This window comes from Glycine max, chromosome 20 (genome assembly GCF_000004515.6).
Source record: "Glycine max cultivar Williams 82 chromosome 20, Glycine_max_v4.0, whole genome shotgun sequence".
In the NCBI taxonomy this organism is placed as follows: domain Eukaryota; kingdom Viridiplantae; phylum Streptophyta; class Magnoliopsida; order Fabales; family Fabaceae; genus Glycine; species Glycine max.
In genome coordinates, this window is record NC_038256.2 from 18,582,745 (window position 1) to 18,654,833 (window position 72,089).

The 72,089-nt window shown below is 34.9% G+C and overlaps 1 protein-coding gene and 1 long non-coding RNA gene across 3 annotated transcripts; one reads left to right on the plus strand and one right to left on the minus strand.

The window, feature by feature from the left end:
• The first annotated feature begins 16,698 nt into the window (after window positions 1-16,698).
• On the plus strand, window positions 16,699-25,017 carry LOC100796748 (zinc finger protein CONSTANS-LIKE 9). Of its 2 annotated transcripts, none has more exons than XM_006605536.4 (6): window positions 16,699-16,912; window positions 18,052-18,753; window positions 19,267-19,494; window positions 23,656-23,960; window positions 24,261-24,392; window positions 24,529-25,017. In XM_006605536.4, the coding sequence occupies exons 2-5, from the start codon at window positions 18,187-18,189 to the stop codon at window positions 24,388-24,390; spliced, it is 1,230 nt and encodes a 409-aa protein (XP_006605599.1). In that variant the 5' UTR covers window positions 16,699-16,912; window positions 18,052-18,186; the 3' UTR covers window positions 24,391-24,392; window positions 24,529-25,017. The 2 variants fall into 2 exon arrangements, with proteins under 2 accessions (XP_006605599.1, XP_006605598.1); XM_006605535.4 differs by having other exon boundaries at window positions 16,700-17,126.
• Window positions 24,197-27,594, minus strand: LOC106797802 (uncharacterized). Its single transcript, XR_005890452.1, has 2 exons — window positions 26,945-27,594; window positions 24,197-26,212 (listed from the first exon to the last, which is right to left on the minus strand). It is a non-coding gene; the product is annotated as an uncharacterized lncRNA (long non-coding RNA).
• Between the last annotated feature and the right edge of the window lie 44,495 nt (window positions 27,595-72,089).

A 72,089-nucleotide genomic window follows, 5' to 3' on the forward strand; every position in this document is an offset into this window, starting at 1 on the left:
TAGTTCCCTCGGGTCTAGGAACTAGCTCCCAAACTTCATTCCTTTTGAATTGCTCCAATTCTTCTTGCATAGCATTGATCCAGAACTCATCAGTCAGTGCCTCTTTCACATTCTTGGGCTCAATTTTGGAGACAAAACATGAATTGGAGACAATCTCAATCTCCCTTGATCTTGTGGTGACTCCTCTGTTTGGGTCTCCTATAATCAGCTCCTTGGGGTGCATCTTCTGGATTCTAATGGAGGGTCTCTCGTCAGGTTGATTGATGTTTGGTTCATCTGTAGCAGAATCAGAGTTTTCTGCATTTTCTGCACTTTTAGCTGTACCTGCTACATTGTCTCCCGATGTTCTGACATCTTCTTCGACATCCTTCTTTCTTGCTGGAGTTAGATCATCAACAACCACATTGATGGATTCCATCACAGTTCTGGTTCTGGAATTGAATACTCTATATGCTCTGCTGTTTGTAGAGTATCCCAAGAATATTCCTGCATCACTCTTGGGATCCATCTTTCTCCTTTGCTCTCTATCTGCCAAAATGTAACATGGACTTCCAAAGATGTGGAAGTGCTTGACAGTTGGCTTCCTCCCTTTCCAGATTTCATACAGTGTGGTTGGAGTCCCTCTTCTAAGTGTGACTCTGTTGTGGATATAGCATGTTGTGTTCATGGCTTCAGCCCAAAGATTATAGGGAAGTTCTTTGGCATGAAGCATGACCCTAGCAGCTTCTTGCAAAGTCCTGTTTTTCCTTTCAACTATGCCATTTTGTTGTGGTGTAATGGCTGCAGAGAACTCATGAGTGATGCCTTCAGATGTGCAGAATTCAGTAAACTTGCTGTTTTCAAACTCTCTGCCATGGTCACTCCTAATTCTCTTGATAACACAGTCTTTTTCTCTTTGAAGTCTTAGACTCAACTCTTTGAATACTTCAAAGGTGTCTGATTTCTCTCTGATAAAGTTGACCCAGGTAAATCTGGAGAAATCATCCACAACAACATAGGCATACCTTTTTCCTCCAAGGCTTTCAACTTGCATAGGCCCCATCAAGTCCATGTGAAGTAGTTCCAGCACCCTGGAAGTGGTCTGATGTTGAAGCTTCTGGTGGGACATCTTGACTTGCTTTCCAATCTGACATTCACCACAGATTCTGCCTTCTTCTATTTTCAGATTGGGGATGCCTCTAACAGCACCTTTGTCAATGATTTTCTTCATGCCTCTCAAGTGCAGATGTCCAAATCTTTGATGCCATATTTTGACTTCATCTTCTTTGGAGGATAGACATGTGGAGGAGTAACTGGTTTCTTGAGGTGTTCATAGGTAACAGTTGTCCTTTGATCTGCTGCCCTTCATTAGAACTTCACTCTTCTCGTTTGTCACCAAGCATTCTGACTTTGTGAAGTTTACATTGAATCCTTCATCACACAACTGACTGATGCTGATCAAGTTTGCAGTCAGTCCCTTCACCAGCAGTACTTTGTTCAGACTAGGAAGTCCATCATGGACTAGCTTTCCCATTCCAGTGATCTTTCCTTTAGAGCCATCTCCAAATGTCACATAGCTAGTGGAGCAAGGTTCAATGTTCACCAGGAATTCTTTAACTCCTGTCATGTGTCTGGAACAGCCGCTATCTAGGTACCAATCTTCCTTAGCTGAAGCTCTAAGTGAGGTATGAACAACAAGACTAACAATCTTGTGTTTTGGAACCCACATCATCTTCCTTCCGCTGCTGCTACTTGGAGTTCCATGATGTGGATGGCCATGTAAATGATAGCATAAGGGCTTTATGTGACCATACTTGCCACAGTAGTGACACCTCCACTTCTTTCTTTTGCTCTTTTTCTGCTGCGTTCCATGATGTCGAGATCGATGTTGTGACATCGTGGCTCCAGTGTTGTTTTTGGCAGGAACAAATTCTGTCATGGTTATTCTGCCAGCAGATTTATGATTAAACCCAAGTCCTCTCTGGTTTCCAACATTCTTCCCAAGTTGTAGCACCTCATCAAGCATATCTGAGCCTTTATTCAGCATCTTTATTGATTTTGTCATGTTTTCCAGTTTAGAGTTCAGAAAACCAACTTCTCCTTTAAGCTCAGAGATCTCCTCTTCATGTGCCTCCTTCTCAGCCTCCAGATTTGCAATGACCTTCTTCAGTTGTGCTTCTTGCTGAAGAATCTTCTCACTTTTGATGCATAGTTCTCTATAGGATATAGCAAGCTCATCAAAAGTGATTTCACTATCTGTATCACTTGAATCTTCAGCAGATTCAAATCTCCCAGTGAGTGCATTCACATCTCTGTCAGAATCACTTTCTTGTTCACTCTCTGTATCATCAGACCGACATACAGAAAGTCCTTTCCTCTGCTTCTTGAGATGAGTGGGACATTCAGCTTTGATGTGTCCATAGCCTTCACACCCACGGCATTGAATTCCTTTGCTGTGACTGGGCTTTTCATCTGACCTTTTCTGGTATTCACTACCTTTCCTGATGTCGAAAGGGATGTTCCGGACATGTGGTTTCTGCCTCCTGTCCATTCTGTTCAGCACTTTGTTGAACTGTTTTCCAAGGAGCACAACTGCGTTAGTCAGCCCTTCATCAGTATCCAGGTCATACTCATCTTTTTCTCCTTCATCATTGGACACGAACGCCAGATTCTTGCTCTTCTTTTCAGTCCTATCCGAGAGTCTTAGCTCAAAGGTTTGAAGGGAACCAATGAGTTCATCTACTCTCATGTTGCAAATGTCTTGGGCCTCCTCTATTGCAGTGACTTTCATGTCAAATCTCTTAGGCAAGGATCTGAGGATCTTTCTCACCAGCTTTTCATCTGTCATCCTTTCTCCCAAGGCAGTGCAAGAATTGGCAATTTCAAGAATGTTCATGTGGAAGTCATGAATACATTCTTCCTCCTTCATCTTCAGATTTTCGAATTTTGTAGCCAATAGTTGCAATCTGGACATCTTCACTTTGGAGGTTCCTTCATGAGTGGTTTTCAGGATCTCCCATGCATCCTTGGCCACTGTGCATGTGTTGATCAGTCTGAAGATATTCTTGTCAACTCCATTGAATAGAGCATTCAAGGCTTTGGAGTTTCCAAGTGCCAATTCGTCTTCTTCTTTTGTCCAGTCTTCTTCTGGCTTCAATTCATTAGTGGGCTTTCCTTCTGTGTCCAGCATCTTGGGATGTTCCCAGCCTTTGATGACAGCTTTCCAGGTTCTGCTATCCAGTGATTTGAGGAAGGCCACCATCCTTGCTTTCCAGTATTCATAGTTGGTTCCATCCAGAATGGGTGGTCTGTTCACTGGTCCTCCTTCTTTCTCCATGTTCATCAGAATTTATCTCCCTAGATCTCACTCAGTGATTTAGAGTGCCTGCTCTGATACCAATTGAAATTCTGATACCAATGACAGATGTCGTACCGGATGTCACGACATCACGCTTCAGAACATGCAGATTATATTTGACAGTATGAACAGATTAAACAAGTAAATAACACAAGAGAATTGTTAACCCAGTTCGGTGCAACGTCACCTACATCTGGGGGCTACCAAGCCAGGGAGGAAATCCACTAAAATAGTGTTAGTTCGAAGATCTAACAGCCACTGTTTACAACCTTCTCACCTAACCACTACCCGTGCAACCTCTACCTAAGAGCCACTCTTAGATATGAGAACCCCTCTCACTCCCTCTCAATCACTCTCCCGTGTTTACAATTAAATCAAATACACACCAGAGATTGCTCTCTGAACAATAGAGATCAACTCTACACACTCAGGTCCAACACTTGATGTTAGGGTAACATCAAGGTGGCTCACAAAACACTCAAGTCCCAAAACTCACAAAATAACTCTTCAATCCCGGACTTGGTACAAAACTCGTGCAGCCTTCATGTTTATATAGCAGTGTGCGTATCTGGGCTGCAACAACTTGCGCTGGATAAGATCTATCATTCTCCTGAAAAATCTGCACTTAAAGATCTAAAAGATAAAGTTTGATCTTTTAGTTTTTATCTTTAATCTCTAATCCCTGAACGAACTATTCAAGTTTGTAATTCGAACTTTAATTATCTTTTAATTCGTTCCAAAAGATAGATCGTCTAATCTGTTGCTAACTGCACATTAATCTGTTAAAGATATAACAGATTTATGTGTCCAGTATTTTCGGGCCAGATGTCCTGGACATCGTATCCGACATCGTGGATCCTGCAGCTCTGTTAAAGATATAACAGATTTATGTGTCCAGTATTTTCGAGCCGGATGTCAGGACATCGTATCCGACATCGTGGATCCTGCAGCAACTCCAGCTTTCCTTCATTGTCTAAGTGCTTATGTTTTAACAAAATCTTAGCCAATCTTTTAAAACTCAGTAGAGCTAAGCACTAACAGTCTTTGTGCTTAATTTATGTTCATGCTTAATGATTAGTTTCGTTCATGATTAATGGACATGTGAGAGGGATTAATTGGTGTATGTGTTGCTTAATCACATAATAACAGCCTTAGGTTAATTTTCGCTTAGTAAATTAATTTCGGGTTGGATTAAGTGGTTGAACTGATTAGGGATAAATTCTCGTAACCTGGGATAAGAGACTTGCTTTCGAATCAAGGGGAAACAACATGCTTTAGTTCTGTTATTTTCTTATTCAAATTGTTTGCTGTTTAATTTACAAAAACAAACAAATCCCCCAATTTGTTACTGTTTTATTACTATTTGTTATGAACGTTTGGTTGATCATTGCTCATGGGAGACGACCTAGGATCACTTCCTAGATACTGCATTTTTAATGTTTATTTGATTCGGGTACGGCCTCGATCAGTTACCTATATCTGTGAATGGCTGCCGGTTTCATCCAAATATTGTTTGTCGGTTAGCTGAAGGGTATTGTGTATTCTGGTTTTTAATGTTTGAAAATCACAAGCGTTAGGTACTCAAATGGGTACTGGAGTGGAAGTTTGAACATAAACACCATTGTCGTTGTGAACAATGGATCCATTTGGAAAAATAAAACCTAAGGTCGAGTTCACAATTGTCTGACTGCTTGTTTCTCCCAAGAATGCCATACTTTGTTCTAAGAATTGGGATAGGAAAGAATGTGTGATTTTTTACAAGAAAGCCTGTGTCATATATATAGATGAGTTTCAGTATCATTGCTTCAATTTTTTAAAATAAATACATACGCATGCACATGGTTTCTGTCTGTGTTGTCAACTACACCAATGACGTGACATGCTTTATCTTGCAGCAAATCTAAATGTGTAGTCAAGTCTTCAAATGTCCTGTCACACTTTATGTTAACACGCATGCATTTCACAATGTATTGTCAACTTAGACAACGATTTATGATACATGCGTACTTTATTTTAGTTGTACCAATTAATTTTTTTCTTAACGCAAGAATTAAGTAATAATTTTTTTGTTAACGGAACAAATATACAAAGACAGATAACTCTAATGTGAGATTCAAATTCAAAACGATCAATCATTAAAAGGTACATGTTTAGTCATCTTTTATGTCAACATAGTCTCTTTTGAACATGGTGAAGCTCCTGTAATGCTGCATTCTACTAATATATGGAGTTGGTCACTGCTTCGCTTGAGGATGACAATTGCTAGACCATAACAATGATATAGGAGGTAAAGGACAATGGTCTTTTAAATAAACTTGTCGTACATGCAAAAAAAAATATTAACTCAATCGTACACAACTGATTGTAGCTTAAATATAAAAAAAAATATTTTATATCTAGAATGTACCTGAGCAAAATGATTGTCATAGACGTGACCGATACAAATTATGCGATGCACTGAAGACAAGGAAATAACGACATGCTTTGTTGTTGAGACAAGGATACAAGGATTACATTATACCTTGATGCAAAGACATATCCCATATCGGTTATATCCATCCACTTATCCATAGTCACCTGAATGAAAGAAATATAGACGTTGAAGTTAATTTTAAAGTTAAATCTTAAAAATCAAAAACATAAATTAAATACCTTGGTTAACCCATCAACAAGTAGTGACATCCTTAATTCCTCAAATTTGTCCGTGCCACCAAAGAGCTTGATATAGTCTTATGAGAATTTGCTAAGTTCTTTAACAGATGGTTGCAGACCATCGACCAAGAGTCTTCACCTATACCTAATAAACCGGCAATCGACCGATATCCAAAGTTTCCATCAGCTTTGACATCAACAATGTTATGAATGAAGTTGTGTATAAATAGCTGAAATTGATCCAACATAGGCATGATCCTTCTTGGATTGGGCTGCTCAGAAGATGATGCACTACGCCTCACTGACGAATTGTTATTTTGCATAGAATGAAAATCATATCCATACTCCTAGTAAGATGGATCACACTTTGTTGACCTTGGGTTTCTGTTCATTTGTTTCTTCGATGCACCTTTTGTGTTAACCTTTGATGGAGGAGGACACATCGAATTTTGATCATGGTATGCAATTTCCCAAAGTTTAGTCTTCAGAGTAAACTTACCACAAACATCAAGTTCTTCAAATCTTTTGGATATTATTTCCATTTCTTCCTTGATGCTCACTTTGGGCTCAGGTAATCCTTGGTCTGAAAAACTGAGTCTCCTCCAGAACATATGGATTGAATCCAGTGGGATGCAACCAACAACATATTTCGATAGCTCACAAGCACAATGAAGATCGTGCGTGCTTCTCATGACACAACCACAAGTGGAAGGATTCTTGCCAGCATAGTGAACACGCTCAAATTCAGTAGCAATCTGATTTAAAGCATACCTTGAAACCATTCCAAGAAGTCTCTTGTATAAGGTTTTTTTGAAGACATGTCCAACGACATGTGTACTTGTTTCAAATGATGCTTTAATTTCCGTGTACTGTAGCGTCATCATGTTGTTCATGGCATCCCAGACACTACATAAGTCTCCAAGGATATTCTATAACACTCTTTTTAAAGCCCAGTGAACAGATTCAACCCTACATTTCAAATACACAAATAACAATAAACATATACAACAATAAAATTCCATCAATTCATCAACTTTAATAGAAATAATTGAACAATTTCATACCTATTTGTTGTTGTGTTTCCTAAGTGTATCACCTTATTCATCCAGGCGATAACAAATTTTTCCTTGTGTAGGGATTATTCATGTTTCCTTGACATAGTCAACAAACATTGGCCAAGGTGAACAAACCATTTCATGTGGAAGCAAAGCTACCATGATGATTCACCAAGATGTTTTGATGATGCCAAAGCTCAAAGAGTTGTTTCAAGATTAAAGAATCAAGCATTCAATATTCCACTCAAAGATTCAAGAATCAAATGAAGAAATCAAGAAACATCAAGCCAAGTTAAAGTAGGTAGTAAAAAGTATTTTTCAAAAAAACATCAAATAGCACACTTTTTGTTTTAAAAAGAATTTTTTGAAATCTTTTAAGTTACCAGAGTTTTTACTCTCTGGTAATCGATTACCATTTGGTAGTAATTGATTACCAGTGACCAGGATGATTTTCAAACTAGTTTCAGTGCTTTGCAACATTCCAAAATGATTTTCAAATAATGTAATCGATTACACTATATTAGTAATCGATTACAAGTGAATCTGAACGTTGGAATTCAAATCCAATTGTGAAGAGTCACAACTTTTCATAAAATACATTGTGTAATCGATTACACCATTATGGTAATCAATTACGAGTGAATGTTTTTGAAGAAAAAGTTAAGAGTTATAACTCTTAACATGGTTTTCTCAAAAGGTATCAAGGTTCTATAAATATAAGACCTTGACACGCATTTTAAATATACAATAACACAGAAAAATACATATGATTACACAAAACTTTCCACTGTTTTTCTCTTGCAAAACCTTTGTCAAATTTATTCTAAGTTTTTGTTCAATCTTTCCTTGAAGAAAGGAAAATTCTACAAAAACAAAAACTGTGTTATCCTTCTGTTTTTCTCTTCTTCTTCTTTCCTTCTCCTTCTTACCAAAAGAATTCAAAGAACTAACCGTCTGAAAATTCTTTTGATTCTCCAAACAAAGAATTTAAAGAACTAACCGTCTGAGAATTCTTTGCCCAAACACTGAATTCAAAGAACTAACCGTCTAAGAATTCTATGTAAGAAGCGGGTAGCTTCTCGGTTGTAATAGTGAACACAAGGGAGGGTACATCCTTTGTGGTTCGCTTCAAGTAGAGGATACATCTACTTAGTTGTTCAAAGAGAACAAGGGAGGGTACATCCTTTGTCGCTTTTTACTTGTAAAGGATTTTTACAAGGAAAGGAAATCTCAAGAGTTTGCTTGAGGACTGGATATAGGCACAGGTCGTTGCTGAACCAGTATAAAACTTGTGTTTGCTTTCTTCTTCCCTACGCTCTTTACTTTTTTGTTGTGCACTTTTTATTTTTGCTTTACTTTTGTCTAAGTTATTGTTTCTGTTCTTTACTTTCTCATAACTTAGTAGTAAAACCTAATTGAATCTAGTAACATTAAGAAGGATAAAATTTTAATTAGTCAAGACACGTTCATAATTAATTCAACCCCCCCTTCTTAATTATTCCAAGGCCACTTGTTCCAACATTTCAAACTTCTTCAGGCATTCATCAAACTGCTGCTCTGAAGGACAATCGACAAGAGTTCCCCAGGCATCCATGACATACTCCCAAGCATTTCTTTGACCAATTAATGATTTACATTTGGCCTTCACATTCTTGTTTATGTGAAACATTCACAACAAATTTGTACACTCAGGAAATACAGTTTTCACTGCATTCATCAATGATAGGTCTTTGTCAGTCACAATAACTCCTGGGAGGACATCACGTCTTAAAAATATACCTCGGAACCGTTCTAAAGCCCAAACCACATTATTAAGACGTTCACCCTCCAAATATGCAAAACCGGCAGAGAATGTCATCCCAGGTTGTGTCACCCCAACAAAATCGAGCAGTAGGAGTCTGTACCTGTTTATTTTGTAGGTACTATCTATCAAAAACACCAAATTACATGCATTGACTAACTTCACTACATCAGGGTGACACCAAAAAATATCACGAACCACGTCTTCATCCTTTAATTTGTGCCAATGAATATACTGGTCCCGTTCAAGAAGCTTCATTAGATGTTGCATTTCAGTATCACTTCCTCTTCTGGAAGAACGGTATGCACTTCTTTCATTGTATATTTGTTTGATGGTCATACAACTATTGCCATTGTGCTCCTTCAGAGTTAGCAGAATGTTTCTTGGTTTCACCATTGACTTCGTCATATCAACAATAAGTGTCTTTTCAGCTTTAGTCAATCACCCAACATATGGATGTCCAACTAATGACTTGACCAATTCATGATTATGAATCCCATACATCAACTTCATCATCCAGCCTTGTCCTCCATCCACTAGCTTGCCACGAAGCTTGAAGGGACACCCACATTTCCTAGTCCCAGTATCTCTTCTAACAAATTCTTTCTTTCTACACCTATACTCGTCACTCCTTTCACAACCAATTAACACAAACGAAGTCCTTCCTCTACTACTAGTGTTTGTGTCAAACCTTATAATGACCGCCACAAATCCGTTTTCATGAGCAATGGATCGAGCCCACCGCAATACATCATCTCAGCTGTCAAACACCTACAAAGCAATCCAGACAATTTCAATTTTCTATAACACATTCATTTTATTAAATCACTCACTATCATGAACATTATTACTTGAGAAGTATTGAACACATTCGAACAATCAACATGTGGTTCATTCACACCATATTCTTCTTCATTTTGATAATCCATATTAACTTCTTCAGACATTATACTGTCATACATCCATTGATCTTCATCCATCTTAACAATAAATCATAAATTTCAACACAGAGTATAAACAATTAAAATGCAAAATGACAATACAAACAAAGTAATAATTATAAAAAAATTTAAACTTAAATAAAGGATAAAATTTCAAAATCCGTATAAGCTTATGAATCAAGTTGATCCGCAAGGCTTCTACGGATCAAGTTGATCCGTAAGCCTTTTACGAATCAACTTGATTCGTAAAATCCTTGCGGATCAACTTGATCCGTAAGTCTTTTACGGATCAACTTGATTCGTAAAAATGCTTACGGATCAAGTTGATCCGCAAGGCTTTTACGGATCAACTTGATCCGTAAAAGGCTTACGGATCAAGTTGATTCGCAAGGTTTATGGATCAACTTGATCTGTATGCTTCAAATGAACATACAGATCAACTTGATTTGTATCAACCGTGCGGATCAACTTGATCTGTATGATTTACGGACCACCCTCTCACACACACCCAATGTACCTCGAATGTCACCGCCGACGAACCAACCACCGCAAGAATGAACACCGACACCTTCTCCTTCACCTTCACCGAAGCTAACCAATCGCAAGAAAATGAAGAAAAAACGGCGAAGCACTGTGCACCAAAGAGAGAAAATGAAGAGGAAGCACTGCACAAACGTTTTTGCCCCCAAAAAATAGCTTTTAAAGGAAGAAGACAGCAGAGGGCAGTTTTGCCATTTTTAAAAAATGTTGGGTGCACCAACAATAATGTTGGGTGCACCTAGCAACAGCCCACTCTTTATCATTTGGGTTTGTACTTGGGGCTTGGGCTGGTCTGCGTTTGTTGGGGAAAATTTCCTCTTTAGGTTTCACTATTTGCATTGCCCAAATTATTAAATACACTCCTTCCCAATTCCTTTTGTTATTGGTCTTGCCTAATTTATTTTGTTAATAGGGATAGCCTTCCTTGCTAATGGTGGGGTTCCTGAATTCCAACCGTTTTGTTATTTGGTTGTTCCTTCCCCAACCTTAAATGCCCTCTTCTTAAGAGGGGACTATCCTGAATAGTCTTTTGTTACATTTTTACATATAAAAAAAAACTCATTCCCACTTTTTAGTGTATAAAATAAAATTATAAATTTACTTATTGTGTAACTTTTTTACAGCAATTATATGTATAATTTATTTTAAAATATTATATTTACATTGGTTATATATATTTGATGTTAAAAAAACTTTATATTTATATCATATATGCATATAAAATATAAAAAATCTTAACAACTGAATTTTACTATGGGTAAAAAATAAGACATTTTAATTTTATGAAGATGAAAAATATATTTTATTCTTATTGAAATAATCTAATTTTCTAATATATCCCAAACACGCCATTAAACTTGCTATGATTTACAATTTTTTCTTCAATATATTCATTTTTAATTCATTTATGGCTTTGGTATTAAATTTTTAGTATTTTTTTGTTTTCATAAAATTAAAATGTGTCATTTTTTTCTTAAAACAAGATTCAATTATATTCAAACCTACAATTATGATTTTTTTATATTAATTATATGCATAACCTATGCAATAAATTTTATATTTACATCAGTTATATGCATAATCGATATAAAAAATATTATATTTACATAAGTTATATACATATCCAATATAAAAAACTATAATCGTAAGGTTGGATATAACCAAACTTTCCTCCATGCAAACACACTGACACATTTAAATTTTATGAAAATGAAAAATGTATTAAAAATTTTACAATTACCAACAGAAAATATATATTTCTAATATTAATAGAACCAAAAAATATTTTAACCTAAAAAAGTAAAAAAGAAAGAAAGAAAAAACATTCTATATTTTTAGTAATATAAAACCACTTGAGAATGCATAGCGATCTGATCCATTTTAGTGACTATGTTGTGTTGGATACCTACCCATTAAGTGTTAATAGTGGGTCCAGAATTTGCACTTTTTCCCCTCTTGTGGGGAGAATAGGATTTGAATAAGATTTTGCTTTTGAAAGGGAGGGAGGATCCATTCCTTCTTGCTCCTCACGTTAGGTAGGGGCAAACCAACCAAAATGTCTAGAGCCATCACAGTTCATGTCTCCATGTCACGTCCTTATTCAAAGAGAGTATTTAATTAACTGTAAAAATTATTACTAAAGGGAGTGACATTTATAATTTACGAGGATTGGAATTAATTAAAAATCTAATGGATCAAAATTATATGAAATTATGTTTATAAGGATTAAAATATATTTAACTCAAAAAAATATAAAATAAATGTAGAAAAAAATTAATACTTATATATACCGACAATATAAAATAATTTTGCAATATCATCTAATCATAAATTATGATTTGAATTATATATTTTAAAAATTAATAAATTTAATATATATAATGAATTGTGATTAAATGTATAATTTTTTTAACTGTTAATATATAATTTTTTTTCACCTCGAAATGAGCGAAGAAGAAAGATGACAAGCCATCATTCATTGTTATTTCTAATAATAATGATATTTTTGGTATAAAGTGCATGTTTGTGTATAAAAGAAAAGCTAAGGGATTAGAATTGTGTATATAAGTTAAGGGCTTGAGGTTTAGTCCATTTAGCTGACGCGTACTGACCAGAATTAGTGCATGATTAGTTTAGTTTAGTTTATTTTTGCTGAATATTAATTTAGTTTATGTGGGAGAAATAGTTGCTTAATTTTACCAACTTATGAAGAGATCGAGCTTTAAAAAATTATTTTCCCCTAAAAGTAATCTATCCCCAAACAATTAGTTAACGGTCATCTAAATATGGGTTTATAAGTCTTGCCTATTTAATTCACATATATGTTATATAGATTGTGCACCCATGTAGCCTAACACGAATAATTTTGAAAATATCACTTTACTTTTAACCTAAGAGGCTAACCTTTCTTGACAAGGGTTTTAGCAAGGAGTATGTTGAGATGATAACCAAAAGCATGACCCATAAGACGCTACAAATTTCATGTTGACTTTGATATAACAAAACAAGTAAATGTCCCTCAATAATAGCACTCATGTGATAGATAATGGAGTAAGGACCCGTGCCCCACAAAATTTATTGATTGCTTATACTGTATTTAATTATTTTTTCCATTATTATACTTTAAACATTATTTTCATCGTGTGAGTTGATGAATAAATTCTAAAACAAAATTTTAAAAATCATATATTTCTGATTTCTCCTTGTATTGTTCTCATCGTTTCAAATTCTTCGTCAATGCCATGCAATTAGTGCAAGAAAACAGAGTTTTTGTCAATAATGACAAAGGTACGATAGTTTGGCAGCTGAGCTCTTTGACTCTTTATTATTCTGACCAGAAACTATCGGAATTACATTATCTTTTGTAAATTTTTTAACTAATTTTAAATGGTATAAAATAAAAAATAATTATACAAATTCATATAAAAATAATTCAATTTAAAATTAATTTAATTAGATGTGAAACTACTTAAAAACAAACTATGATTAAGTCCAAAAAAAACTTGACATGCTTATTCACCTTGAAGAAACAAATGATCCTTGCAGTAAAGAAAAAATATCCCTAGTACCTATATGTTGTGCAGTAACTATCAGTAAGTTTTCCTCTTAAAAAAAATTATTAGTAAGTTTTAGGTTTAATTGTAGCTCTATAGTTTTGATTCCTCAATTTTTCTCAAAAAAATCGATTATGTTTATTTTTAAAATTAAGTAAACTTGATCTTCCGTTATTTTTCTTCTATTTGAAATCTTTAAATTTGTATTTTCTATCTAAACTAATATTTGAGAATTTATGATGTTTTTAGGATATGAAATGATTTTACAAGATATAAATTTAGCAAAATTTTGATAATATAAAGAAAAATTAAGTTATGCACCAACAACGGTCAATAAATTAAAAATTATCATTGATATGATTTTTATGATATTTGTTATAAAAGTTAATAAATTTATCATATATAATATTTATGATTAAACAAGAGTATAAAATGACTATTAAATTTTGAAATAAATTTGAAGATTTAAAATAGGAATTTGATTGAGACCAACTCTTTGGTCTACGAAGCCATTACAATAATATCAAGATCAGACACATCTCATATGAAATTAAAAACTTATTTAGTAGTTATGATATGATAGATCGAAGAGGATATGGGAGTAAAATATGATATAATATGAGTAAAATAAATTTTATTTCAATATTTGGTATACACGAAATAACAAATCAGATATGAGTAAAATAAATTGAAATACTTTTTTTTGTTTTTATAATTTAATATTTTTTTATTTTTGTCTATATTAATCATTATAAAATATGTTTATTTTTTATTTTTAAAACATTTTAAATATCTAATAATATTTTTTAAAACTCATAATAAACATAAAAGTATTACATTTTCATGTATACATTACCAGAAATACACTTTTAATCTGTAAAACAGACAAACTCTTAAACAATTACGCGTGTTAAATCAAATACACATAATTCTCTAACACATGTAGTGGGGCAATTTAACAGCTGAGAACATTTCCAAGTGCATATTCAACTCACAATAGCAATTGCTATCATTTTCTCAAATCTGAGTGTGCTGCATTATATTAATATCCGAACTACTGCTTGGAAATGAAGCGACAGTTGATGATAATTGATAACCAATGGGCAACAAGTGGCAATCACTGAGTTAGACTTAGTGGGGAGAGCACGACTACAAATTACAAAATTAAAAAAAAGAAAAATAAAATACCCTAAGAAACTGTTTATGTAGATAAGGCATTTTTTGTTTTTTGGCAATTTAAAAATCATACAATGCCCACTCAATCGACAATGAGAAGACATGTGAGATCCAACCCCACCATCACCAAAAGTATAATCTTTTTCGTGAATTCTCCAAAAGGATCTTCCATTTCATGCTATTTACAAATTCATGCCACTTGCTATTAGATATTTTTTTTTCGCTTTTGGCTATATCAACAAACTATAGGGTAAGTGTTCGCGCGTGGGGGCTTGAAGTGAACTTTCTCCGAACACCATTAGTCAATTCTATCCAGTTATGAGTTTGACTATGTTCTAATCCATAAAACGGTTAAAAAAAAGTAAATAAAGATTAATCCAATTAATAGATATCAAATTTATATATTATAAGGACGTGAGCTTTGAATAACACTACTGATGCAAGATTTTGTGGTTGATGATTTGTATGTATACTTATAAGTCTTCAATAAATCTCAGATATATTTTGATTTTGATGAATTTTTAAGATTCAAGTGACGGTACAAATATGTATAATTTTTTGATTAAATTATATTTTTAATCTCTTATTTATTTAAAATAATTGATGATATTGTATTAGTTGATCAAGAAATAAAAATATAATTTATCAAATTATACATAATTATTTATTAGATTCGTCGATAATATAGCAAATAACTGACGATCAAAATCACTACAACTAAATCATCATCCATTAACGCCATTAGCTGATAATAGAGAAACTCACAAAACATAAAAAGTTCACATAGTTCGACCAATCAAAATTTTGACTAAGGAATAAATGCAAATTTTTAAAAAAGTTTAGAAAACAAAAAGATAATAAACAATGAAATATAATTTTTCCCTAGTTTTTTATCTATTTTTTTTAATTTTCATCTTAAGTAAATAAAGTCTAAAAGAAATACGTAGCTATTAATTTTAACCTTTGTACTTGAAATATTTTTAAACAAACTCGATGGTGTTCCACTAGGTTAAAAGTCTAATGAAATAGCTGATTCAATCTGATTTTTTCTACTATTATGGCAGTAAAAACAAAAAACCACACTTTTTAACAGATTTTTTTTACAGCTTTAAAGTTTAAACAGCTTCTAAATAAATGTTGAAATATTATGCATTTAAGACCTACAAAATATCTAATTCTTATTAAATAGAAAATTTTAGTCCAAAGGATCACAAAATGATAGTATTAAAGTTTGTGCTTTCCTATTTAATCAATTTGATAACTATTCTAATATAAATAGACAAAATTTGATAGTCCATCAAATTATCACATGTAATATAAGTAGATAAATAGTCCGTCAAATTGTCACATGTAATATAAATAGATAAATTTTGATCATAGTAACATAAAAATAATAAGTAAATCATTCTTTCACACTCTAATATTTTAACGTATAATAATTTTATTGTTATATGATAAATTTTTTATATTTCTTAATAAGAAATCAGCCTTTAAACTAAAGGGGTTAGGGTCATAATTATATTAATGCCTGATCTAAACCTAAAAAAGACTATTGACTAATAAAAGACCTAACCTTAGGCTATAAAATACAAAATGGTTAGACAAGATTTAGATAGGGTTCGATACGATCCATCTACACCCCGTAGATATAAGATAGTCCAATCTACGTTAATTAAAGTAGGCAACAGGTAATAATAAATGCATAATTATAGGCATATTACTATATAAATAAAATAATAATTTGGCTGTGGGGGTACGAAACCAAGCAAGTACCAACAAATCCATGGATGCCTCGCCGCCGAACTCTGAGAAAACTAAAACAAAAATAAAAAAATAATAAAAAGAGATAGTAAAAAAGGTAGCAAGTAAGAAGCAAACACATGCTACCATAACACCATTTGTCCACCTCACCCATCATGTGATGCACTTTTTAGCCAAAGTTCAACCTTCCAATGACCATATATTAATTAATTAATTATTAGTATATAAAAAATTGCAAACAATATCATTGTACAATCACAGGAACACAGATAGATTGAGAAAGTGCACGCAATAGAAACATTTGATAATATTTTTCTAATGGGAAGGAGAAGAAAAAGGGAAAGCCCAACCTTTTCCTTTCACTATGAAAAGGACATGGCCCCACTTGCATTATATTTTTTCCCCCTTTTGTTTGCACTTTTTATCACCTTTGTTTATGTCACATTACCTACACACACCATTTGCATTATTCTTCTCTTCTTTTCTTTTCATATCTGATCTACATTTATCTATATTCTCTTCTCTTCTCTCTCAACCTTCTCAACAGTCTTATTAGCAGAGAGCACAAGAGAGGACAGGGAAAACAGAAAAAAAAAGTAAGAGAGAGAAAGAGAAATCTGGGTGATTTCTGTTGTTCTCTTGAAAGAGTTCAGCTGCTTCTACTATTTCTACTTCTAGGGCTTTCTTTGTTTTGCTTTGCTTAAAAGTTTTGCATAAAAATAAATAAATATTTTTCTTTTTCTTCTTCTTCTGAAAAAGCAAATCCCTTTTGCTTACCGATCTTGTTCTCATTGTCTTCCTTGCCGTGAGGTAATTTTCTTGCCTCGTACTTTCTCATCTTCTTGTGAAAACCCATGGTTTTGTTTTCTGTATTTTTTTGGTTAATTTTTGTATTTGTTTTTTTAAAGCTTATGTTTTTCTGGGGGATTAAGGCAAAGAAAAGTTGAGAATTTTAAGAAACTGGTAATTATTCTGGTATGTTGGGATTGAATTAGATTTTTTTAGATGTCTTATTTGCTCTCTCTCTCTCTCTCTCTCTCTCTCTTGGTTTTTGTTTATGTGGGTATATGATTCTGTGTTAGTTTAGTGGTGTTTCTGAATTTTTGGTTATTCAGCCATAACTTTTTGTTCTTTGAATTTGGGTGTTGTTGTTGTTGTTTTGTTGATGATGGAAATGCCCGTGTTTATTGATTAAATGAAATGGTAATTTTTCTATGTAAATTTCTTTTAGTATATGGATTATGTACTAATTTTCAATTTCAACTCTGAAGTCCCTCTGGTATTTCTTCTTGTAATTATTATTAGGTGATGCTGTCTCAATTATAATTTTTATTCTTATTTTGAAAGAATCACTTGCTATCATATATAATTTCGTGCTGATGTGGAAATATTTTTTTGAATTTGTTAGATTTTTTTTTTGTAGAATTTATTTTCCCTTTCTATCTCTTGAAATCCTAAATATACATTAGATATGGAGGCATACATACATGCTTTCATTGCTTTGAACTTTTTCTTAATTTGTTGGTGTTGCTTGCAAGTTTTCATAAGATTGGTCCCATAAATGTCTTGCCATTTTAGTTTGTTTTTCTCCCCTTTTAATCTCTTTATATCACTATGTATCTGTTCTCAGTAAAATGTTAATTTTTTTTTTGTTTCTCGGTAGCTGCTGAATTTACGGTATTAAAATCCTGTTTTCTTTGTCACATTGTCTGATGGCTTCTATGTTATATGGCAGAATTCGGCTTCTGCATCTTCAGATAAGAAGGGGGAACTTCTCTATTTTTTGCGGCATATCGTGGTTTGTAAAGACTGTTTCTAGGTGGAGATTCATTAATTGACACTAAGGTGCAAGAGAAAAGTGAGTCTAAAGATGGGTTATATATGTGATTTTTGTGGAGACCAGAGATCCATGGTGTACTGCCGCTCTGACGCTGCATGCTTATGTTTGTCTTGTGATCGGAATGTTCATTCTGCTAATGCCCTTTCTAAGCGTCATTCACGCACCCTTTTATGCGAGAGATGCAATTCACAACCTGCCTTTGTAAGGTGTGTTGAAGAGAAGATTTCACTTTGTCAGAATTGCGACTGGTTGGGTCATGGCACCTCTACATCTTCTTCAACACATAAGAGACAAGCAATCAATTGCTACTCTGGCTGCCCTTCAGCGGCAGAACTGTCTTCGATATGGTCATTTGTGTTAGAAATCGCTGCCATAAGTGAGTCTACATGTGAGCAAGAACTAGGCTTAATGAGTATTAATGAGAACAAGTGTGTTGGTGTTCCTCCGGAAGACCAGAATGTGTCTGGTTCAGATGAAGTTACCGATCTACCTGCTTTGAACAAGTCTTTGGTTGGTGCATCTTTGATGCCTGAATCAAGCTCCGAACCTTGTATTCTGGACCAGCCAGCTGGACCTACCAATGAATGTCTGCCAAAGGTATAGTTGGATGTCATAATCACTGTCATCAAGAATAACATCACCGACACTAGGTGTAATGGACTTTCTAACAACTGCATAGGAATGAAATTATAAGTTTGCTAGGGATGAGTGCTTTGCCTCAATTTGTTTGATGGCTTTAAAACTTTGTTTCCATATAGAAGCCTCAGAGTAATGGCAAAATTATTCACTGAATCATATAATTCTTTTGGTTCAATTCTCAAGTTCTGTGGTTGTTTCATTTTCTATATGCTGGATTTAAAGCTACTTGCTTTGGTTACTTTATTGTTTCTTGGTTTAAGGTATGTTTTGGTTTTGCAAAAATAATAGTTTTCCTTATTTATTGGTAGCTTGAACTGAGAACAGAAGCGGGCATATTTATGTGAATTTTCCAACGTTTGTCTTTTTTACTGAAATGATTTAACAAAATTTTAATGTTCTACATTAAAATTCTCATAATTTCATCATATTATTTACATTGCTAATTGCTAATATCTCATTTTCAATCTGCAGTTATACTGTCCTGCTACAAAATGCCCTGCCTTATCTGAAGATGATAATCTGTATGATGATTTCAACATGGATGAAGTGGATCTAGATCTTGAGAACTATGAAGAACTTTTTGGTATGGCCCTCAGTCATTCTGAGGAGCTTTTTGAAAATGGTGGAATTGATAGCTTGTTTGGGACAAAAGGCATGTCTGCTGGAGATTCCAATTGTCAGGAAGCTATTGCTGCTGAGGTGCTAAACTCTAGCTATCTTTTGTCTGTGATAATCATGGCTTTTTTTACTAATGGAGCATCACATGTTATGTTCTGTATACTTCATAGATGATGTTCTTGTGTATTCACAAATGTGCATTTGTTTTCTCCTTGATAATCTGGTTTTTCTGAATATTTTAACTATTATCATAGATATTTAGAAATAGGGCCTACGCTCAGCTTCAGTCTCAACTGGGATTTTGAGGCAAGTTGCATTATAAGTGTGCTCCATTGTGATTTTAACTAGCTCCGCACTATTAGATCAATAATTTATGGGCGTGTTTGATTCTATTTTTGTTTTTATGTTCTTTAAAATTCTACTGCACTCTCTCAAGTTAGTAGTTAGCACACTGTCAGTTTGTAAAGGTAGTTATTGACAGCTGTCATATCTAACTAAGTGTTTCCTAACTAACTGTATTGCAACTAACTTCACAACTCTATAAACAGAGTGTTGTAACTCAGGATTCAATTACCTCAATAATATTTTCTCATTCCTTTTATCTTCCTTCTTTTCTCCTTTTTCTATGATCTGAAGAGAGTTCTTATATGATCTATTAGTTTTCTAATATGGTATCTAGAGCTTGGTGAGATCTTCAATGGCTGCAAACAGCACCATGCTCCTTTCCACATCTTCTTTTTCCAATTCCATATCACATAAACTTGATGATTCAAGCTTTCTTCTATGGCGTCAACAAGTTGAGCCTGTTATCAAATCACACAAACTTCAACGATTCGTTGCTAATCCTCAGATTCCGCTTTAATTTCTCTCTGAGGAAGATCGTGAAGTTGGATGTGAAAATCCAGCTTACGAAGCATGGGAACAACAAGATCAGGCTTTATTAACCTGGCTTCAATCCACTCTTTCTACACCAATTCTTTCTCATGTAATGATGTAATCAGTTGAAATCATTCCTATGAAGTCTAGGAGTGCATTCATGATTACTTCTACAAGCAGACAATCGCCACGGCGCGTCAGTTGCGCACTCAACTTCGAGCAACGAAACTTGGAAGCTAGTTGATGTGAGAGTTTGTCTCACATCAAAGCACTCACTGATGCTCTTGCTTCAGTAGGAAGCCCTATAATGATTCAAGAGCACGTGGATTCAATTCTTGAAGGTCTTACTCCAGATTATCACCTGATAATTGAGAGCAAGTTTGAACGTTCCAATCGCGCAAGTTGAAGCGCTTCTTCTAGCTCATGAGTCTCATCTGAATAATTTCACTAATCAGGTAGCCTCACCTTCGATTAATTACACTCATGCGCAACTCAGTGAATTTGCATTCTGAAAATTACACTGTGCCAAACAAGTCAAGTTCTCAATCAGATCCTGAAAGTTTTTCTGGTTTTCGCGGTGGTTCTGCGCGCAGTGGCTATAATAAGGGTGGCAGCAGCAACGGTCGTTGTGGTGGTGGCAGTAGTGGCCGTGGTCGCACTGGTGCAGGTTGATTTGCCAATTTCCAATGCCAAGTCTGCTTTAAATTTGGTTATGCTGCAGCTGTTTGTCACTATCGCTATGATCAATATTATCAACCAAATTCTGCCCTATCTCTACATGATCCTATGAGTGCTGATTATTCCTCACACACCTCATCTCAGAGGAATGACACTCAGCATAATGGCAATTTTGGTCAGACTTGTAGTGAACCTCGTCCCTCTAATGTTTATACCAACAATACTTACAAATCTGGAAATACCAGCATGGCAAACCCTAGTGCCAATGCTATGCTGACCAATGCACAGCCTCAGTCCAACTCTACAAACTGAATTCCTGATTCTGGTGCCTCGTTTCATGTCACTGGTGAGTCACAGAACATTCAACAGCTAGAGCCCTCTGAAGGACCAGAACAGATTTTCATAGGAAACGGCCAAGGTCTGAAAATTCACTCTTCTGGTTCTTCCATTTTTACATCACCTTATAATTCTTCTGTCTCTTTATCTCTCAATCATCTCCTGCATGTTCCCACCATAACAAAGAACCTTATATCTGTCAGTAAATTTGCAAAAGATAATTTAGTGTTCTTTGAATTTCATGCTAATTGCTGTGCTGTCAAATCTCAGGTTACCAATGAAGTGTTACTTCAAGGTACTGTTGGTCCTGATGGTTCATACACTTTTCCCAACATCCAGTTTCATTCATCTTCAACTGGTGTTGCTTCATACTGCTTGTCTACTGCTGTCAATTCTGTTAATCCTGCCACTTCTAAAGTCAATTACCCTTTAGATACTTGTAATAAGATTGACAATTCCCTTGTAACTCCATGTAATGGGTCCAATAGTGTTTGGCATGACAGACTTGGTCATCCAAATAGTCATGTTTTACAGCTTGTTCTCAAACATTGTTTTCTTTGTCAGCAAAAGTATGCATGTATTATATAATTATATATATAAAACAGTACAAGTAGTACTAGATTCTGTACATCCCAGCGTGCAAGTCATCCCAGTGTTCTCAAACATTGTAATATTCCCACCATTAATAAAAATTTGCTTGAATTTTGTTCAGCTTGTGCTGTTGGAAAATCTCATAGACTTCCCTCTTCCCTTTCTAATTTGGTTCATTCCTTTCCTTTGGAATTAATATATAGTGATCTTTGGGGTCCTTCTCGTGTTCCTTCCACCAATGGTTACCTATACTATATTACTTTTGTTGATTCCTTTTCTAAGTTTACTTGGATCTTTCTTCTTAAAACCAAAGCTGAAACTTTTGCAGTATTCAAAAGATTTAAAGCTATGGCTGAGTTACAATTTAACAAATCAAAATTTTGCAAACAGATTTGGGGGGGGGGGGGGATGTCATCCATTATCACAGAATCATTTTGTCCCCACATCCATCATCAAAATGGGGTGGTTGAAAGAAAACATCAACATGTGGTTGAACTCGGTCTTACTCCATGCTTCCTTACCTTTAAAGTTTTGGGACTTTGCCTTTCTTACTGCTGTTTACCTCAAACAGATTACCCACAGCCTCTCTTAATTTCTCTGTACCCTATCATGTTCTCTTCAAGCAATTTCCTGATTACAAGTTTTTAAAAACTTTTGGCTGTTCTTGTTTTCCATTGCTTAGACCCTATAACACTCATAAATTGGACTTTAGGTCTCATGAATGTCTTTTCTTAGGCTATTCTACCTCACATAAAGGTTACAGGTGTCTTTCTCCTAGTGGCAGATTATTCGTGTCTAAAGATGTTCTATTTAATGAGTCTAAATATCCATATTCATTATAGTGAATTAAGAAAATAATAAAATGAAGTTACTCAAAGTCTTGAACAATTTCATTATAACTGATTTACACTCTTCGATAAATTTTAACTGGAGTGGTGATGGTAATAATGGAGTGAGATGAATTGTAAAATGAATAGAAAAAGATCTCTTCTGCCTTTGCATGAGAAATTCTCCGGTGCATTTGAGTAATATTATGCTATGCTTACCTTGTAATTATGCTTTTTAGATAGTGATTAGGCTATAGAATAGAAACTAATTACCCCCTCAATGTCATTTGTTAGCTTCTAATTACCCCCTTGGTTACTCCATTCATTGATTATAATCAAGCTATAAATCAAGTATGCAGCCCACTGCCTCCATACAAAATTTCTCTTAACAATTATCTTTCAACACACACAATATTCTTAATAACTCTTCTGGAAATTGAACAAACTGATAATGCAACAGCAAACTGTTAGAATCAGTCTCTAGTATTAGGTTAGGCTTTCAGGAGAGTTGGTCCCTGTCATGGCATCAAAGCCTTTATGACCAAGTGGTCAAGAGTTCAGATAATGTTGCCCCTCTTCAAAATAAAAATGCTTCAAGCCCGAGGGTTGGTCCTTGTCAAAAATAATCAAAGTGCTGATGTTAAATACTGATTGCCTGGAATTTGCATAATGTTAAAGAAATAATACAAAATATCAGTTTATTTTCATTCCTTAAATCTATAATTTTTATTTGAAGTGGAACATATATTTTGTTCATCTACATATGGTGCATACATTCAAGTGTTAAGAATGAGATGTTCACTGTACAGTGTGATGCATGCTTACAATGTATTAGTTGCACTGGACATAGAATTTTAATTTCTTTTGTGGGGTGTTGTGTTGGTTAACATTTCTTTCGCGGCATACTTATTTTCAGATCTAACTTTATGTCCAGGGGTCGTCGGTTGGACAGGTCAATGCAATGCAACCAGCTTGCAGCAATGCAGCGTCTGCAGATTCCATTTTGAGTACTAAAACTGAACCAATTCTTTGTTTTACTGGAAGGCAAACTCAATCAAACCTTTCTTTTTCTGGTGTTACTGGAGAGAGTAGTGCTGGAGACTATCAAGACTGTGGGGCTTCTTCAATGCTTCTCATGGGAGAACCTCCTTGGTTTGCTCCTTGTCCGGAGAATTCCCTACAATCCGCCAACCGTAGTAATGCTGTCATGCGGTACAAGGAAAAGAAGAAGACACGGATGTAAGTGACTGCGATTATACTTTTTAAATTAAATCACTCTTGATGCCTCAGTTTTGTTTTGTTTTTCATAATAGAGGGGTTTGGTTTTGGTTAAATATTTGCAATTGTTGGAAGTATTGATGACCATAATTGATTATCATCTTTGTTCTGATTTCCACTGGTTATGATTGGGTTGCTATTTTTATTCTTTGCTACAAAACTAGATAACTCGTCCCTAACTTGCAGGATTTGTTTTATTTCAAAATTCCAAAGCATGTTTGCTTTAAGTTGACTGAACATCCATTATTATTATCTTACTAGGTTTGACAAAAAAGTTAGGTATGCCTCTCGCAAGGCAAGGGCTGATGTCAGAAGGCGTGTGAAAGGGCGGTTTGTCAAAGCCGGTGACGTCTATGATTATGACCCTTTGAGCACAACCAGAAGCTGCTGAATGTACAATTTTTAATCATGTTTTATAAAAAGAAACAGTCCTATAGTAGCAAAAGAAAAACAGTTTCCTGAAAAAAATGGATGAAAATTTGATGCATTCTTTGTCCCTGCAATGACAAGCTATCTGATTTTATTACAGGAGGGGCCTGGATTGATGTTCTTCGAGGAGGAAAAGGGCTGCGTTCAACAGTGTAAGCTCGGGATCAGGAGCCGACTCTTTGTCCTTCACTGTGAAGGATGTCCAACTTGTGATAATGATGTTATCACAAAGTGCCCCCCCCCTTCAGGCAATGGTGTTTGGATTGCCTTTATGTTAAAGCTTGGCAATTTCTGCTGCATAATTCCAAGAATTCAAAAAGCCTTCTTCTAAGTTCTTTGGCCTTAACCATACTTCCATGCCTGTGATGTGGTCATGTAAACTCTCCCCTCTGCTATAGTCACATGTACAAGTGCCTGAGATGGCATGATAAGTGGCTTAACAAAGATTGTAAATTGTAATATTTGGCCAACTCTTACCTTTGACATGTATAGCACACAATCTACATGTATATTTTTGCTCATCTCTTTTTATGTAATCAGACAAAAAATGTAAATTCAATCTCCCATGTATAGAATAGGGTACTATGCATGTTGATGGTTTGTAGCACTTTTCAATTATTTTCTTTTCATTTTGTTTCTTGCATCTTTTGTATTGATTAATTCAGTCTGTGGTGAAATATGTATTTCATTTTGAAGGAATTTCTTTTTCTATACTCGTTGGCATCTTATGTTGTATTGAGAATTTTGTATAATCTTGTAAGTTGTTAATGAAGAATTTTTCAAGTTTCAATAGAAGACGGGACATATGTTTGTTTTACTTTCTTCTTTGTATGTTTGATAATGTTTCTTTAATTTGATCGACTATCATACAATATGCTATCTGCAGAGGTTTTATTTCATTCATGATAATTTTCGGCAAGTCATTTTATATTAAACCAGCAATGGAAGAAAGAAATAAAGGAGAAAATAGATGTCTGTTGATTACAATGAAGAAAGAAATGATGAAGAAAATAGAACGTGTGTATAGTATATATTCGGATACAACAATTAGTTAGGATTTGTGAAACTAACTTTCGAATTCAAAAATTACAGATCAGATAGGGTGAAGAAAAAAAAAAAAACTGAAACTGATTCTATTAGAAAGTACTCTCCTTTATTTGGTGCAGATTTAAGAAACTTGGCCATCAAGTCGAGCTTGCTCTAGATAACTCTGCTATCTTTTCTCTTATTAAAATCATATCACCAATTCATTTTTTTTTTTTATCTTTTCTAATCCATACATATTTGAATTTGAATTAGTTCTTATCTTAAGAACTTGGTTTCACAATCCTTTTCAATTGTTGTATCCATATATATATACACCATGTACACATTCAATGTAATTCATACACATTCTATTTTCTCCTTTCTTTCTTGGTATCAATTGGTGTTCAGAAAATGATGATTCTGAAATTGGAAAGGTTCATATCAAAGGGAAGCAATTCTGGAGTTTAGAAAATTTGCAGTGGTGGCTAAAAACATTCTCGTAACTCTTTATCAGTAACATCATTATCTAACTTTTATGTAAACAAAATTGATGAGGATGTTACTGACAAATAACTATGAGATCTGTTTAATTCATGTCACACAATAACTATAACGAAAAAGTTATGCGAGAGCAAGAGAAATTTGTTTTTGTATTGTTCTCCAACCATGAGGAGGCTAATAAACTTGTTAGTACTTTCCTTGGCTGCATGCAAGACCAGTAGGGGTCTCATGTTGTTGTGCTTTGTTAAATTTCCTACCTGCATTTTTTGGATTGGCTAGGTTAAATCATGAACTTTTTGTAGCACTTTTCAATTATTTTCTTCTTTTCATTTTGTTTCTTGCTTCTTTTTGTATTGATTAATTCAGTCTGGTGAAATATGTATTGGATTCTGAAGGAATTTCTTTTTCATTTTGTATTGAGAATTTTGTGTAATTTTGTAAGTTGTCAATGAAGAATTTTTCAAGTTCAATAGAAGATAGGACATTCGTTTGTTTTGTTTTCTTCTTTGTTTGTTTGATATTGTATCTATAATTTTACGGATTATCAAACAATATGTTATCTGCATACGTTTTATTTGATTCATGATAATTTCTAACAAGTTGTTTTATATTAAACCAGCAATGGAAGTGAACTAATTAGTAACATTAAATGCCTGTGTTATGCAATTCCTAGCCAATTTCTTTAATTTAATTAATTTAACCCTAATTCCTTAGATGATATATCTTTTTCCCCCTACTATGAACCGTAATCCCTTAAATGAGCAACATTAGTCATAACTCACAAGCATTAAGAGACGGAAATTCACATGGAAGCATACAATCTATGTGTATCCCTAGGCTCATAAAGGTTATTGAACTTCCCAATAGAAAAGCATTAAGCACAAATTCAATAATTAAATAAAAAAAATAAGATAAATTAATCACAATAAATTCAAATCAAGGTTCATCGTAACCTAATCCAGAAAAGGAAGCAAATAGATTGTCGTTACCACTGCACCAGGGAGGCTGCGTGCGTCCCTCTTCTACCCTCGTCTCCGCATCACCCGCAATCGTCAACCCAGCACCGTGCCCAAGTCGTACAAAACGAGATCCCCATCGAAAACGCATGATCGCAAATGGCCATCGTGAATTGGCCTCCGTCGGCAACACCTCACGTTGCGGCGGTTTCCTTACTCAAGGTTCTGCAACGCGCACCACTTGCGGCGGCACTACTAAAGGTTCTGGAACACTTCAAGGCGGCGCACTTCTCAACCATTATTTTACAATTCGCATCGATCTTGAAATCTCCCCTTTTTCTTCTCCATCATCCTTTTATCAATGCCGCCGGCGCACATTGCTTCATCGATGAAGCCAATCCGATCACATGAGAGAGGAAGTGTAGTTGTCTTGCGAATTGAGTTCGAAGGGGAAAACATACAATATTTTTTTTTTAATATAATTCAGTCTGAGCAACCCTACCTTAGTCCCACATGAATCTCGGAATAAAATTACATTATACGCACCATATTTCTTTTCCACCGTAGAAGCCATCTCACTTTAATAGTTTTCTTAAACTATATGTTGTTCTACGGTATCAAAGGATGATTTATTATCTTTCATTAATTAAGCTTTTAGTCTTTTAAAGAGATTTTAATTTTTAGTCTTCATTTTTTTTTATAATTTTAGTCATTTATTAATTCTTTTAGTCAATTCTTTTAGTCATTCAATTTTTTTTTTCATTTTTAGTCTTTTGTTTATTTTTATTATTGAAAATTAGTTTTTGTTTTGCTCATTTTTAGTCCCTTATTTATTTTATATATAAGACTAATTTTGAACAATAAAAATAAATGAGAAGCTAAAACTAGACAAAAAAAAAATTTATAGGGACTAAAGTGATGAAAAAATAATGAAAAACTAAAAGTTGTAAAAAATAAATCAAAGGACTAAAATTTAGAAGCTAAAAAATTTGAGGGACTGGAAACTTAATTTGTCATGTCTTTCTTTGTTATGTCCTTCTTTCTTCATGGAAGGACTCTCTTTTGGTTCATAAAATTTGTCATTTAAAATTGTGGCACAAAAATAAAAAAATAAAATTAATATTTTTATTTTCATGATAATTGTTATTATTTTCTTATTTGTATCTAATTTTTAAATACTTTACACACTTAATATAAATGAGAAAATAAAAAAAAAGATCATGTCAAAAACTTAACTAATTTTATAACAGATGAAAAAAAGGAAGTAGTATATCTAACTTAAAAAATCACCTTAAACCAAAATTCAATTTCACCAGTCTCTCACATTTACAGTTGAAATTGTTGTGGCGTTATTCCAATGCAATCCAACAAATAAAATAAAAATAAAAATAAGGGATAATTATGTTTTTAGTCCTCTATCTTTTAAAAGAGAGATCTGAGCTAGCTCTAAGGTGCATAACTGGTATATATATAGTTATGCTTTTGGTGGAGTATTAGCAAACTTCCATGAACATCTACCGAATGTATCAGTAGTCTAATCTCCTGCCACCTCAGATATTGGTACAACATCTGTAATCTCCCTTAAATCATCTTTGCTGAGTTTCACACACGAATCGATATTACTATCAAATTTAATTTCTATAAATGTTTGACTATTATGTATCAGTCATTTAGTGGCTTAAGCTTAATTGCTGAAGCTTAGGTTTTGGTCCTTAAACTTTTTGGAGATTGGTCAACATCCCGAAACTTGTATTCTATCCATTGTTTTCATCCTTGTCGTCACTTGCATCCTTAAGTGTCTATGAGTGTGTACATCTGGCTTGTTCCTATATGCCATGTTGTAGCAATAGGTTTTCTTCATTTTTAATTTCTATATATTATAATAGGTTTCGTTTTAAAAGGTTTTTCTTATCCCTACCCCAAGACCCTCAGTCACAAGCCCCATCCTTACCCCCACCACCCCAATCACAAGCCCCACCATCGACGAGGTTGTTGTTTGTTGCCCTAACTCACGATGCCTACTTGTAGAGCAAAATTGTCGGCGTCAAGAGGGTTCTCTTCAACTGATCGTGTTGTGTTGTCATCATCATACTCGGAACCCATTGTATTTGGATGGAGAAAATGCTTGTGCGATGATAGGGAGATGCTTGTCACTTTACATGGCTCAAAGAATACTAGAGGGTGAAATGCCCTTGTCTTTCTTCTAATTTGTTAGATCTTGTTTTTCTTATTTAGGTTTTTGTCTTTAATTTTGTAGCGCGAGTTAAGGATGGAAAGTTACTGTAATCACTTCCGTTGGGCTGATGAAATTGATGGTGGTATTGATGAAGTTGTTGCAAAAGCAGTGGATGAACACAAGAAGAGGATTGTGAGGATGCAAAAAAAGTTAAACTCTGAAAGTAAGAAAGGGCGGATGCTATTGGCTGTAGCTTTATTGTCCTAGTTGTTGTGTTTGTTTGGAGGGATGGTATGTGTCATGAGTTGCAGCAGTGTAGGTAGAGGGTAAGATTGTGTGACTTGTTCAATGAATTTTGGGTTTGTTTTAGATTAGGAAATTGTATTTTGGAAGGATGATATAAGTCAGTGTATTTTTTCTTTATTTAGTTATGAAACTTTGATGTCTAAGTTAGTTGTTTGTGTCTAATGACTAATATGTTAATGTAGCATTGCAGTTAAATTACATATTGATAATATGTGCTTGCAAGAGATTAAGAAGTGGATTGTGTTTCACATTCATGAATCATGACTAATTGTCTAATTTTTAAACACAATTAAAACAAAAATGGCACACTGCATTTTTTGCATGAAGCAATTTTTTTACTACCAACATTTCTCATAAATCATTTATGTACCATCAATACATACCGAATCAAAACAATTTATAACATCTTTATCAGTCACCTAAATAATAATGATGCCATAACTAATTTAGGCTAAATTACTGTTTAGGTCCTTGAATTGAATATCAATGTTCAATTAGGTCCTCAAATTGTTAAGTGGTTCAATTGGGTCCTCTATCGTGTACATGGAAGAGTGGAATTCTATTGTGCATGATAGAGTGGGTTCTTTACTGTGCACGATAATAGTTTTCGCTAAGCGTAATTGATTCAACTGAACGCATTATGCTGAAAAATTTGAAAAATCTCATATAAGAAATATTTTGTTTAGTCAAGTAGTCCTCATCTAAATCAACTATGTAGTCCATATAAAAAAATTGTCACTTTGCAGTTCTTTAGTCAGGTAGTTCTCATCTAAATCAACTTGAAATGCCTGCAACATTGTGGTTGATTGCATACTCTGCTAACTCTAATGCTTGTTGGTCTTCAATGATCAGTTTCAACCCATCTTCAAAGCACTCATCATTTTGCTTCCACCACAACTTGAAATTTTCTTTAGGGTATCCCAATTTGGGGGCCACAACCATTGCTTCAAAATAGGACCAAGTGCCCACATCCTAATTGTAAATTACATTTTCATTTGCCTCTATATAGTGAAGATGTGGGACCATGGGAAAAGTAACCCTGTGATGGATAACTAAGGTAAAAGCCATTTCTGCAACAAAAAAAAAAAATTATAAAATGACATGAAGACTGTAACGACACGCCTCGTCGTTACGATATCACCACTCTAAACTGTGAGAATTTCAATTTTAAATGAAAACTCCGTTAATTTGCTTATGAAAAATTAAAGTAATTTTTTTTTACGATATACATTCCAAACAACACACCATTACTTAAATGAATACATATACATACATACAATATATATATATATATATATATATATATATATATATATATATATATATATATATATATATATATATATATATATATATGAGATCAGCGGAAAGATACAAACGGACAGATAGGAAGTAAGAGTAATGCAGTATGACAAATAAAAATGTAAAACAGTGTAAAACAGTTATCAAGGGCACACCGGAATCCGGCTTACAAACTCAGGTTTTTTAAAACAAAGAAACTGAAGCGGCGGCAGAGCCGCACAGGATCAGTGAAGGGAGAAGGGAGATGTGAAAAATAGAACTTTGAATTTATTGAAATCGAAAGAAAAGCTTACAAAGAGGTTTTCCCTAGGCAGAGCTTCTCTCTCTAAAACCTGGTTTTGAGACTATCTGAAAGGGTGCCTTACAAAGGGAATGAGGACTCCTTTAAATAGACCCAATGTTTTACTGTTTCAACAGTATCAGTAATGTTTACCGGAACTGTTACAAAAACTTTTCAAATTACATTATTATCGGGAACCGAATAATTAGTTACAATAATTCATGATTACTACAACTAATCATCGTCTAACGATATACCAAACAGTCATCTCATTCTGGTAGAATGGATCATCTTCTTGGTCATCATTATTCTCGGATGATTCGACTTCCTTCTTGGGGGTTCTTCTTCTCCTTCCTGTTGAAGTAGCTGGAGAACTTCCTTAAGATTCTGAGCAAGACTTTCTTTAGATTTTGAGCTTGCTAAGAATGCTGCAAGTTGAGACTTTTGATTAGAAACAATGATGTCTCTGGATCAGCAGGCTTGAGAAACTCAGGGTTGCTCTGAAACCAGTTCTTGACTTGTTCTGGAGCAGCCTTTGAGGTATCAATTGTGACCACCACTTTACAAAGGCATGTCTCTGCAATGGTGGATATTGTTTGCTGTTTTCGGTTTTTCCATATCTGTATTGCCATGAAAAAATCTGTGACAAGGCAAAACTAGAAAAATACTTTAAATCTGCCGGAATTCTTGATTCCTTGCTATTGAAGAGCTTGTGAATTGTTGGAATCCCTGTTGGACTTCTTCTGGAAATATCTGTGGAATTGGTTCGAAGTAGTTCCACCATTGGAGGAACCAATTTGGAAAATTATACACATTGTTATTCTTGAAGTAAATTAGCCATGAATGCTTAAATTTACTATTTTGATGCCAGAACACATTGGTCCAGGCGTCAATGTAGTCCCAATAATTATATCCTACAGGATCAAAAGGTGCAGAAATTTTTTGGGTTGGTTTCAAGTTTGAGCCATAATGTCGTGGCTGCATAACCTTTAGGATTTGGATTGTGGAATGGGTATTTAGGTTTGGATCTTTGGGGTCTTTGAAGTGTTTAATAGATACTGAGTTTGTATCTATTAGATGAATTCGTAGAATTTTTGGTTTTATTTGTGGCTGTTGGCCTATAATGGAATCCTGGGGGAATACTTTGGGGTTGCCTTGAAAGGATTTTGTCCCAGTATTCTGGTTCCATTTGTAAAACATTGAATTTTTTTTGAAATATAGCTATTGTGGGTTGTGGTGTTGATTCTTGTTGAGCAACGGTTGGCTTGGTTTTTGGTTACAGACAGTTTTGGTCTGTTTGGCCTTTTGGATTTGTTTTTGTAGGTCTGTTTCAGAATCATCGTCTGATTCTGAGGCCATTTCTGCCCAGGTCTTTTTGGCCAATTTTGGTACTCTGGTGAGGCCTATGTCTTCTAAGGTCAGGAGAGTTTGTATTGACCAGGCATAGTCAGCCACACTGTTTTGTTGTTGTTGGTTTTGGGGATTCCTGAGTTGATGACTCAGGTTTTATATCTGGGTCAATGACCCTTCAAGCTTTCCTTTCTGGGTTGATGACCCAGTCTGAGTAGGTGACCCAGAAGATGATGTAGTTGCCTTCTTGGTTATTGGCTCTGGTAGAGCCAATATAACATCTTTTCCTTTAGTACGGATTTCCTCCTCTGCTGGAGGAGCTAGACACCTTAGGAGGCATCGGGAATTTTCTATAAAAATTCACGGGTGAGGTAGTCAGGTAGAGAGTTTGAAGAGCCCTTGATATATTCTATGTTAAAATCAAAGACGCTTAAAATTGCTGCCATCTTGCAAAAATTTGTTTTGAGGCAAGGTTTTTTACATCCTTTTGTAAAATGTCTTTGGCTGATTTGCAGTCAACCCTTACTAAAATTTTTGATTCAATAAATCAGATTGAAATTTGGAAATGCACAAAAAATTGCTAAAACTTCCTTTTTAACAGTTGAATATTTTAATTGTGCAGGATTCCAATGTTTTGAAGTATATGCAATGACATGTTCTTGACCGTGTATTTGCTGTTTAAGGATACCACCGTAACCGATGTCTGATGCATCAGTTTCGACAATTTTGAATGCCTGTGGAATGGGAAGATACAGACATTTTATGGATTGGACTTTGACTTTGATTTCTTTGACTGTTTGAGTATGGAGGTCAGACCAAGGAGGCAGATTCTTTTTCAGCCTATCATGTAATGGTTTGACAATATTGTTTAGATAGGGGACAAATTCTCCTACATAATTTAGGCACCCAGAAATCGTTGTAACTGGGTCTTGTCTAAGATTTGGTTAGGGAATTTGCTGGCAAATTCTATTGATCTTTCTATCGGAATGATTGTGCCTTGGTATATATTGTGCCAAGGAACGTATCCGGTCTGGAAAAGATTATCTTTGATTTGGAGACTACCAAACCATTCTGTTTGATAATATGGATGAAAGTCTAGAGGTGTTTAAAATGTTGATCAATATTTTGGGAGAAGATTAAAACATCATCAATGTAAACAATGACGAATTTTGAATAAGGATTGAAAATATCATTCATGATTTTTTGAAATTCTAAGGGGCATTCTTCAGTCCGAATGGCATTACATTTCCACTCATATTGCCCGAAAGGTACAGTAAACACTGTTTTGTACCTATCTGATTCTTGGATTTGGATTTGCCAGAATCCGGATTTCATGTCAAATTTTGAAAATACCTTTGCAGAATTTAATCTGTTAAGTAGGTCTTTTTTGTTTGGAATAGGATACCTGATCCATTGTAATGCTTGATTTAACGGTTTGTAATTTATGACTAAGCGGGGTGTTCCTTGCTCAATCTCGGATTGTTTGTTGACGTAAAAAGCTGCACAAGACCATGGACTTTTACTTTTCCGAATTAAACCTTTATCAAGTAAATCTTTAATTTCTTTTTGGCAATATTGAAGGAGTTCTTCATTCATTTGGATTGGTCTAGCTTTTGTGGGAATTTGTTTTTCCCTAAAATCTTTCTCATAAGGAAGATCAACAATATGTTTCTTTTTGTCCCAAAATGCATGTGGCAATTCAGAACAAACTGTTGATTCTATATGACTTAATAAAGATTGGATTTTCTCCTTTATTTGGGGTTTTCCTAGTTGTATTTGGATATTATTGAACGATACTTCTTCTTTTAAGAAGTTAATTTGATTAATCTTATTCTTTATAAAATTTATATTTCTGGAGATTGGTTTGGTAGAAAAATTAAATATAATTTTTCTTCCTAAATAACTTGTAGTTATTCCTTCATTAGATATTTGGATGGGAAATAAAGCTCTTATGAAGGGAGTTCCTAGGATTACTTCGTTCTTAAGGTTTTTTACCAGAAGAAAGTTTGTGTTAATCCTAAGACCTTGATTTTCAATAATTGCATTTGATAACTTAAAGTTAATTTTTAATTTTGAGCCATTTGCTGTACTAAGTTTCTCCGAGGTCTTCTCAAAGAATTTTGTAGGAATTAATCCTTCTAAAATACAGTTTGAGTCAGCCCCTGTGTCGAATAGGGCCATTGTTTCTAGAACAAAATCATTAATAATTATTTTTATGTTTATGTAAAATTTTTGGATTTTAATCTTGTTGATTAATCCCATAAACATATCGTCTTCTAGATTTTCTGGTTGATTTTCTTCACTGTTGGTGTTTTCAGAATCACTTTCTTCTTCAAGTTGAGAAAGAATGACCTGATGAATTTCTTGTTGTTGACGAAGTTCTTTTACTTCTCTTTTTAGATTGTTTATTTCTGTTTGGAGATCTTGGATAGTCGTTGGTTTGGTTGAAGAGTTTTCCAATCTTTTGAGTATGTTACTTACATCAAACTTGTTGTTTGTAATAAAATCTTTTTGTCTAGGTTTGACTTCTAAGGTCTTCTTGAGTTTTTTTCCAGAAAAACCTTCTTTTCCTGGGGGTCAGGGATGGAATTAATTGCTTCAAACAAGAGATCTTGTTCTCTTGTTAGAGTGTTGATTTGCATATCATCATCATCCGTTGATGATAATTGATCATCTTGTTGGATTAAGTTTAGATTTTCGTAGGAAAGTACGGAAGATGAAGTTTTAGTTTCTGTTTCTTCCTCCGAAGTTTCTATGAGTAAATTGTTTATTTGTTCTTCGATTGTGGGTTCTAGGTTAAGATTTCTTAATTTTTTCTTTAATCTACAATACTTACTAATGTGGCCTTGTTTTCCACAATTGTAGCATGTTATTTTTGATTTTATTTTTTGCTTAGGATTTTCTATCTCCTTACTAGTCGAGGGTTTTTGAGAGTATCTTCTTTTTGAAAATCTTCTTTTATTGGCTGGTTTATGATCCTGGATTTCTTTCCTAGAGGTTTGTTTCTTCTTTTGTTTTGGGTAGGCTGGTAAGCCAAATTGTTCACAGAAGGAACCTAAATCCCTATTTGTTTGAGCTTTTTCTTTGGCTAATTGCCTCTGAATTTTGTCATCTTGGCAGATTTTTAAGGCTACATTTTGGACATAAGAAATTAATTGACCATAGCTTAAGTTTTCATATGGAATGTCTCCATTGGCAGATTGACTACGAATTTTATCCCTAACCTTGTCTCCTAATGATCTGGGAAGACCAGCTAGAAATTTTTCTTTCCAGAATGGTTGTTGACTATCTTCTCTGGTGTAAACCCTAGTTAGGAAAGTATCTCTGTACCACCTAAAATCTGCTAAGGTTCTACACTTAAGGTTTGATAATAATTCTGCAGACCTATCTTTCCATAAGGATGGGTCTCCAATAAAATGTTGAGCTATTGTAAAAATTAAGGTATTGACAGTGTCAGGAATCTCTTTATCATCGTCATTAGTAATGACTTTTCCGTTGAGATCCGTTTTGACTGCGCTGTAAATTTTTGATTTCTCCTCATTAGTGAGATAATTATCCCACCATCCTTTCAGTTGTCCAGAAAATCCTGCCACTAAGATGTCTATAATGGTCTCTTCTGAACATTCGTGGGATGTTTGGTAAGCCATAGCCACCATGGTCATATATTGGAGTGTATTCATGATGTTATACTCCGTTTGTGCATCTATGTTCCATTCATAGATGTTGTTTGCACTAAAACTCTTGAAATTGTTTTCTCCTCTTTCTTCTAATAGAAGGTCAGGGGCAGTTGGTCGTTGATAATATAATTTGGAAGGTGTTTTCCAATGTTTGGAATTAATTGGATTTATATTCTTTTCTGACACTGATTCTATCTCAGTTGTGTTATCTGAGTTTTGGTCACTATCTTCATTAATAACATTAATTAATTTGGAGGTACTTCTTGTTACCATTTTGGAAGTATTTTCCGAGGTTTGGGGAGTTTCCGGAATGACCTTAAGTAAACTACCAATCTTGTTTAGTAATTCACTATGATTGTCACTATGATTGTCACCTACTCCTTCAACTAAGGATTTAGTTTTCCTAAGTTCCCTAATCTTTCGCTTAGCTTTCTCACAAACTTTGAAAGGTTTGAACAATGGTTTTTCAATGGGAATACTTGGAGAGGCTTCTTCAACCGATTTTTGCTTAGGAACTACCTTAGTTTTAATGGTTTCTCCTAAAATTTGTAAATATTTATTGGTGTAGTTTGCCTGTTCCATTAGGCTTTTAATATCTTCAGAGGTTACTTCCTCATTGATATCTTTTGTTTTAAATGGGGTTGCCATTACAGGTTTGTTGTTACTATCTTTGATATTCGGGAGTTGATATTTGGTTGTGGGAGGTAATTCCGATTGGATTATCTCACCATCTCTTACTTGCCAGTAGGTTATGACGTTTGTTGATGGATCACCTATGATGTCTTGCTTCCATGGGTAATCTATATCTTTTTTGATGGTATAAGCATGGAACCAATCAAAGAAAAGGACATTAACTTTGACCCTTCCGACAAATTCGTAGAACTTGTCTTGGATCTGTTTTCTGTTTGTACCCTTGTAATTCTGGAAAAACTATCTCCTTTGAGGCTCATTCGCCGGAGAATAAAAATCTTTCCTCAGGGTTTCCTTATCAATGCTAAAGTTGTCAGATAACATCATAAGGTTCCATAGAAGAGTATGTTGGGGATTGGATCGACTTTTGGTCGTCCTCCTGATCTTGGTTGTAGGTCGTTCTTGGTATGCTAGAAGTGGCATCTAGTCCTTGGAGGTTTACAGTAGGGAACTGGTTATGTAACTCAGATCTGGTTAGTCCTACTGGGATTGAACGGGTTCTAACCGAAAAAGACCTTCTGGCTGACTCATATTCAGACCTAGAGGCTTCTATCCTTGATGAGAAGGAGTTTCTCCTATTGAAGGTTATTTCTACCTTTCCGGAGTTATCTTGTTTAATGTCTTCAATAATTGGAGCAGGTTGGGGATCAGACGGTGTGGCCTTCTCCATGACCCATTTTTCGGGGAGAGTTACTTCATCCCATTTTATTATTCTTTTTAAAGAGACGTTGGCTTTTGTCATATCGGTAATAAACAAGGTTGTTTCTCCCTTTTGTGGTTGCAACAGGACTCTAGAGGCACAAGTGTTCATGACCTTGTACTGGATCCTGTAGATTAAAGCCGCCGGGATTGATCCTTCTTTCATGTCAAGGCCATGAAAGTGGATGTTTAAGAACAGAGAGTCGAGAATGTTTATGTCCATTAGACTCACTGTTTTGTTTGGATAGCAATTAAAATATACTGGACCTTGTCCTAGGCTGGTTTTGACTGTTCCAATTAAGGAATCTTCAAATTTATTATGCCTAATATCTCTTAGACACATTAACACTATTGCATCTATGCCCATGTCTATTAAGGGCTTGATGGCTACTTGTACACAGCCGATGTGTAAATATTTATATTTTTGACTATGTTCATAAATTGAATTTTTTGAAAGTAAATGGAATTCTTCCCCTATGTCTTGCCCTAGAGGAATATTGTTTTCTACTGTTTTGATTATGTAGTCAAAATTGTGTTTATCTTTAATTGTTTTAGGAACGTATAGTTGATCCTGAGAGATTTCTGGGATGTTCCAGTCATCCATGTTTTGATTAATATCTTCGAATCGGACTTCCTCATCGAAGAGATTGTGTTTAGGGGCGACCTCTTGGGTCTGGTTATCTTGATCATTTAATAAGTTTGAATTTCTGGAAGAATTTGATGAAGAGGAATTAGACCGAAAGGAAATACACAAAAAAGAACGTAGGAGTCTAGACATAATTATAAAATCCTCTAATATCTTCGCCCTCATTTGGTTCCATAGAAATATCTCCGTAAGTAAATATGTAACAAAATTTTTCGGATCTAAATTATTTTTAAGAAAACTCTTTTTTTTTTTTGAAAAATAGTTTTGAAAAATAGTTTGAACGGCAATCCTATAGCCACCAATATATTATGTCTTGATATTTTGGTTAAACAGTACACCTTAGCCTTACTGCCCTTTATCTACCACGGGTCTTACTGCTACAGTACCATTCAACTAAAATATTAGACTACTGTACTTCCAGGAAGTACTGTTCAAACATCTACTGTACAAATTAAAATAAAATATGACTCATACTATACAAGGTGTCAAATCCATAAAATTTGTTAACATACGTCCTTACGGACAGTATTCCTACTTCCCCATCATGCTCTGATACCAGAGATCAGCGAAAAAGATACAAATGGACAGATAGGAAGTAAGAGTAATGCATATATATATATATATATATATATATATATATATATATATATATATATATATAGGCATAGTAACTCGGTATACATTATTCACATAATGGAAAGTAAATTTGTTCATACATATACCTAAATATGTGATTTACATCCTCAATTCAAAAAATGAATTATGTAACCAGCTATGGAGGAGTTGATTAACAAAACACAACTCTCTCCCAAAATAATCCCAACGTCATCACGTCGGCTCCACAAAAGATTCTCACTTCTCGTACTTACTGCTGTCATTCTGCTCCCACGAACAAAGGTTCACGATCATTACAAGTACCAACCACACGGTACAAAAATTGCGAGGAGTGAGTTTATTATAAAAGAAGTTAATTCAAAAATCAAATAATCATAATTATTACAAAAACATTATCAAATACCATAAACATACACAAACATCCATTAGTCCAACATATACTCAACAAGTAGTCATCATCCGACCATAGTTTCAATCAATCATGCTTAGTATCATGCATGCACCTGACCTCAACTCTCAAATGTAATATGGTACCATCCCCAAGGAAATAGCCTAAGCGTGTCCACAAGACACTCTCACTTAGGAAAACTAGGCAGTAAGTGTCGAGGTCACCCTGTCGTACACCGGCAACTCCCCCTCATGGTGATCAGCCTAAGTCTCAAGGGAGTTCCAAACCGAGTGACATGCCCCCAAGTACAAGTATTCCTCCTCATGAGAAACTACAAGTACTTACTGACAAAGTTTATGCTATTTCCATGTCATATGAAGTATGAAACATGGGCACCATCAATGCACTGACCGTGGATAATTAAAGATTCTAAGCCATCCCCCTCCAGAGATGCTTAAAACTCTTTAACCACTCTATTTACCTTACCATGGATATCCAACAAGGTCACTGCATCCCCCATGTACATACACAACATACAACGTATGAAACATGGACACCATCAATGCACTGGCTGTGGACAATTAAAGATTCTAAGCCATCTCCCTCCGGAGATTCTTAAAAGTCTTTAACCACTCTATTTCCTCTACCAGGGATATCCAACAAGGTCATTGCACCCCCATGTACACACACAACATACAACGTATGAAACATGGGCACTATCAATGCTCTGACTGTGGATAATTAAAGATTCTAAGCCATCCCCCTCTGAAGATTCTTAAAACTCTTTAACCACTCTATTTCCCCCACTAGGGATATCCAACAAGGTCACTGCACCGCCCATGTACATACATAACATACAACGTATGAAACATGGGCACCATCAACGCATTAACCGTGGATAATTAAAGATTCTAAGCCATCCCCCTCCGGAGATGCTTAAAACTCTTTAACCACTCCATTTCCCCCACCAGGGATATCTAACAAGGTCACTACACCCCCTATGTACATATACAACATACATCATCAAAATGATATTTTGAACATCATCAACATCTCATCTCAATATCATTATCTACATCAACATTGTCTCATCTCATTTCAATGGAATTATCAACAACAACAACATCATACGTATTAACATAATCATCAATAACAACATCAACTCATATCAACATAATCATCCATGACAATATCATCCCCCATCAATTAATATCCTCAATAATAGTATCATTAGTAAGTCGCATTCCGCATATACATACATATATAGTTCATGCCTGAGATTCACACTCCCCAGGTCTTCAGACCACACAAGTCTAATAGAAACAATAATGTTATTCATCAATAATAGATATATCACATTCCATTATTTAAAAACATTGTTTTCTTGAAAACCAGCATGCAATAGGGACATGCATACCTCCCCATAGTTAGGTTCACTGACCCCCAACTATGGTATTAAAAACTTTAAATGATAATTAACTCCCCTCACCTATCGTGAGCTCTTCATCAGTTCCTCTTTGCGCCGCTCAGAGATCTCTCTCGTTCATGCTCGTCAGTCCAAACGCAAGGTTCTATATACCAAATTGAAGGAAATTTAGTATAGATTTAAAAAACAAGGTTAATAACAATTTCAGAGTCAAATACCCCTGTCAAAACATAAAGGGCTGAGGGGTGTTTCAGATTCTACTAAAAGGAGACGTCATTTTGAAATCCCGCTCACACCAATGTGACCGGGGTTCAGTGAAAGTCACAAAAATAACATCAATGTTATGAAAAGATAACTTTTACAATGTCTCATTTTCTAGGGTTTTTTAAAGGAAGTGTAAAAACACCCTATTACAGTACCCAAAACACAAGAGATACTAAGAGAAACTCAAACTAACTAGGAGAAAGACTTAGAAGTCAAGATTACCTCAGAGAAGTTACGAAATGAAGGATTGGGAGAATTTTCTCCACCGAATCCTTGAGGAGGATTCTGAGGATTCCGCTCCAATTATAATGTTCTTCTTGGTGTGGAGGTTCAGCGGCAAGCAACGACGGCTCGTGGTGGCCACCGGTGGTCGTTGGTGGTGGAGAAGGAGGTGTTAGGGTTTGGTGGCGTTTGGAGAGGAGGAGAGGGGGAAAATCGTGTTTTTCACGCTGAAGAACGTATTTATAATCTGTAGATCTTGCTTAGCGAGCTTGTCTCGCTAAGCGGGAGTCCACTTTTTGCGCTTAGCGCAACAATTCATGCTGAGCGCAACTCCCTCTACACTAATGCTCACTTAACGCTCTAATTCTCGCTCAGTGCAATTCCCTCTCGGGTTGGAATTGCGCTTAGCGCACTAATTCTTGCTCAGTGCAATTTAGCGTGCTCCTCACGCTTAGTGAGACATCGAAAGTTGTTATTTTCAAAATCCCAACAGTCAGACTATGGAGAATTCTTTTAGGAAGCTCCAGCCAAAATTTGAAGACGATCCAACGGTTAACAAATTCGGGATCATGATTTTACTGAAATAGGTTTAGGTAAAATTTGAAATTTCATAATTTTAACTTAGCTCAACAAAACTCCACATAACTCAACATCCACATAAAAAAAATTCACACATGACTAATTCAAGCCATACCTCAACTCATTCAAGTCAACCATATAGTCAAATAACACGATAAATACAATTAAATATCGATTTATAATTAGTAATATTTCAGGGTGTTACAAAGACAGTCACATGTCTAACCCCATAACACCATGAATTTAAATAAATAACAAAAATTGACCTTTCTATTGTCTAATAGTCTCTTTGTGAATGGGACAACAAAATATTCATTTTTTGCTATCAACACACGACCATGTTCTTTGATTGAGTCCAACATCTTGTCCTTGACACGAAGGAAAATAACACCAACAAAACAAACAAATGGGGTCATGTTTTGCAATTTAGGATGCTTGGGTGAACATAATAGATGAATATAGTCATGTGTGACCATCAATTTTGAGAAAGATATAAAGCTTGGGAACATGGGGTTTTAGGGAGAACATTTAGGAACTAAAACCCTAAATTTGACCCAAACATTAAATCAATTTTTAATTGATTTAAATTAAAATTAAAATTAAAAATTTCCCTATTGTCAATGAATAAAAAACTAAAATTAAAAATAAAAACCCATTTGTTAAGTATGACTCTGTCACATCATCAAAATGTATAGATGGCAAGAAAAACATTGGCATGAGCTAGGCACGTGATCAGACAAGTAGAAACTTAACGTTGCAAGTGATAGTAAGGATGAAAACAATGGACGGAATACAAGTTTGGGGATGTTGATGAGTCTCCAAAAAGTTTAAGGACCAAAACCAAAAATGTTGAAAAGATAGAGGACTAAAAAAATAATTATTCCTAAAAATAAAAACAAAAGTCTTGATCCTTTCACAAAAAATATTTTACCTTAAACATACTTTTTCACCTGATTTCCAATATATGCATTAGATCAAACACACATATCAATAAACCAAATGGATATGCAGCTACAAACTCAAGTTGCAACCTTATATGGGTTTTTAGGGTTTATTTTGCCCTCTTGGTTCAAATGGCTTAGGCTTATTGGTTTTTTGGCCAATCCCATTCTTACAGAATATTCCAATGGCAAAAAGAGCCTAGTAGAGGCATTTTGAACATTTCATATGACAGATAGGATCTCATTTGTCGACCCAAAAAGTAGAAAAAAAAGAAAAGTGTCTCATTCCAAATTTCAAATTCGAACATGCAAATAAGTTGTATCACTGCTATGCACAAGCAAGCATTAGCTTTTTACGACCATCCATGTAAAATCCAAAAGTAGAAAGGATTCACTAGAACAACAAGTATTGGTTGTAAAGTCATCTGACCCCAACTATCATCTGAAAGAGTTGGCAGAGATATTAACTGAACTACGAAAGCACAACATGCAGTTGAGCTCAAAGAAATGTGTCTTCAGGGTTGGAGGGGGTAAGTTCCTTGGTTTCATGATCACCTGCAGGGGGATCGAGGCCAACCCAAACAAGTACGAAGTAGGAACTGCCATGTGCAGCCCACAAAACATGAAGGAAGTATAGAAGTTGATCGATAGACTGGTGGCTCTATCTTGATTTCTACTGAGAATGGCCAAGAAGGCGAAATCATTTTTCCAACTGCTGAAACAGCCAACCGAATTTCATTAGGATCAACAGTGCAAAGCGATTTGTTCTAAGTTGAAGAGTTTCCTGGCCACTTTGCCTATGCTTACTCGGCCCACATCTGGAGCCAAGTTGTTGTTGTATCTATCCGTTTAGGACTCCACAATAAGCTTGGATCTCCTAAAGGAAGAAGGCAGAAAGAAGATGCCAATTTACTTCACAAGCTGAGTATTCCAAGGAGTGAAAAAAAATGCTACCAAATGATTGAAAAGCTTGCCTTGGAACTAATTCATTCTGCCAGGCAATTACGACAATATTTTCAAAGTCACCAGGTTATGGTGAAAATTGACCACTCCCTGAAGCAAGTACTCAAAAAGCTGAGCCTCATCGGACGAATGGTAGCATGGTCGGTCGAGCTCTTCGAGTTTGGCTTATGATTTGAACCTAGAGGCTTCATCAAAGGGAAGTTTTTGGATGATTTCCTAATCAAGCTCCCCCTTACTAAGGGCATCAGTGAAGGCTGGTGGACGCTGTATGTGGATGAAGCCTTCAATAATAAGGGCAACGACGTGACTGTAACCGTTGAAGGACCAAATAACGTCTCCATCAAGCAATTAGTAAAATTTGACTAGAAGGCTTCAAACAACCAAGCAAAGTATGAAGCACTCATCGCAAGATTGAAGCTAGCGATCGGGGTCAGCAAAAAGAAGTTGAGGTACATGAGTTACTCTAAGCTTGTCATTGAGCAGGTTAACGAGGTCTTCCAAGCTAGAAAGACACAAATGTAGAAGTACTACCACTAGGTCAAACTCTTGGAGCATTTCAAAAAGAAAGAACTGGTCCATGTTGATAAGGAATAAAACGACCAAGCTGATGCTTTAGCCCACCTAGTGTGCTTTAAAAGACCAAGTTAGCACCAGACATTTATCCAAGATGCCCTAACCTCCCCTACCACCGATGTTATTGAGGTTTGCTCAAGTCGGATTGCTCCCAGCAGATGGATGTCTCCCATATGGACCTTCTTGGTCACCTACGCCTTACTCCAGGAAGTGGTAGGAGCCGAAAAGGTAAGACACCAAGCTTCACACTATGTTATCATTAACAATGAAATGGTTAGAAGAGCCATCTCAAGGCCATTGTTGAAGTTCGTTGACAAAGATCACATAGAGTGCGTCTTGGATGAGGTAGACAGAAGAATTTGTGAAATGCACACTGGAGGTTGGAGCATGGCAGCCACATTTATCCACATCAGTTACTATTGGTTGACCTTGAGGATGAACTGTGCCGAGTATGAAAAAACTTGCAAGGAATGCCAAGAATTCTGCAATGTCCACCTCACGCAATGTGACACCCTCTACCTCGACATACATATAATTAAGAAAAACATATAAAAATCTTGAATTTAATTAAATCAATTTTATTCAAATTACTTAAACAGATTCACGTGGGAAAAAGGGCCACATTCGCTTCACTTTTATCAAATAAAACTTATTAAAAACATCTTCGGCTCAAAACAAGGTCGTCCAAGTTTACAAAAGAACTCAAGTTAAGCAACAAAATAAAATAAAGTAAAATAATGTGTTTGGAACATCATGAAATTAAAACAGAAACCCATGCCCCAATGTCATATCCTATTAGAGCATTGTGTCCCAACATCCTCTAGTACGAGGTTCTTTAAGGTCATCCACCGAGTCATCTACTTCCATGAACACAAGGTTCAAGATCATCACAGGATCCAAAAACAAACAACGGATAGGGAGTGAGTTATTATATTTCTAAATAAAATACAGATAAATAAAGACATAAGCAAAATACATTATAGAAATATTTATAACATAGTTCAACTTAATACAATCCACGTCACTTCACCACTTTATCATTTAAAATTCATTTTTCAATCACCAATCACGTTTCACATGAATCACACACTCGACTTAAGATGTAACAACACTCACCAATTTCATAATAAGCAATTCATAGGCGTTATGCAACAATTATACTAAGACTCAAGCCTATATGCAATGTGGTACCATGTCAGTGAAAAGCAACACTAGGGTGCTTAGGAGTACATAACAAGACACGCCACACAATGGGTATGTTAGGTCACTCTCACTAAGTAAAATCATAAGGTGACCAGTCAGGATCACTCTGTTTTACGAGAATGTTCTAACCATATGGGATTCACATAGGCTTAAAGGAGCACTCAAATTGAGTGTATTTATCCCTAAAGCCTAGACTCTGAAGAATCCGTTAGAGCCTCTCCTTCTTGATTCAGGTCCAACCCCTAAAACAATTTTGCACACAGACACTACTCATGAATTATACAATACCCACGACCTGACACTTGTTTTCGAACACGTTTAACACATTGCGCTACAATTTAACACTTCAGGTTCCTAACTTGGAACCTTACACTTTTCTTTTAACACCTCGTGCATAAACACTTTTCTCAAGGTGAACACTAATCGGGTTATTGTATAAGTCACAAATCACAACACAAGTATTGTCACATCAAGTATTAACCACACACTTATTCACAACCATATCCCATGTCCATAGTTTAACATCTCACAATGTCACAATCCACCATCACACGTTCATGTGTATCCCACATATTAACACATGCTCAATTTATCCCTTACACACAATTTCAATCCCAATTTCATGATCCCAATATAACATTTTATCACGCTATCTACTAAATCTTTTCCAAAACACAAGCAAATTATACAAAAAATTATTTTCACAATATGGGGAGTAAAACCCCTTAAAAAATTTCACATAATCATATCAAAATCAAAGAAATCAAAATCATAGGTCAAAAACACAAAAACACTCAATTTTATCAACTAATTCGTATCAAGGCATCAATTGGTCCGTCAAACACAACAATCTTGTAATTATAATTGTAATGGAAGAATTACAATGCAATAAACATCCCAAAATAAACCCCAATTTGATCCTTTAAGGATCCTTACACATGTTCATTCTAACCCCAATTGCGATAAATTCATCCCTTACCTCTAAGCGAGCTCATGTGTGTAATCCAGCAGTGATAGCGGCATCTCTAGCGGTTCCCTAAGATTCCTTAAGCTTTTCCTATGGTTGTTCTACTAGGGTTTCCAAGCATCAGAGAGAAGGAGAAGGGATTAGAGCCACCATTTCACTATCTCCGTGTGAGGGAAATTTCTCTCTCTATAGACATTATTTCACAAATCCCAACAGTGAAAATTTGCAGAAATGAGTTCCTAACCTGGTTTTCAAATTTCATGATGATCTAATGGTTAACGAGTTTGAGATCGTAGTTTTACTCAGACAAATTTGGGTGTATGCGAGAAAAAGAAAGGATTTTGAGAGAGGGAGAAGGGAAAACGAATTTGAGAGGAAGAGAGAGCGTAAAGACATATCGTAAATGTAAAAACTAACCTAATATGTCTTTATTTATAGTTAGAGTGATCTCAGCCTATTATTTACTCTATTTTTCTTAATTTTATAAAAAGAAACTCTATTTTACTCCTTATAAATGAATAAATAAAACTTTCTTTTTATTTTCTAAGAACATATATTTATTTTATTTATCTTAAAACTATTATTTTAATTAATAAAACTATTTCTCCTTATTTATTTAATTATAAAAATCTCATTATTTCCCTAAAACTATTTATTTTTAAATAAAAATCATTTTTAATTTATTTTACGAAAAATTAGATGTTAGACGAACCCACATCCCTCCATAGCATCATGTCCCTTTACGGTGCATCCACTTTTCTTTTTCTCAATATGTTTTTTGTGCAAAAAAAAAGGCCAGTAAATAAGAATATAGAATAATTACAACGTCAAAAAACAAGTCAAAAAAACCTAAAAACAATACTTTCAGCAATAAAATCAAATAGTAATTAAAAAAGTAAATAACAATCATAACAATTAATTGAACCAAAGAATGGGCCTTCTTACATTCCTCATGGCATTTTTCCTCATTCCATGAAGCAATATAACCAGAAGATCGCCTATCATGCAAATCACATCCCACGTCAGAAAGTTTCTCAAACATTCTATAAAAATGTGTATAATCATAAAAAAATATTATAATTGACCCACTTGTTAGTGCCATTGTCCTTCTTTGCCCAGTTTGGAACCGATGGAAGTCAAGGTGGTGACTTCACAACTTGTTGCGTACAAAGAAAAGGGAGAATAGTAGGAGAATATTGAATAGATAAAAAATAAAAACAGATGTAGCGTATGTACGTGTGAAGTGAGTAGTGAAAGCAAATATTTAAAAAACCATGTAACTAAATACATACATGAAGGGTAAATAAGGAGTTTGAATTATATACACCAAATGCGATAATATAATTACATTTTTTGTATTATTATATACTACACTTGAACATAAAAAAGATTCACATATCTTTAAGTGAAATAGTTAAAAGAAAGAAAACCTCAAGTTGCCCATCAACTCACTTTTCAGAATTCTCTCTTAACAAATACATCATAAAGATTAAGTTGATTGTGACACCATTACATATGCAATTTTTATTATATACAATATGGGAAGATATCGCACTCCGATTTCAATCAACTTTGTCACAAACACCGTCATCAATCTTCTTCACAAAACTATCAACAATCTTCTTCACATAAATGTTTGATCCCTCATATTTCATCGTAAGGAACAAATCTTGAAATACAAGGGATCAAACATTTAGGTGAAAAATTTGATGATGTTCTTCATGCATGTGAAGATCAAGACAGCCACAACATTTCTAAATTGTCGTGAATTTTCTCAAAGTTTAGAATTGCTTCCCTTCTGAACCTTCCTAACTTCATAATCATCATTTTTTGAATACCGATACCAAGAAAGAAATAAAGGAGATAATAGATGTGTATTGACTACATTGAAGAAAGAAATAAAGAAGAAAATAGAACATGTATTATTCGTTACATCGAATTTGTATATAGTGTATATACGGATACAACAATTAGTTAGGATTTGTGAAACCAACTTTCAAATTCAAAAATGTACAGATCAGGTTAGATATGGTGAAAAAGAAAAAAGTTGAATTTGATTCTATTAGAAAGTACTTTCCTTTTTTTTGGATTAAGTTAACTTTTTTATAATTCGTGGTTAAAAAAACTGTTATAAGAACAATTGTTGCATATTAAGAAACTTGGACATCAAGTGCAGCTTGCTTTAGATAACTCTTCTATCTCAAATTAAAACCATATCACCAATCAAGTTATTTTTTTTTTATCTTATCTAATATATACATATTTGAATTTGAATTAGTTCTTATCTTAAGAACTTGGTTTCAGAAATCCATTTCAATTGTTGTATCCACATATATATATATATATATATATACACACACACACACTATGTACACATTCAATGTAATTCATACACATTCTATTTTCTCCTTTATTTCTTTCTTTCTTGGTATCAATTGGTGTTTAGAAAATGATGGTTCTGAAATTGGAAATGTGTGCATCAGTAATGTTAGAAAATGATTCATATACGTTCATCTTATTAGGATACTAAGGATATGAACAATGAAATTAAATCCTATGTTTTCTAGAATTAATAAATTCATTATTATTATTTTTTCCATAATTTTACGTATTTTTGACGCACTAAATTTCATTATTTCCATTATTCTTGTAATTCCGTTATTTTCGTAAATTTGTTATTTTCACTACTCTTTTACTTTAAGTTATCTTTAGTTAGTTAAACCAAAACCAATGACATTCGATTAAATTTGTACATAACTATTAAACTGATAACCTTTATCCGAATGAATTAAGTAACTCAAATTCTTATGGAGACAAACTCTTTTTCTAAATGTGTAACTTGCAACGACAATTGGTACGCTTGCCAAGAGTCTAACAAGTTTCCGGCGCCGTTGCCGGGGACTTGAGTCATCCACCTAGTTCTTTCAGATTTAAACTTTAAGTTTGATAGGCTGTTTTCCTTTGTAATTATTTCTTTTATTTTGATTTTGTATAAATTTTCTCTTAGTTTTATTTTCACTGACCTTGGCGCTTATGGGTTGTTGTAGTGTGTTCTTTTTTCCTTTATGCAAGGTAAAGTTCTAGCGGATACAACATCATTTGATCCGGAAATTAAAGAATAGGAAGAAAAAGAAACAAACAACCACTAAAACACCACGTGAGTCGTCTTCTTCTGATTATCTTTCCACTGATAAGCCACTTGTAGAAAATAACATGGTTGATTGAGGAGGAAAAGGAAATAGACCACCAAGGAGGACTCTTGGTGACTATGCTTATGAACAAGGACCAAAGCATTACAACATCATAGTCATTCCTCCTTTCAGCAATAAGGTCGTGGAATTGAAGCTAGTATTGCTTAGTCTAATTGGCTTGCATCCCTTTGCTGAAATGGATCATGCGGATCCATACACGCATTTGTCTACCTTCATGAAACTATGCAGTACCATGGGAGCTTCTAACGGAAATGATGAAGCTGTCTACCTCATAGTTTTTCCATTTTTATTAGCAGGTAAGGCAAAAACATGACTCCAATCACATCCAAATCAAGCCTCAATGCTAGGGAAGAAGTGGAGGAAAAATTCATAGCGAGGTTCTTTCCTCCATCAAGATTTATTAGTGCAAAATCCACCATCGTGACTTTTTCCCAAGGATCTGACGAACCTCTTGTGACATGTGGGAGAGATTCAAAGCTTTGTTGCGGAGGTGCCCAAACCATAACTTTGATGACACTGCATAGCTGTATATCTTCTATAGTGGTTTGAAACCTCAAACCAAGATGATCCTTGATACCTCAGCTGGAGGCACTATGATGTCCAAGATTCTGAAGGAAGCTATTGTAATTATTGACTCCATAGCAGCCAATGATTATCAAAGTCATCATGATAGAACTTCGACTCAAAGAAAAGGTATAATGGAGCTGGACACTCAGAGTGTAATTCTAGCTCAAAACAAACTCTTGGTGCAACAAATAGAGGCCTTAACCAAGCAGATAGGCCAACTCCCTCAATAATATCACCAAGGTGGACCACAGAAAACACACCAAGCTCATCAAGTTCAAAAAATTATGAGATGTGATTTCTATGGTGGTTACCATCAAAATGGCCACTGTTCAGCACCTGGTGATGGTCAACAAGAAGAAGATGCCCATTATCTATAGAACCTAGACAGACCTCAACAAAACTTCCAAGGAAGCTACCAAGGCTATAGAGGTGGCTCATGTTCAAATCAGCCTTATGGCTGGAGACCACAAAATTATGGTCCCACTAACACTTCTTTTGTAGGTCCTTCTAACAACTCTTATGGAGGTTCTTCAAATATGGGTCCACAATGACATCAAGCTCAGCCAGATAGAATGTCAAAGATGGAAGATACTTTAACACAGTTTATGCATGTATCCATCTCAAACCAGAAGAGCATTGATGCTTCTATTAAAAATCTAGTAGTTCAGGTTGGACAATTGGCAAAGGAAGTGGATCCTTCTCAGCAACCACACAGGTCAAACCAAAGGAACATTGTAATTTAATTACAACAAGGTGGGGGACTGTGGTTGGTTTGAAGGATAATGATGAGAAAAAGAATAAAGGAGTTGAAAAAGAAAACGAGAAAAATGATGAAGTGGGGATTAGTGAAAAAGTGGTAAGTGAAGAATAAAATAAGAAATCAAATGAACAAAATACTAATAAAGATAAAGCGCAATTTTTTTTCTTGACTATAACATGCTTTGGAAAGAATCAGACAACCAGTATTTTTGAAACTTATTTTTGGATCAGAACATAACAAAATGATTCTTTTTGGAAAACATTGAGAATGAAAACATTGAAGGACTTTCCCAAATACCAAATGAATTCCGATGTTTTTGCATGGACTTGATAAAAGAACACCTTTCAAAACATTGATTTGATTTGAATATGGAAATAGGCCATAAGCTTTAGTGACTGTGTGCAACCACAGATTTTACATTGAGTGTCCTCATTGATATGTTCTACAGTTGATTCTTGCATAAATTTCTAATTCTCATAAACATGGGATTCGTGGATATGATTTAGCCTTTGTTTCTTTCTTTACATTTAAGCCATTGGCCAAAAAGTTATCCCAATATTATTTTACCATTTGCAAGCCCTTTGAGCCAAACACTTGATATTTTTTTGGAACACTAACCTAGGTTAAAAATTTCCTACCTTACCTTAGGTTAGGAGAGTAAAGGTGTTTTGATGGAGATTTCTATCATTTGGTGGCTAATATGATGTAAATACTCTGTTTTTATGGGTATTAAAGGAAATTAAATATTTAACATAAAAGAAAAGAACAAAAATAGAAAAGAAAAGAAAAGAGAAAAGAAAAAGAAAAGGAAAAACAAGTTCTTTATGGATAAATAAATGTTTGAATAGAAAGAAGTGATAACTTGGTTGAAACAAAAAAGGGATAGGAAGTGATCGTTCATTTGAGTTACTAGTTAGATTTTTATATCTGCTCTTCTATTCTCAAGGTATGTTTGAATGTCCAGAAAAACCAAGATTTCCTTCAAAACCAGGCTTAACCTTAAAGGACATATTGATCCATGATGATTATGCAAATTATCTTTGATTTAATGGGAAATCACTTGCAAAATTGATTTATGACATATCAGTGATTGAAATTGAGATGAAACACTTGTCTGTGTGAGAATTATACACCTTTGAGAGATTTTTCTCCGTTTGAATGAATTAGGTGTTTCCTTTGATGTTCTTTAGAAACAAAATACGAATTGATCTTAATCTCATTTTGGTTCTATGAATTTCATCTTTGTGCTTTCTGTAACATCCCATTTTTTTTCGTATATAAAATTTTAGAGAATAATGATATTTTATAATCAAACCTGTCTCAGAAAAATGACGATCTCGGACAAATTCACCATTGGATTGTCGTGAAACTTAAACAGCATGTTCGCAACCCCTTTCCGAGAATTTTCACCGTTGAGAATTTCGATATCACGTATGAGCTAAGAGAAATACCCCTCGCATTGTAGCATTTTTCTTTCCCGCAGAAACCCAGAGCTGTTTTGGTAAAACTACGATCCCGGTTTCGTTAACCGTTGGATTGTCGTAAAATTTGTATATGTTGTTCGAAATTCAGTTGCGCACACTTTGATCGTTGGGATTTGCGAGATAATGTTCGTGGAGGGAGAAAAAGGAATCGCTTGAAGATAGTCCAACTGGAGGCTTTAATTCTTTCTCCGTTACTCTGACGTTTGGGAACTCTATCGGAGCAGTTAGAGGAAAAACTGGTGGAATCTTAGAGAACCGTTAGAGATGACGCTATCGCTGTGGGAAGACACATGAGTCCGCTTAGAGGTAAGGGATGAGTTATTCACAGTTGGGGATTAGTGAGAACATATGTAGGGATTCTTAGAGGATTAAATTGAGGTTTTATTTTGGGATGTTTGTTAAATTGCAATTTTTACTTTATGATTATAAATAAAATATTGATGTCCTAATGAAAATTGCTTGATAAATTGTGCTCTTGATATTTGTATATTTCGACCTATGATTTTGATATAATTGTGTAATATTATTTTAGGGGTTTTAGTTCTCATGTTGTGATAGTCTTTTATATAAATTGTTATATTGAGGATATGAAATGATGATTCAAATTGTGAGTATGTGATGAATTGTAGAATAACATTTTGCTTTGAGATTATAATATTGTTGTTGAGATTGAGTATAAGTGTAAAGTTGAACATGAGTTAATTTGTGAGATACGTGTAAACATGTGATGGTGGATTGTGACATTATGAGATGTGAAATTGTGAATGAGTTCTAGATGTGGATAAGTGTGTAGTTAACACTTGATGTGAAATTACTTGTGTTGTAAGCTATGAATTGTACAATAACCCGACCAGCGTTATCTTGAGAAAAGCGTTGATACGCAGTGTTAAAGAGAAAATGTAGGTTTCTTATTTAGGAACCAGTGTTAAATCGTAGCGCAATTGTGTTGAACGTGTTTAAAACACGAGTGTAAGGTCGTGGGTATTGTATGCAAAAATTATTTTAGGGGTTGGACCTGAATCAGGAGGGAGAGGCCCTGACGGACTCTTCAGAGTGTAGGCCTTGGGGGTCACCGGGTTTGAGTGCTCCTTTAAGCCTATGCTGATCCCATATGGTTGGAGCATTCTCGCAAAACATCGTGACCCTGACTGGTCTCCCTATGATCTTACTTAGTGAGAGTGACCTGACAAACCCATGGTGTGGTGTGTCTTGTTATGTACTCCTAAGCGCCCCGGGGTGGTTTTTCACTGACATGGTAGCACATTGCATATAGGATTGAGTCTTAGCATAACTGTTGCATATGCTTGCTAATTGATGTGTTATTATATCTTGATCGAAGTGTGAGATTCTTGTGTAATGTGATTGATGATTGAAAAGTGAATTTTGAATGACGAAGTGGTGAAGTTACGTGAGCTATGTTTAAGCAAGTGGTATCTCATTTATATAATATGTATATTTAATTGTCTTGTTTCTCTATTAGCTAGGAATGAGATAACTCACTCTCTGTGTTATTGTGTTTGGATCCTGTGATGATCTTGAACTTGTGTTCGGGGGAGCAGATGAATAGGTGGATGACTATGAAGAACCTCATGCTAGAGGACACGAGAACACAACGCTCTGATAGGATGTGACATTAGGATATAGGTTCTATATTAATTGTATGAAGCTTAGACGACCTTGTTTGAGTCGAGAATACTTTATTTTTTATTTGGACAAGTTTGAATATGATGTAGAAGAAAATGAATGTGAGCCTTTTTCCCCTTTGAAAGACTTGTAAAAAAAATGTTTTAAAAATACTTTTAATTAATATTTGAATTTTTTTCCTTATTAGTATATATGTGAGGGGTAGAGGGTGTCACACTTTCATTTCTCATTGTTTCATTTTGAAAAAAAATTTGTTCTGATTAGTTTAAGGATTGATTCTTTACAAAACATGTTCATAATTTTTGAAGCATATTTATTTTATACTTATACTATTGTTATTTGTAATTTTTCTTTACTTTGCTTGAAGACAAACAAGATTCTAGGTTAGGGGGAGTTGATAAGGGTCATATTTAAGTTATTATTGGGACTAAAAAGTTAACACTTATCTTTCAATTGTATTATTTTCTTACAAACTACTCTTAAAACTAGTTGTTTTATATAAATTGTACATTTACTGATGTTTTCTAAATATGAAAAATTCATCCATAATTTTGTAGATTTTGATGGTTGTTTGTTAGATCTAGAAACAAAGCCAAAAGAAAGGTCAAAATGGTCTTTTCACAAAGGTTTATGACCCCAAATTCTCCTCGGCTAGCAACCAGCTTGTCTGGGCTAAAGATCTTACTTCAGCCCTAAGCAAGCAACTTGCTTGGGCGAGCTACAGCTCACTTGGGAGAGTGGAAGTCTTCAAGAGTAAGCAACAACAAATTCGCAAGCTACAACTCGCCTGGGCGAATTTATCTGCACTCCTTGGCTATTTTCTATAAATAGCCATGCATTTGTGGAAGAAAGGGAGATCCAATAGAAGCAAAATAGAGAGAAAAACACAGAGGCTAAGGAAGAAGAAGGAAAAAAAAAGGAAAAGTGAAGCCAAGGCGCTGGAAAGTTGTGATCGTGGATCACATCTTTCGTCATTTCTCTTGTTAGTCTTGTGCTCTGCGTAATGATTGGTTAGTTTTTCTTAAGGATTGGATGTAATCTTTGTACCTTTGTGTATCCCTTTTGATATTATATATGAATGAATCTTTTCTACTCATTATTGATGATTTCATTTTACTCGTAATGTTTGATTCTATTTGATCACTAGTTTCATGAAATTTGATTTTAAGTGAGACTGGAAAGTAATCTTAGAATTTGAACTAAATGATTTTACTCTTTACGTTACGTTGCTAGGAATATAGCATAACATTTTGATTGAAAAAATTATGAGAATATAATTGTAATGTTGAGGTATTTACTTCATATGCAAGGAATCAATATTTGGTAAATATTCTTAGGCCTCAAGTGCGAGGGATCAACTTGGGTAACTTAATGTGTGCATCAGTAATATTAGAAAATGATTCATATATGTTAATCTTATTAGGATACTAAGGGTATGAATGATGAAATCCAATTCTATGTTTTCTTGAATTGATTGAAGTCGTTATTATTGTTTTCGTAATTTTATGTATTTTTGACGCACTAAATTCCGTTATTTTCGTTATTCCTGTAATTTCGTTATTTCCATTATTTTTGTAAATTCGTTATTTTCACTATTCCTTTACTTGAAGTTATCTTTAGTTAGTTAAATCAAAACCAATGACATTCGATTAAATTTGTACATAACTATTGAACTAATAACCTTTATCCGAATGAATTAAATAACTCAAGTCCTTGTGAAGATGAACTATTTTTATAAATGTGTAACCTACAATGACTATTGGTATGCTTGCCAAGAGTCTAACAGACGACTAAAAACATTCTCCTAGCTCTTTATCAGTAACATCATCATCAAACTTTTATGTAAAGAACATTGATGATGGTGTTACTGACAAATAACTAGGAGATCTGTTTAGTTCATGTGACACAATAACTATCACGTAAAAGTTATGTGAGAGCAAGAGTAATTTGTTTTTGTATTCTTCTCCAACCCTGAGGAGGCTAAGAAACATATAAGTACTTTTCTAGGCTGCATGCAAGACCAGTTGGGGTCTGATGTTGTTGCGCTTTGCTAAAATTCCTACCTACATTTTTTGGATTGGCTAACCTACATTTTTTGGATTGGCTAGGTTAAAGAGTAAATCATGAACTTTTTGTAGCACTTTTCAATTGTTTTCTTCTTTTCATTTTTTTTCTTGCTTCTTTTTGTATTGATTTATTAAGTCTGTGATGAAATATGTATTCGATTTTGAAGGAATTTCTTTTTCGTTACTCGTTCACATCTTATGTTGTATTTAGAATTTTGTGTAATCTTGTAAGTTGCCAATGAAGAATTTTCCAAGTTTCAATAGAAGATAAGACATATATTTGTTTTGTTTTCTTTGTATGTTTGATAATGTTTCTTTAATTTTACCAATTATCATAGAGTGAGATTTTACTTGATTCATGATAATTTCCGGCAAGTCATTTTATATTAAACCAACAATGGAAGGGAACTAATTAGTAACATTAAATCCGTGAGTTATTCAATTCCTAACCAATTTCTTTAATTTAATTAGTTTAACCTTAATTCCTTAGATGATAAATGCTTTTCCCGCTACTATGAATCATAATCCCTTAAGTGAGCAAGATTAGTCATACCTCATAAGCATTAAGAGAAGGAAATTAACATGGAAGCTTACAATCTATTTGTATCCCTTGGCTAAATTTTTTCAAAGTTTATTGAACTGAAAGAGTCTAAATTCCAATAAATTCAATAATTAAATACAAAATAAGAGAAGAATTTAAAAAAAGAAATTAATCGCAATAAATTCAAATCAAGGTTAACCTAATCCAGAAAAGAAAGCAAATTTATGAAAGAAAGACGAGAATAAAGTCATTAATCTTTAAGTATTATTGTAAATACGAAGATATTTTAATATCTTAAGGTTCTTAACACACGCTCATAAGTCACAACCTTTAATTTTTTTCTTTCTAAACATGAGAGTGTATATACGGATTTAGATTTATGATCATAATGTGAAAAGCTACTCAACTCTTCAAAGCCCCATAGGCAAAAGGCAAAACTTAACCATACATGCTTATAAAAACCAAAATAGTTTTAAATATTAAGATATTTTATATTGGACATGAACCAATACAAGTTTTGTTTGTGACTTGGTATTTTATTTGGATGCCTTTGATGCATCTAAGACTATTATTTCAATTGACCAACAATATTATAATTTTCTAATATATTTTACTTTATACACAACCCTGTACAAGCTAGACTATATGCCAAGGACATTACATGGTCAATGATTACTGGCTACGTTCTTACCTTGTGTTTGGTTGGGTTAAAATAACGAGGCAGAAAAATAAGATGGAAATATTAATTTTTACTGTTTGAGAGAAAAATTGGAAAAGAAGTTATTTATGTGAGATTTAATTACCAGCAAATACTTTCCCTTCAAAGTAGGATGAAATCAGAGGGAAAATATTTTTATCTATCAAAATACAATTTTTTTCAACTCTTTCTCTTTCATTTGTATCCTGTCTTAATTTCTATTCTTTTCACTATATTTCACTTCCAATCCAAATAGTGCATTATTAGTTTTGTAGAAGTGAACTAATTTATTAAAAATAATAAAAAATTTATACGTTTTCTAATAATAATAATAATAATATCGTTGACACCTTGCAAGAATAAGTAATAGAAGTTTTCTCTCAAGATTTTAATTGCTTAATGGAAATAAGGGGATGATTAGGGTATATCCAGCTTGACCAGCCTGATCCGATTTAAGATTAAACAAAAAATAAAGTGGATTGAGTGAGGTTCTAGGTTTGATTGAGTTAGATTTATATAAGAATTATGTTGAGTTTGGGCTTAACTTAACCCTACAAAATCGACTTGTAAAGTGAGGATTACTTTCCACTTATATAATTTATCTCGACACTATTTTTGTTTGACGTGGGACTTCAACATGTCCCATTTTTTCTCATGACTATTCGTCATATGAGACTTTCAACACATTCTTTTATCTAAGTGTGACCACATTTATTAGATCAAAAAGTAATTTTACTTGTGGTGTGTGACTGTCATTGACCTGCTGAATTATGAAGCATACCACCATATATGCCACGGGTGAGAAGAGTATATGTTAATGACCATAGAAATGCCAATAAAAAGTAGAGTTAAACAAAGCAAGCACCAGGACAAAATGAATGAGCGAGCCTTTTTGCAACTTAAGGTATTATTTTTCAATCTAATGAAAATTCGAAGCTCCTAATTTATGGCCCCATTAAATCTTCAAGGCATCTACAATTTCATATCCAACTATAAATATTGCAACAATGGCGTGGTAATTGTTTAATTGGAAAGAAGAGAGAAGAGCATTTTAAAACAAGTAGAGTTATCACTTATCAATATTCCAACCCATTTTCAATTTTTTCAAATAAATAATTTTACTTTGAATTCTATATGAATATGGTTTTGGTTGTCTTTTTTTTTTCTTTGACAAAAAACATGCTCATCTCATTTCTTTCATAATAAAAGAGTGAATAGAACTAGGAATGAAATCAAAATAATGAGGACTAGCATGCAATCTAGATATCTTGGTTAAACTATGAGCAACTGGATTTGCTTGTTGACTTACAAACTGTATTAAACAATTCAATAGCTCTAACGGAATCATTACAAATTTTCAAAATTGCACCAAATTCTGCCAATGTGAAACGTCTAACTGCTATGCTATCCACTAAATGTTTGCAATCTATCTCACAATGTGATACCCATTTAATAACAATGAGAGCTTTAGCTTCAGCTTCCTGTGGCAGCGAAGTCCCTTGAAACCAAGAGGCAGAGGCTTTAACGAAACAACCATTGTGATCCCTAATACACGCAGCAACACCATCGAGATCAACTTCGTTAAAAATTGATGCATCTATTTTACACTTCAAAAAGCCAGGTTGTGACCAAGCGATCTACTTCAGTTGGATGAGTAGAGTGCACGAGTATTATGAACTTCTGATACAGTCTAATAATTCCTAGGGATAAAAAAAATCAGATTGTGGCTTTTCCCATGCAAGAGCATGTTGTTGGCTCGAATTATCATGAACAGGGGCATTTGTGGACTGGGCTGACCTCCAATCATGTAGGAATTGAGTAGCCAAATGAATCAAAAGACTGACGGGTTTGTGAACATTATCCCATAGCTTTTTGTTCGGACGATGCCATAAACACCAAAACAAAGCGACTGCCGTGATTTTTGGCTATGTTTAGCATCTCATTTTAGTTAATTAGCTTTTTTTTGCTAACTGATTTTTTTTTAAAACTTTATTAATAGTGTTTGATATAAAAGAGTAGCTTACAGTGTTTTTTATACTATACTTCAACCAACGTTTCATACGATTCTAACTTCTAGTTTTTTTTTTATTCCTTTTTATCCTTTTTTTAGTCTTTTCTCTTAAAGTTTTTTTTTTCTTCTTCCACTTATATAATAAACGGATAAAAATAAGAAAACCTTGTCTTATGTAAAAGAAGCTAAAAATAACACAATCTTACCGCACATTACTAACAAATAGACTTTTAATATTGATTATTAAGGACTTTCAACATTAGTTATTAATTGATGTTGAAACTAACAACATTAAAATTATCAATGTTAACATCAATTTTTGAAAAACCGATGTTATTTTACCAAAAAAATCGATTTTTCTAAAAATCGATGTTGTGATTTATTGACAATATCAGTTTTTCTAAAAATCGATGTTGTTTTTTGGATTTTTTTTAAATATCTTGTATGTTTTTTAATTACCAGCTATAATTATATATAGCAAAACTTATCATTCAAAGTTATAAAAACTCTAAAAATAAATCAAAGTTATAAACAAAATATACCACTAAAAGTTATAAACAAAATATACCACAAAGAGTTATAAACAAAAATTTCCCACAAATGTTTTCAGGATGTTCCAAGCATCATTTCCCACAAAATATACCACCAAGAGTTATAATTTTTTTTATAGATATTAGTATAGTATAGTGTACTTAAATTACAAACAAATCCAAAATAAAACAAAGTTAGATGTTGCATTTGGGAACTCAAATATAATTTGAGTTCTAGCTTCCGAATTTTGTGATTATGCAAAAGTCCTCCCTCCATAGCCAATTTTTGTAGACTTCCTCCAATGATTATAAACAATCTTGCATTCTGTAATCCCTTTCAAATTCAAATGGGTGAATCTTGCACCTTTCTTAAATGAGTACATGGTACTCGACACATCTTGAAATTAATATTAAGTTCATCTTAGAATATGATTTTAAAATTTGACAAACAAAGGTGTTTTTGTACTGATTATATACAATGTTGAGTTACTCACCAAACTACTGCAAGTCACTTTGTACTCATTCATCAGGACTTTAAAAGTCATTGAGTTAGGAATTTGGTGTTACAATGAGTGCCATTTAGGATAAGCTTTTGGTTCAAAATAGTCTTGAAATTCCTAACCTAATCCTTAATATGAACCGTGTTGAACATTTCCTCTAGTTTTCTATTAATCTTCATCATTGTCTTAGCCATTTCATTCCAATTCTTTTGATCTTCATGTGAATGAGTGTATACAAGTTTTGATGATGCTAAAAGAACAAGATGGCTTCAAGTCTAAAGTTACTTCAAGTTTAAATTCAAGATGAAGAAAACAAGACCGAGAAAGATAAGGCTTAGTTTTATTTGTTAAAAGAATCTCACATTGGTTAAAAAGGTTTGGCCTCAAAGCTTGATTTTCAAATGTTTATATAAAGCTTTAAAAGGTGTTTTATCACTACAAAAATATATGTTTTTGCACTAGTAATCGATTACCATATATTGTAATCAATTACCAGAGACAGATTACATAATTTTTTTTTTAAAAAAGTTTTCTTTTGAAATTTGAATTTTAAATGTTCTAATCGATTACCACTTGTATGTAATTGATTACCAGTGATGAAACTTCAGAAGTTAACTTTGAAAAGTCATGACCCTTCAAAACATAATTGTGTAATCGATTACCAAGAATTTGTAATCGATTACTAGTGAGAGAATTTTTGAAAAATATTCTGAAAAGTCACATCTCTTCAAAAGTTTTTGAAAAGCCACCAAGGACCTATAAATATGTGACTTGTCTACGAAAATCTTTAGAGTTTTCCATCAGAACCTAAGTGACATATTCTCTCAAAAACAAATCATTGGCCAAACACTTGCAAATCAATTGAGTATTCTTCTAAGATCTTCAACTTGTATCATCATCTCTAAAAAGAGAGAAAATTGTAGAAGCAAAGCTTCATGATGAATCAAGAGTGATTCAAAGATGTTTTGATGATAACAAAGATGATAACAAAAGATGATGACAAAGGTGATGACAAAAAGCTCAAAGGTCAATCAAAGAACAACTCAAGTGAATCAAAGATCAATCAAAGAACAACACAAGAAGAAAGTTTAGAGTCAAGAATCAAGATTCAAGGTTCAAGATCTCAAGAATCAAGATCAAGATTCAAGACTTAAGATTCAAGAATCAAGAGAAGGCTTAATCAAGATAAGTATAAAAAGTTTTTCCCAAAAACTGAGTAGCACATGATTTTTCTCAAAACATGTTTACCAAAGAGTTTTTACTCTCTGGTAATCGATTACCAGATTTCTGTAATCGAATACCAGTAGCAAAATTGTTTTGAAAAATTTTTCAAATTGAATTTACAATGTTCCAATTAATTTCAAAAAGTTGTAATCGATTACAATGTTTTGGTAATCGATTACCAGTGCCTTTGAACGTTGAAATTCAAATTCAAATGTGAAGAGTCACATCCTTTCACATAAAAGCCTTGTTTAATTGATTACACTGATTTGGTAATCGATTACCAGTGACTGTTTCTGAATAAATCTAAAGATGTAACTCTTCAAAAGGTTTTTGACTTTTTCAAATTGGTTTTAAGTTTTTTCTAAAAGTTATAACTCTTCTAAAAGGTCTTCTTGACCAGACATGAAGAGTCTATAAAAGCAAGGCTTTGTTTTGCATTTTTATTAATTCATTCAATCTTGAATACTTTTCCAATCAATCTCTTACAATCCTTTACAAGCCTTGAATCTCTTTGAACTTCTTCTTCTTTGTACCAAAAGCTTTATGAAGTTTTCTGGTTTTCCAAACCTTGAAAACTTGTGCTATTCATCTTTTTCATTCCCTTCTCCCTTGGCCAAAAAGAATTCGCCAAGGACTAACCGCCTGAATTCTTTTTGTGTCTCTCTTCTCCCTTTTCCAAAAGAATGAGGGACTAACCACCTGAATTCTTTTGTGTCTCCCTTCTCCCTTGTCAAAGAATTCAAAACGACACAGTCTGAGAATTCTTTTGATTCTTCCCATTCCCTTATACAAAAGTGTTCAAAGGATTAACCGCCTGAGAATTCTTTTGTATCCCCATTCACCAAGTATCAAATGTTTAACCGCCTGAGATCTTTGTCTTAACACATTGGAGGGTACATCCTTTGTGGTACAAGTAGAGGGTACATCTACTTAGGTTTGACTGAGAACAAGAGAGGGTACATCTCTTATGGATCAGTTCTAGTGGAGGACATCCACTAGGTTCAAAGAGAACAAGGGAGGGTACATCCCTTATGGATCTTTGCTTGTAAAAGGATTTTTACAAGGTTGAAAGAAATCTCAAGGACCGCAGGTCGCTTGGGGACTGGATGTAGGCACGGGTTGTTGCCAAATCAGTATAAAAACTCTTGTGTGTTTGTTTCCTTCTTCCCTACTCTTTTACTTTCCGCTGTGCATTTAATTTCCGCTTTTACTTTCTGTTAAGTTTCTCTTCTACTCCTCATTCTCTTAACAATTTAGTAAAAGCCTTAGAAGAGTAATTTTTTAATTAGTAAATGTTTAGGAATAATTAATTCAACCCCCCCTTCTTAATTATTCTTGAGGACTGGACGTAGACACGGGAAGTGGTCGAACCAGGACAAAATGAGTTTGCATTTCTCTCGCCCCTATCTTGGTTATTTTATCTCGCATATTTTTATCTTGCATACTTGAAGAATATTGTTGAAATATTTTGCATCTTCATCTTCATCTTCAATATTCTGAACATAGAGATTTAAAAAGGGAATTAGAACTTGATTAATTGAGAAAATTTTTAGACTTAATTCACCCCCCTTTAAGTTATTGAGACCACTTGTCCAACACTTCATTCATCGTTTTTGTTACATTTTCTGTTAGTTGTATCTATGTATCTATGTAAACAAAGCTTGCAAAATTTCCAATATGAATAGAGGTTACACGCTCCTCATGTTTGCTAAATCAAAATCTTTTTACACTAGCAAAGGAGACAAGAGTTAAGTTACCTTTGCTATTGTTACTACTTACTATGTCTGGTAGAACACAATGGGCCTCAAATCCCCAAATAAAGGCTAACCGTGCAAGCAACCCAGCCTAAACATCATTGGCTAACACTACTATAGGCAGCAAGCAAGTAAACAACCAATCTAACTAGGTCCTTGTTAGTCGCTTTATACGACTAACTTTTGTATAGAAATCATTTTCCAAAGCTTGTATAATTCCCCAATTTATGGTTATTTTGGAGTAAATTTAGTAAATGAATCTTGTTTTATGGTTAACGCTATCTCTAGAATATTTTCATTGGATTGAATGATGAAATCTGTGCATTTTCAGGTGAAAAAGAGGCTAAGTTTTGAATTGCAAAAAGTAGCAGTTGGGCTAAGCGCTTATTCACCGCTAAGCGTAGCTTCAGAGTGCTTAGCGCAAAGGAGAATCTGGCAGAGCATCAGGATCAAAGCTGCGCGCTAAGCGTGAGATCAGTGTGCTAAGCGTAGTAGGTGCCTTCAGCCAGGCTAAGCGCGAGACTGGCGCTAAGCCCAATTCCACTTACTCGCGCTAAGAGCGAAGGTGGCACTAAGCGCAATGTCGCGATTTCAGGGCCTATTTAAAGCCTATCTTGTGTAGAATTAGGGTAGAATATTACAAAGCAGAAGATTGGCACAGATTCCAGGGCAGCCATAGTGCTTATTTTGGGAATAGAGCCCTAGAAGCAGCAAAGAGGAGCAACTTTTGTAGAGATACCTAGGTTTTGTAAGCTCATTTATTGTTAGGGTTTCTTTGTAATGACTGGCTGAACACCCTAGTTGGGGATTTCTAATGAACAGCTGATGTAAATACATAATATCTAATTGATTGTGTTTTCTGTGTTCAATGCTTCATTCAATGCTTGATGTTTGTATGCTTTTGGTCTGATCACCCATTTGTGCACAGTTAGGTGACTTTAGCATTGGGAAATGTACTGTTGCCTTAGAACTTGATTGAAGCAGGATCAAAACTTAATCTTACATGAGGGATCTATGGGTTAAGTTTTGGTTTTAATTATGTTGTTACAATAATGTTGTTTAGTTTAGGCCTAGTCTTACATAAGGGATCTGCGGATGAAGCTTAGGCTAAATTAGGCTAAAACTTTTGTAAGCTACTTGAGTTGAGTCTAGTCTTACATGAGGGATTTGCGGACGAAACTCAGTTTAAGTTAGTCTAAACGTAAGAGGACTGTCTAAATTGGGCCTGGTCTTACATGAGGGATCTACGGACGAAGCTTGGATTAATATGGCCTGATGAGGGATTGAGGTTTAAGTAATTTAGGCTACAACATAGAACATAAGAGCATGATTGATTAGAGAAATATATTTCTATACATCAGCTTGTTTGTTAGAAAGACCTAACATTTCTACCTACTGCTATCATTTTTATTTACCTTGCATTTTATAGTTTTAGCATAAAAGTTTAGTTTAAATTTTGTCTAAAATTATCACTTATACATGTTATCTCAACAATGCTTCAATTCTAAACTTAAGTCAGGCTAACATTAGTTCCCTGTGTTTGATACTCGGATTCATCCATTTTAATTTTAAATACTTGACGATCCGGTGCGCTTTTAGGTAAACCCCCATTGAAATTTCCTTGAGACATAAATGAACAAAAATTAACTACAACGGGGAACAATCAAAGTATTTATGGCACTATTACCAGGGAACTAAATCGTTAGTAGAGTTTAGTTCACTTTGCAGCATTGCTTTAATTTTACTTATTCAATTTTTTTTTATTCTTTTGACTAACATATTAGTTTAGTACATTCATTGTTCTTTTGAATTGGATAACTGCTGTACTGTTGTTGTATGCAAAGAAGATCTTTTGCAGGTGATTTGATTTCCATTGATTTGGAGATTAACGCCACTTGTAGAAGGCGTAATCAAGAGAGAATTAGAAATTTTTTGCAGGACTTAGAGGCAGTAGTAATTCCAGAGGAAGAACCTCAACCTTCTGAGGCATCTTCTACTTTTCCTATTGCAGAACATTATCATTTAGATCCTATTGAAGATTACATCATGGCTGAAGAACCAAGAAGAGTTACTCTAGAAGATTATTCAAGTTCCAATGTGCCATAATTTTTCACCAGTATTGCACAACTAGAAGTTCAAGCACAAACCATTACTTATCCACCATCATTGATTCAATTGATTCAGAATAATTTGTTTCATGGATTACCAAATGAAGACCCATATGCATACTTAGCCAATTACATAGAAATCTGCAATACTATTAGGTTGGCTGGAGTGCCTGAAGATGCAATCTGACTGAGTTTGTTTTCATTTTCTTTATCAGGAGAAGCCAAGAGGTGGCTTCATTCATTCAAAGGTAATAGTCTTAATACATGGGATGAAGTTATGGAGAAATTCCTGAAGAAATATTTCCCTGAGTCTAAGACTGCAGAAGGAAAAGCTGCCATCTCTTCTTTTCACCAATTTCTCGATGAATATTTGAGTGAGGCCTTGGAAAGATTCCTTGGTTTGTTGAGAAAGACTCCCACTCATGGATTCTCAGAATTGATACAACTCAATATCTTTATAGATGGGTTAAGACTGCAGTCCAAACAGCTATTAGAGCTTTCGCAAGAGGGAAAATCAAATTGAAGACCCCTGAAGAAGCCATGGATCTCATTGAAAATATGGCTGCAAGCGACACTGCTATTTTGAGAGATAGAGCTCATATTCCTACCAAAAGGAGTTTATTGGAGTTAACCTCCCAAGGTGCATTGTTGGCACAAAACAAATTGCTGTCTAAGCAACTGGAAGCCTTGACTGAAATACTAAGTAAGTTGCAAACTCAAATTCATTCTGCACATACTTCACATGCTTCTGTTTTGCAGGTGCAGGATGTACCATTTGTGGGGGAGCTCATGAATCTGGATGTTGTATTCCTATTGAAGAAAACCCCACTCATGAAGTCAATTACATGGGAAATTAGCCCAGAAATATTTTAATGCAGGAGGATTTTCTGGATTCCAACATGGCCAACAATATAATTGACAGCAGGGACAATGCAGGAACCACCCTGGAAATTAGTTCAATAGAGATCAAGGTGAACCATCCACAAGGCCACAACAACAAGGGCCTAGTCTTTATGATCGCACACCGAAGCTGGAAGAGACTCTAGCTCAGTTTATGCAGGTTTCTATGTCTAACCAGAAGAGCATAAAGTTCACCATAAAGAATCTTGAGGTTCAAGTGGGACAACTTGCAAAGCAATTGACGGATAGATCATCAAGCAGTTTTACAGCTAATACAGAGAAAAATCCCAAGGAGGAATGTAAAGCTGTGATGACTGGAAGTAGAATGGAAATAAAAGGAGATGATAGTGAAGCTGGAAAGAAGATAGAGGAACATAAGCAACAACTAACAACTAAGCCAACACTTGAACCTGTTTTTGATTCTGTAGAACTTGAAGAGATTAATGAGGAGACTGAAGATGATAAGGAAGAAGAGACACCAATAAAAGAAAAAGAAAAAGAAAAAAAGTTGAAAAATGAAAAACAAAAAGAGAAAGTTGTTGATGATGAGATGAGGAAAGGCAAGAGTGAGGCAAACACTGACAAGAAGAATGATACTACTCCAAATGAAGGCAAGGAAGTGCCTTATCCTTTGGTACCTTCCTGGAAAGAGAAAGAAAGACATTTGACCAGATTTCTTGATATCTTCAAGAAACTGGAAATTACTTTACCCTTTGGAGAAGCACTTCAACAGATGCCACTTTGTGCCAAATTTTTAAAAGATATTCTGACAAAGAAGAACCGGTACATCCACAGTGACAAAATTATGGTGGAAGGCAATTGTAGTGCTGTGATTCAACACATTCTTCCACCTAAGCACAAAGATCCTTGAGTTGTCACGATACCGTGTTCCATTGGTGAGGTTGTTGTAGGAAAAGCTCTCATAGACATGGGAGCTAGTATCAACTTAATGCCTCTCTCCATGTGCCGGTGACTTGGAGAGATAGAGATAATACCTACACACATGACCCTCCAGTTAGCTGATCAGTCCATCGCAAGACCATATGGAGTGATTGAATATGTTTTAGTGAAGGTGAAACACCTTATATTCCCAGCTGATTTTGTTGTGATAGACATAGAAGAGGATGCGGATATTCCTCTCATTCTTGGCCGCCCATTCATGTCTACTGCAAGCTGTGTAGTAGATATGGGAAAAAAGATGTTGCAAATGGGCATAGAAGATCAGAAAATCAGCATTGATCTATTTCATGAAGATAAATAACCACCTGACCGAAATGTCTGTTTTAAAGTTCATGTGATGGAGGAAAGAAGACCTGAGAAGAAGGTCCTTGAAGTGGGAACATTATTGGATCCTAGATAACAGTATGATGCGTCAAGCTAGTGATGTTAAAGAAGCGCTTACTGGGAGGCAACCTGGCTTTTCTTTCCCTTTTCTATCTTTATTTTTTTTTCTTGCATGTAGTTAGGACATCTTGCTTGTGATTGTGATAGATTTTAGCTTGTTTAGTAATGAACAAAAAGGGTTGTTAAAATTATGTGTGAAGAGATAAGCATAAAATGACTTAGAAAATTTTTCAAATTCCTTATCCGCTAAGCGCAAACCTTGCGCTAAGCACCATCTCTTCACGCGCTAAGTCGAGCTTTCTCACGCTAAGCGCAAAGACCCCTGATTGATTGGCTGAATGGTTCAGCTAAGCGCACATTGCTGCGCTAAGCCCAACATCTTCACTGTAAGTTGCACCTTAAGCAACGGGCTTAGAGTGGATGATGCGCTAAGCGCCACCTCCTCTCTGTGAAAATTTATTATAGCTGCGCTAAGCATGCCATCCTGCGCTAAGCCCCAGATTGATTTTGTAAGTTGAGCTTTCAAGCTGAGCTTAGCGGGAAAGGATGCACTAAGCACCAACATCATTATGTTTCAAAGTCATTGGAAGTGCGCTTAGTGCAGGTAGTGGCGCTAAGCCTGAATCACTCACTTTAAGTTGATGCTTGATGTACGCTAAGCCTCACATCTCAGGCTAAGCGCATATTGTAGAAAGATTTTTGGTGTTGTAGAAAGCGCTAAGCGCTGCTCCCGTGCTAAGCCCCAAATGCTTACTGGAGTTTACAACTTCAAGTTGGGCTTAGCGCGTGGCTAGGCTAAGCGCTAGTGTTTTAAACTCAAACTCAAATGTCACGCGCTAAGCCGAGCTTTCTCGCGCTAAGCACGCCATATGAATTTCAATTTTTAAAAAGTAGAGGCAGAGACACTTAGGTTGCTACCTTTGCACCCAAACCTCTGCAACATCTCATTCCTGAGCATTCTCTTATTTCTGCTGTGTGCCTACTGCTCCTCTGCATCTTGCTTGCTTCTTTGCAAAGACAATCCAAGTAAGTTAGCATTTCTTCTTTTACTTTCATGCTTCACACCTTAGGATAGAGGATTTATGTTTTCTTTGTTAGCATTGCTGTTAGGTTAAGTTACTTAGTTTTAGGGTTAGGTATTTTAGGACTTTAGGTAGTTTAGAAGCCCATTAGGGGCAATGTGGTTAAAAAGGTGTGAAAAACCCTGTGTATCTTTTTGGGATTCGTGATGAACGTGCTAAGCGCGCCTGTTGCGCTTAGCCTGTTCATTGCAATTGTTAAAATTTTTCAGATTTTTGATGATCACGCTAAGTGGACCATGTCGCGCTAAGCGTGTTCATCGTGGCTGTTGAACCAAAATGATACAGACGCTAAGTGTGCCTGTGCGCTAAGCGTCAATGGTATATTGAGATACTCAGAGTAGTTCAGGCGCTAAGCCTAGCTTGCTGAGCTAAGTGCCACTTAGGTTCTGTTTCTTTACTTTTGTAATAAGGCTAAGCGCGCCTGTGCGCTAAGCCTCAGTGTCTATCTATCAAGCTGAGCTAAGCGCCAGCATGCGGTGCTAAGCCCCAATCCTTTACTATTTCTAAAATTGTAGACTTAGGCTAAGTGCCCTTGTGCGCTAAGCCTATTCTACAGAAAAAATGTTTTTCTGTGTCTTCGAGCTAAGCGCCAGCTTGCTGCGCTTAGCGCTTGTGTTAGTTTCATAAGGCGCACTAAGCGCCAGGTTGATGCGCTAAGCGCCCAACTCTGTTTTCAGTTTAATTTTTCTGTTTTCTTGAGAATAAACCTATACTAATCTCTTGTGTTTTGTCTCATATTTTGCAGATGGCATCTCAGAAAAGAAAATCCATTGCTTCTTGATCTTCTCAGATCAGATATGATAGATACAAATTTTCTTCCCCTGAAGCATGGGATCGCTACACCAACAACATCTTCGGCAGAAAGATCATTCCTGAAAGAAATGTGCAGCTGTCGTTTAATGACTTTGAGGAATTTCAAGGGGAGTTAAACATGAGGAACTAGCATAAGAAAATCTCGAATTTGGAAGAGGGAAACATAGATGTGGCACTTGTAAAGGAGTTTTATGCAAATGTTTATGATCTTGAAGACAAGTCACTAAAGCAGGTCAAGGTTAGAGGGCAATGGATTCCATTTGACTCAGCTGCCCTCAACTCTTTTTTAGAAACACTGGTGGTCATAGAGGAAGGAGAAAGTCTTTTGGCATATGCAAGATTTGTGTTGCTAAGGCCAAACCAGCAAGAGTTAGCAGCCTGTTTGGGTATCCCAGGCAAGGGATTTGAATTGAATTCAGATGGACTACCTTTGAAGATTTTAAGGAAAAATTTGACTACTCTTGCTCAAACTTGGAGTGTCTTTTCTTTTTCTAACTTGGCCCCCACCTCTCATACTTCTGACATCAATTTTGATAGAGCCAAGTTAGTGTATGCACTCATACAGAAGATGGATATGAATATGGGATCCTTCATTTCTAGTCAGATTACACTCATGGCCCAACATGACTCCTCGAGGCTCGACTTTCCTGCCCTAATCATTGCTTTATGTAAAGCCCGGGGAGTCCACTCTGATTCCTTTACCCATGAGAGATTGAGTCCTGCCATTAATTTGGCATATATTAAGAAGAACTGTTGAAATCTTGATGATCCAATAGTCACTTTTAGAGGACCTAGGAAGGCGAGGGGTAAGAGATCTAAGGCCTCTTCCACAGCACCATCAGAGGCTCCAGCACCTCCTTCTTCTACACTTCCTCCCTCTTCCTCCATAGATATCCCAATGATTCCTCCAGCACCTTCACATATTCCACTTCCAGCTCCAATATCTACAGGTCCAGCAGATTTTATTTTCACTCCTCAGATGTTGTACTCCATGCTCCAGAGCATCCATAGGGGGCAGTCCATCATCACACAGAGCCTTCAGGGCTTGGGCTTGCCCTCCATTATGAGCATGGAGGAGTTTGATGCACAGGTGGCCTGGCCAGGAGACCAGCCTTCTTCCTCTGGAGGGGGTGGGGCCTCCACAGCCCAGGAGCCTATGACTGAGGAGCCTTTAGGAGTAGCAGTAGCAGAGGATGAGGATGAGTTCACTCCTCCTGGGCCTTTTGATTTTGTTGCAGGTACACATACGGCTCAGGAGGAGGAGGCTATTCCAAAGCCATCTCCAGCCCCTGTGCATGCACCTGATGATGCCACACTAGTGGTGGAGCCTGAGCAGACTATTCAGGATTCTTTAGCAGCTCCAGCACTGGATCTTAATGAAGACCAACCACAGGAGGAGCAGGACGTTTACATTTTTTTTGCATTATGAACACTTTAGTTTAGTTTTAGTTATTTTATGTTTTATGTCATTTAAATTTAAGCTTTTATGTTTTAGTCTTTTAATTTTAGTAGCGTAGTTGTTTGTTTACTTGTACAAAAAGCTTGATTGAACAGTTAATTGATTGAACATTGTATGCAGTGGCTTGTTTGGTACGAAATAAGTGTTTGAAAGTGATTGATTGAGCAAATGTATGAATTGAATGGATTAGGATGATTGGATGATTGTTTTGATCAATTTTGCTGTCATTAGAAGAGAATGAGCATATGATTGGAATTATGTCTGAAAATGTTAGTCGGTTGTCAGATTGATTGTGAAGGAATGCATTAACCGTATCCCAGTGAGAGTTTGATCTTTAAAATTTTGAGAGAAATGACTATCATTTAGTGCTGATTTTTGCGTGAATCTCTGAAGTATGGATTGGATGCATGAACTTGAGGATTATGAAGGCCATGTTTGATTATGAATAGCTACTTTTCCAAAAAGCTAACCTTGTGATTGAATGAATTATCCCTTGCACCCAGTTTGAGCTGAATGAATTGATTGATTGATTGAACCTCGATCCTATTCAGTTGTATTTTTTGCTACCTTATTTTAGGTTGTAGGAGAGCATCATCCACACAAGATGGTTCAAGGTAAATTTGTTCCAAATTTGGGGGAGGCACTGGGTAAGGATTGAAATGGTCAAAGAAAATAGTATATACACATTGTTTCTGTTCTGTTAAAAAAAAGTTGTAAGTATAAATAGAGTTAATAAGCGTGTATGCTATAATTTCAGGTATGAAAGCTAAGTGCCTAAGAAAAAGGGCAAGTATGGGGAAGGAATGAATGAAAAAGTGAAGGTTATTATATGGATGAATGCTCTCCTAGAACCTAAGTTTTTGAATCCTAGAAAAACCATGAATTGTTGGCAGCCTAACCCCATTACAAGCCTAGAAAGTCCTTCGTATTCATTTTTGTGTGTTCATTACTGTATGATAGGAGATGAAATGCAAAGGTTGGAACTTGTGTTGGTTGTTTATGATGGAATAAGCCTAAACACTTGAGTTTGAGTGAAACAATGACTGTGAGGTTTTGGTTGATGATCCTTCCTTGATTTCTGTCATACTTACTAGCTTATTTTATGATGGAAGCATGCTTGTGGGGCTTCTATGGAGGCTGGATCTTTGAGCTTCAATGAGGTCATTTAATGGTGATTTTCCACCATGGAGATGCAGCGGAAGACAAAGGAGAAGA

Bases quoted from the DNA above. Each gene is read 5' to 3' on its own strand.
- LOC100796748 (XM_006605536.4), top strand. From the start codon at position 18,187: ATGGGTTATATATGTGATTTTTGTGGAGACCAGAGATCCATGGTGTAC. The intron at 18,754-19,266 runs GTATAGTTGGAT...TTCAATCTGCAG, and splicing joins CCAATGAATGTCTGCCAAAG to TTATACTGTCCTGCTACAAA. The intron at 19,495-23,655 runs GTGCTAAACTCT...CTTTATGTCCAG, and splicing joins AGGAAGCTATTGCTGCTGAG to GGGTCGTCGGTTGGACAGGT.